Source organism: Primulina eburnea, chromosome 6, assembly GCF_022965805.1.
Source record: "Primulina eburnea isolate SZY01 chromosome 6, ASM2296580v1, whole genome shotgun sequence".
Lineage (NCBI taxonomy): Eukaryota > Viridiplantae > Streptophyta > Magnoliopsida > Lamiales > Gesneriaceae > Primulina > Primulina eburnea.
Genome location: NC_133106.1, coordinates 16,544,340 through 16,616,428, shown reverse-complemented (window position 1 = coordinate 16,616,428; position 72,089 = coordinate 16,544,340).

The following is a 72,089-nucleotide window of genomic DNA, read 5'->3' as shown; positions in this document are numbered from 1 at the left end:
GCACATGCGCGGAAGGGGCAGAAGGTTTGGCGCATATGCCCGGAATGATTGGCGCATATGCGCGAGAAGGCAAAATGCTAGTTTTTATAACTTGCGCATATGCGCGATTTTGTGCGCGCATATGCGCCAAACGTGCAGAACATGCACAACGCCACTTTCCCTTGTATTATGCAATATATGTATGTATATATATATATATATATACATACAACCGATTCCTTCCTTCAGAAACAAGGAAGAGAAAGAAAAAGAAAAAGGAAACCGAGGGAAGATTTGGAAATTGTGAACGATCCGTTCGTCTGATTTTGAATCCGACTTCGGTATCGTGTTTCTAGCAATGACAGCTACAATTGGACGTAAGTTTTGTTACGTTGAGACATGATTTGAAATTATGATATTGTCAAAATTGAATAGGAATCATATATGGTGTTTCTGATACAGTAGACATCGTATAATTGAAATTACATCGAAGAACAGACTGTGTATGTAATTGTTATGATTTTCGGTGTTGATTTGACTGAGATTCGATATCAGATTTGTGTTATCGTTGAGATTATGAGTTGTACCGATATTGATTATGAGTTCTGGTATTATATCTGTGATGTTCAGATTGACGGGGTTATTCAGATTGTACTGTTATGCCGTCGAAACATCAGTTGGTTTATATTTGATCAGATTCAGTATTAAAGAGAGTGTATTGCTATGTCATTGACATTGATCAGATTATGTATTGAGTTGAGTATTAATCAGAACAGATTCTGAACTGAATTATATACTGATATTGTATCTATGTGATTGTCATTTCCAGATCAGGTATGGACAGATTAGAATACAAGACTTCGTCTTCGTCAGAGCGAGAAGATAAAGGTATAAATAAATGTTGATTCGGGATTTCACAACTCGAGTTAGGTTGACTTGAGTTTCCCTAAATCACATACTTTACTTTATTGCATTGATATTTGCAGATTATCAGATTGATATGTTTAGTCTATTGAATGATAGCAGAGCCAGAGTTTAGTCTAGGGCAGATCAGCCTAGCTAGGGCAGAAACGCCAAGTCTTTGTCAGAACTGCTAAGACCCTAGACTTGTGGTATATCGATGAGCTTAGATGTAGATCGACTTCTATTGTAGACATTCGATATAGCATGCCCAAGTCTAAGTCTTTGTCAGAACTGCTCAGACCCTAGACTTACGGTGTATCGATGAGCTTAGATGTAGATCGACGTCTATTGTAGACACTCGATACAGCATACCAAAAGTCTAACTTAGATCGGGATCCCTAGATTAGAATGAGAGATGAGTCGAGTCTTAAACATTGAGACTATAGTTTGATTTACAGATCCGTATTAATTTATGTTTCGTAGATTACGATTCATGTTTTATTTACAGACTGGTATTGATACATGTTGTTTGATTATGCTACATGTGATAAGATATAATTCATGCTTTTGATGTTAATTCAGTTAACTACATGTATATATTGTTTATACTGGGATATTTATATCTCACCGGAGTTATCCGGCTGTTGTCTTGTTTTGTATGTGTGCATGACAACAGGTGGGGCAGGATCAGGGTCCAGAAGATGAGGATAGATCGAGATTAGAGTGGTGATCACGGACTTGGATGTAGATAGGTTTTATTACTTGACTGTAGTATTTGAACCTAGTTTTAAATTAGATGCATATTATACAGGATTTGTATTATTATACTAGTTTGTATAATAGATTGATTCTATTACCTTCCGCATTTTAAAAGAAAAATTTTAAGACCCTGTTTATCTTAACTGATAATTAAACCCCAAAGATGATTAAGAAAATGATTAGCGTCCGGGTCCCCACAAGGTGCTTGAATCCTGTTAGAGATTGTAGCTGTACTTGTTCAAGAGTACGTCCAGCAGATCACAATAATAAGTGCGGAAACGATCCGATGGAGTAGGGTGAAAAACAATAATAACAGTAGGCAGTAAAACAATAGTTGTTTCTGGAAGTTTGAAGATAAATCTTCGACGTCTCCCTTTCTTCTGTTTCCAGAAGGTATCACTAAAAGACTTTGGATTTTACAGTACACACTTGTACACACCCACTTTAGTAGGAATTATCCTTTGCCTACTGAAACTCTTAGTATCTCAACACAATAAACAAACAATACAACAAAGTTCTGGAAAAGACTCTTTTCCAGTTTACAATTCTTCTCAAATAAGTAATAACGCGATAATGCTTGTAGAGAGAGTAAGAAATAGTCAACACAAAATGATCTCAAAGGATCAACTAACTTAAGTGAAGCGTGTGCTGCTTTTCTATATGTTGAGCCTTAAAGATGATAATGCAATCTGAGTGCTCAAATCAACGTTTGTATGTTAGAGAAAATAAGCTCGTAGTTATTCTGTTTCGGTAATTTGTGAACGACGTTGATCTCGTATATTTATAGAAGTCTTGAATCCAACGTCTATAAATAAATACGGCTTTTTGACTTTTGATAAGAACAACTTTTTTGCTAAAAGTATTTCCTGCAAAAAGGCTTCAGAACAATCAGTCTTTTACATACTAAAATAGGTAATGCGTATTAAATGACTTTGTTCAGCATTAATGAAGCATTTAATACTCGTACTTGATAAAGTAACGGTAACATTTAATATATCAAGACGGGTTCTGTTTCTAGTAGGAAGTCAAGTTGTGCTTCGGTTTTTCTAAACTGATAAGTACTCGAAGAATACTGCTTAGTTAAGGCGACAAGAGAACTTCTGTTTTTATATAGTCTTCTGGTTTCACTTAACGAGATCTACTAGTTTTAACTATCATCACTGCAATTAAATTAAGTCTATCATGGACTTATTCGAAATAATTATTTAAGATTAAATATAATTTTTTCATAATTTTATAGAGTTTAAAACTTGGCTTTTCAATTAATTCTTTAATTAACGTTTCTTGAGACGATTACATCCCGGATAAATCCAAAACTCATTATTTTGATCCAAAATTTTAAACATAACACTTTTATTATTTATTCTGCCCTTGTGAGCCATGAACCACACCTGTGGACCCATGGTTCCAATTTTTTCTTATTAAATTCGAAATATGAGCCTTAACCGATCAACCAGAGCCATCTCACAATTTACTCGAGCCATGCTCGAGCTATCTCAAGCCAAACCCTAGCTAACCCATCTAGGAACCCTCTTGATCAAGCCCAGCCCAAAGAACCAGAACCTAGCTCGCTCAAACTCACCTAAAACTTGACCCAAGTTCTGCATGTGTGTATGCATGAGTCTCCTTGCACATCTAAGACTCCTAACCTAACTAGGACCTTCCAGCTGGTTAACCATTAACCTCTCTCAACTCTTATAGACCCTAGAACAGTCCCAGACTCAAGCCACCCCCAGCGCGAGCCCCTGGGCCACGGACAAGCCCAACAACGTAGGCACCAAAAGCTGTGCATGGTTGAAACTCACGCATATAATCTCCTAGTCAACTAGGACTCTTCCAGCCTCTTAACCAGCGACCACCTCAGACCCTCACTAACCCTAGACCACGCCCATACTCGACCCAGACCAGCCCAAGCATGAAGCACCTGAATCAACGACCACCTCGGACCATCAAGCACGAAGCACCTGAATCAGAAAACAGCCTGCGCGTGTGCTTTTTCCTCACGGTTTCCACTCTTGGTACAAGTGACAGCATGCCCATCAACTCCAGCCCCTGGCCTGACCCCTTTCCATTACCTTGGGACCCTGATGGACCACCTATCCCAGCCCCTTAGCGAGCCGCACCCCCTCCTTCCCTCGGCTGCCTAGATATGTGCGCATGGGATAGTCCAAGTTAACTAGGACTCTTCCTTATCTGCCTCCCTCGACCCTATCCCGCCCTAGGACCCTACCTAGCCTTCGGACCTGACCCTGTCCAAGCCCCCAACAAGCCTGGCCGAGCCCAGACCCCATGCACAGTAGCCGACCACTTGCACCAAGAACAAACCATATAAAAACCAACGTTGTCTCTTCTAACTTAACCCACGGTTCTAGCTTTGTTTTAACTTTAAATTTATCATGTTTTGATCATAATAAATCATATTTTATCATGTTTTGGCAGCATGAAGATTTTTTTAAAACAAGCATAAAATCGTAAAAACGTTGAAAATACTTTTTATACCGTAAAATAATAGAACCCACTAATTTTTCATGCATAACCAATTAAAACACACATATTATGATTTATAATGTTTAAAAGAGTTTAGGATCGTGCCTTTGCGTTTATAACACTCGAATATACGATTTTCGGCAAGGGTGCGGCGTTGGACGACCGGACGACGAAGAACACATGCTCTGTCTTCCTCCCTTTTTTCGAAAATTATGTGTGTGCTTTGAGGTGTGTTTCACGGCTGATGGAGGCTGAATTTTGGGGTGGAAAAGCCCTAGGTAACTTATTTACAATTTAATTTGCAAGTTAAATAGGCTTTGGTTTTGGGCTTGCAAGTTTAAGAGTAATTGAGCCTACTTAAATTAATTAAATTGGGTTCAATAAAACTTAGTTAATTAAATAATAAAATTTTATAAAATAATTTTTCATAAAATAATATTTTCGATCTTTTAAAACTCCTTGTTTGCCCAAAACCGGCTTCCTGGGAAAAATCGAGCACGACTTGTAAAATCATTCGAACTCCAACATTTTTAGGAAAAATTAAATCATTTTTAATCGTATTAGGAATCCTTGCCATTATTTAAATAAAAATACATATTCTTGTCTTGGTCGTCCCTGCTCTCCTTTCCCCTGCCTATTATCGAATATTCGGGTAAAATCCTTAATTTCATGTAATCATGTCATATTATCATTTAATCATGTCATCACATATTTAGTCATATAATAAACATCATGCTAACATTTAAAATCAATAAAATAATTAAGCAATTAAAACAATTTTTCATGCATTTGGTTTACGTAGGTTGGTTTTTCGGACGTTACAAAACCCTTCGTGAAATCTCCAAAGTAAAGTTGTAAAGTGTATTAAATCTGAGTTGCTGCTATGGTTTTTTCATCTCTGTGAAAATTTTGGATAGCAAACAGACCCATTATCTTCCTTCTGCGGTAAACCTGGAAGCACCCGTCTTGCTTCTGCACCATCCGTTGTAGGAATATATGATGATATATTTGAAATTTGTTATAAACTTATGCAAGAGAGAATTCTTATGAGATGTAACATTCAAATATAATTATAAATTTAAAATTTATTTATAATTAGAATCTATATATTTTTTGATACGAAAGATGAAACATTATTTGTATTTATTTCATCTGATGTTTAATTATATAGTTATATGTAATGCCTTAAAACATTACACTTAAACCCTATGAATAACTGTTTAGTTTTTAAGGCGAATATTCGATGTCGAACCGGCAAAGGGGACTGGAGACTATTGAGTTGCTAAATTTAATGTTATGTTTTTATTTTAAGCCGAGAAATTATGAATTTTAACATTTAAGGGTCAAATTTAATTTATCGAGTGAAATAAAATAATGTAGCATGACCCAGAAATACAACCTGTCTCAACCAAAACTCACATTTGGACAGTTTGTCATATAATTTCTCAGCCCTCAATGTTCTCAAAACAATTCTCAAATGTTCAGCATGGTCAATCATATTCTTCGAATATATCAGAATATCATCAATGAAAATAATCACAAACTCATCAAGATATTTCTGAAACACATGGTTTATCAATCCCATAAATACAGCTGGAGCATTTGTAAGACCAAATGACATGACAATAAACTCATAATGTCCATACCTGGTTCTGAAAGTTGTCTTCGAGATATCAGAGTCTCTGACTCTCAGCTGATGATATCCCAATCTCAGATCAATTTTTAAATATACAGAAGAACCCTACAACTGATAAAAAAAATCATCAATACGAGGCAAGGGATATTTGTTTTTTACCCTAGTCTTGTTCAGTTGCCGGTAGTCAATGCAAAGTCTCATTGAACCGTCTTTCTTTCTCACAAACAGTACTGGAGAAACCCAAGGAGAAACACTCGGTCTGATGTAACCCTTGGCCAGTAAATCTTCCAACTGATCTTTCAAATCTTTCAATTCTATCGGTGCCATTCTGTATGGAGCTCTAGAAATTGGAACGGTACTTGGTACCAATTCGATGTTGAAGTCTATCTCTCTGACTGGAGGCAAGCCCGAAATCTCATCTGGGAAGACATCACCAAACTCACGTACCACTGGCAAATCTGCCAATGCTGGGCTCGATTTCAGTACGTCTACTGAATACACAAGGAATCCCTCTGCTTCTTTCTGTAACAATCGAGTCATAGATAACGTAGATATCAAAGGAATTCTAGCTCTATAACCCTTACCGTAGAATTTCCACTCATCAGCCATGTCAGGTCTGAATCTCACAATCTTATGGAAACAATCAACGGTAGCTCTGTGCTTGGTTAGCATATCAATACCAATAATGCAATCAAAATCAGACAACCCAAGTACAATACAATCTAACTGAATATCATGCTCATCATACTGCAGTATACAAGATCTAACAGATGTCACTGATATAAGACCTCTCCCTAAAGGCGAAGAGACAGATACTTCAGTAGATAATGACTCAACAGGCAAGGAATACATCAATGCAAATCGCTCAGATATAAATGTATGAGATGCACCAGTATCTAAAATACATAATCAGGATAAGCACACAGAGAACAGTTACCTGTAACAACATCATCAGGTGCGTCCTGGGCCTGTTCTTCAGTCAAAGCAAAAACTCTGGCCTGTTGTCTAGGAGGCTGGCTAACAGTCTGGCTTCCTCCAGGCCTCGGCTGTGACTGGGTAGAAGGTGCTGGCTGGAAAGAGTGAACAGCAGATGGTCGTCTACCAGTCTGAGCTACTGATCCAGATGATTCTGCACCCTGGGATCTCTGAGAATCTCTCCGTGGACAGACTCTGGCAAAATGTCCTTGCTGTTTACAAATGTTGCAAACGCCAAAAACTCCTCGACATTCTTCTGTGGTATGTCTTTCACCACAAGTTCTGCAATAGGCCCCTGTATAACTCTGTCGGGAACCACTGGAGCTAGATGAACTGCTCCCTGATTTCTTAAACTGTTTCTCTCTGGCTTTCACCTGATCTCTCTTGCCACTGCTGCTGCTGCCATTCTCAAATCTGGGAGGGGGTTGTTGGAACTGAATTTAGGGGGGTTGTTGTGGTCTCGGTGCTGGTGTGATATACAAAGCTCCTTTCTATCTAATCAGACGGGCTTTGGCTCCCTTTGCTCTGTTCAAGGCATCAGCAAAGTTATTCGGTCTCCCAGTGTTCACCAATGTAAAGATTTCATGATTCAGGCCATTAATGAACTGATCAGCAACAACTTCGTCTTTCTCAGCTACGTGTAGAGCAAATCGTAATAAGGTAGAGAACTTGGCCACATACTCTTCAATATTCAATTGACCTTGTCTCAAGTTTGCAAACTCTGCACCCTTGTACTTTCTGTATGATACTGGAAATAATCTTTGATAAAATTCAGTTTTAAACACTTTCCAAGTAATCACTGTACCTCGATACTCCAAGGCTTTCTTTGTTGTGAGCTACCGATTCTTTGCAACGTCATTCAACTGGTGCCCAATCAATCTAACTCTGCGCTCATCTAGCAATGTTTTGTAGAACCAAATAACATCTCAATATCATCAAGCCAGCTCTCGTAGTCAACTGAAGTCTCAGTACTTTTTTTAGAGTCGGTGGATGGAATGACTGAAATCTCTTTAGCAATGTTTCCATCGGTGTTGCTGTCACATCTATCGGATTCGCAGAGGTACTGCCCTGTTCTGGTAAAGGACGCAAAGAAACTACGGCTCTTCGAGGAGGCATATATCTGATTATCAAAATTATTAGTAATCAATATATATATATATATATATATATATATATATATATATATATATATATATATATATATATATATATATATATATTAAATATGTTTCAGTCCTCCTCTGATCAAGAATCTGTTCTGATTCATTCTCAATAATACAAATTACCAATCAAATCAGATAATCAGGTAAACATGTAATATTTAAAGTAATAAAACATGCTAGCCATTCAGAAGCAGGAAAGAAAACTCAATCTACCTCGCTCAGTCTATTCTATCTCAATCTAAAAGATCTATCGCTCTGATACCACATGTTGTTGGGACCTGGACTCTAATCATCCTCTTAATCGTTCTTTGGGAATAATTGGATCAATTAATTAAACTGGGTCTAATTTTTTTTTAATTGGGCCATGTAAAAACAAGTGTACAAATCTATACAACAAGTTATATTCCATTTTATTTAAATACACTGTGGGGACCCGGGCTCTAATTCTTTTTCTTGGGATTAAATGGATTGTTATTAAAAACGTGGGTCAAATTTTTGCTTTTTACAATAAATCAAATGTAATTAAACAAACATAATTCTTAGTTTAATTTACAATATAAACATGAAGTACAAGTCTTGTTCTTACAACTAGTGTTCAATACCATCTATAAACAAACGGTAGTACAAGTCTAACAAAAGAACCACTAGTCCTCTGCTGCGCCCGAGATCACCACGCTATCACGATCATCTCTGTCTCGACCCAGATCCTGCCCCACCTGTTGTTATGCACACATACAGACATAACAACAGCCGGAAAACCGGTGAGAACAAATCCCAGTATAAACATGTAACATGCATATAAACAATCTAAACATGAAACATGCTGATATGAATGTCATTCATATAAAATCATGCAATGTGAATCTAATCGTGTCTAGACTCGACTCGACTAGAACTCTAGGGATCCCGTTGTGAATAAGACGTCACTGGCTGTCACCTACCCTACCAATCGAGGTGCTGTACGTCTTATTCCTAGACTTCGGCCTGATCTGTATCCGCGTCTACAATAGGGGCGGTGATCTTCCCCTAAGCTGAGATATCGCCGAACATCTAGTAGTCTGCCTGATCTCCAGACTGCCCTATCTTAATGCATGAATACAAAATCTGTAAACAAGCATAATACAATGCTACACGATCTGTAAACAAAGCATAGCAAGATCTGCATACAAATTCTATAAACAAATCTATAACAATCATAATCATATCAAGGTATGAACAATAAAACAAGTATGTGATTTTGGTTGGGAAACTCAAATGTGATCTCATTTGAGTCGTGATTCCCCAAACAAAACATGTACTATACCTTTCGTCGTAGAATCGCTGTCACGGTCGTCAATACGAATCTGAAATGGAAATGTGGATACGCACTCTATCAATTTCTAATCTAAATCAACACATAACCAAGTCACTACGTGATCTCAATACAATTTGACGGCATAACGACGTAATTCTCGATACCGGTCAATCCTAATCTCAACAAATATCAACACTATCTCATTTTCAGTCATAATCTAATACAATATCCATCCAAAACACAATAATTCTGCCCCAATAATTCATAAACCATACTGAAATTCATAGGAATGTATATGATATCATTTCTTTGATCCGTTTACAAATATATCATGCTCAATACGTCAAGAACACAATATAACTAGCATACTCTCAATTCCTTAACATCTGAATTTCGAAACTTACTGGAATCGAATAAAACTTACATCACTTTGTAGATAATGAAGAGAGAAGCTCAAAACCGAAGTCGGATTTGAATTTGGATGAGTAAATCTTCTAAAATCACAATTACAAGTGAAAGGAAACTTGAAAGCCTTTCTTCCTCAGAAATTCTCGATTCTTGCTACTGAAAATGAGAAGGAATCGTGGCAAATTTGTATATATACCTTGCATGTTTTCGTACACATGGTAATCCATTTTGACTACACGTCTCGCGCATATGCGCGGCATTACTCGCGCATATGCGCCGAACCTACTGTCTCGGCAGATTTAGCACTCGCGCATATGCGCCACTAAACTCGCGCATATGCGCCAATGGTTCTGGACGCTCCGCGCATATGCGCCACTACTCTCGCGCATATGCGCCAAGGCTGCTGTACATGTCGCGCATATGCGCCACTCTTTCCGCGCATATGCGCCAATGCTACTGGAATTCTCATGCATATGCACGCATTCCTTCGCGCATATGCGCCATAGCTTCGGCCTTACTTATTCTTTTGACTATCTTTCACATCTTTATTATACATTTCCCTTTCTTTTCTAGTCCAATGAAATACATCTACAATCATCTTAATTATCAACGAATCCATCTGATTATGATAACTAAATCTTCGAGCCTTACATTTCTCCCCCTCTAAGAAATGATTTCGCCCTCGAAATCGCATATCATTCTGTCAATGAAAGCATCAAAAGTAATAGTATCAAAGTTAGATCAATACTTACATTATTGAAATAATTCGGGGTGTTTCTGTCGCATGTTGGCTTCTGTCTCCCAAGTCGCTTCCTCAATGCCATGACGACTCCACTGAACTTTCACGAGTGGAATATTCTTCGTTCTGAGCTTCTTTTCTTTCCGATCAAGAATCTGTATCGGTTGTTCCACATAGCTCAATGTCTGATCAAGTTCAGCTTCGTCAGGTTGAATGACATGAGAAATATCTGGCATATATTTTCGCAACATCGATACATGAAACACGTCATGTATTCCGGATAGAGAAGGAGGAAGTGCAAGTCGATAAGCTCGATCGCCAATCTTTTCAAGAATCTCGTAAGGACCAATGTATCGAGGAGATAGTTTCCCGCGTTTGCCAAATCGAACAACGCCTCTGAATGGAGAAATCTTTAAGATTACTCTATCTCCCGCCTCAAATACTAACGGTCTACGTCTGATATTGGCATACTTTGCTTGTCGATCTTGTGCTGTCTTCATCCTCTTCTGAATGAGTTTCACCTTCTCTGTCATGTCACGAATCATATCTGGCCCAAGTTCTGGTACCTCTGAAACGTCATCCCAATATAGCGGAGATCTGCACTTTTTGCCATACAAAGCTTCAAATGGTGCCATCTCGATGCTCGTCTGATAGCTATTATTGTAAGAAAATTCGCAAAGAGGTAGGGAATCTTGCCAACCAATGCCAAAATCTAGTACAACGGCTCTCAACATATCCTCTAGTGTCTGGATAGTCCGTTCTGACTGTCCGTCTGTCTGAGGATGATAAGCAGTACTCAGGTGTAATGTCGTACCTAAGGCCTGCTGTAAACTGTGCCAAAAGTGTGAAGTGAATCGTGGATCGCGATCGGATACGATAGACTTCGGCACTCCATGCAATCTGACTACCTCTCGAATATATATCTCCGCCATTTGATCTTGTCTATACGTCATTCTGTACGGAATAAAACAAGCAGATTTGGTCAATCTGTCAATGATAACCCAAATCGCATCGCAGCCTCTGGATGATCGTGGTAACTTCGTCACAAAATCCATGGAAATGTGATCCCATTTCCATTCTGGAATGGCTAAACTTTGAAGTAATCCACCAGGTTTCTTCCTCTCAGCTTTCACCTGTTGGCAGTTCAAACACTTAGACACAAATTCGGCAATGTCTGACTTCATATGCTTCCACCAGAATTGTGTCTTCAAGTCATTGTACATCTTTCTGCCACCAGGATGAATGCTGAACCGACTACAATGTGCCTCTGTCAGAATCTGCTGTCTCAAATCTGCAACATCTGGCACAACTAGACGGTTATTCACGTACAACACATGATCTCGTACCTGATATTCTGATACATGCCCTGATCTGACCATTTGGATTGATTTCTGCACATTCTGATCGGTTCTTTGTGCTTCCTTGATCCTCATAATCAAATTAGGCTCAACTTGGATCGTAAAAAGTCGTAGTGGCTTACTATCTGTATCAAATTCTAATCCAGATGTACAGCAATTTTCAACTAACTTGTTAACACCTATCGTCGATAAGGACAAAGAACATACCTTACGACTCAAGGCATCTGCTGCTGCATTTGACTTCCCTGGATAATATTTGATTTCACAGTCAAAGTCTTTCAGAAGATCTAACCATCTACGCTGCCTCATGTTCAGTTCTGATTGAGAGAATAGGTACTTTAGGCTCTTGTGATCGGAAAATATCTCAAATTTTTCGCCGTAGAGATAATGACGCCAAATCTTTAATGCAAATACGATAGCCGCCAATTCCAAATCGTGAATGGGGTATCGGATCTCGTGTGGCTTCAATTGTCTCGAGGTGTATGCGATCACATGGCCTCGCTGCATAAGAACACATCCCAAACCTCTATGAGAAGCATCACAATACACAACAAAATTACCTGTACCTGTAGGTATCGTCAATACTGGAGCACTAGTCAGCCTTTTCTTCAATTCAACAAAGCTAGACTCACACTCCTCTGACCAAACAAATGGTGCATTCTTTTGTGTCAATTGAGTTATCGGCTTGGCAATACTGGAGAAATCTTTGATAAATCTTCTGTAGTATCCGGCTAAGCCCATGAAACTGCGTATTTCTGGTACAGAAGTCGGTCTCGACCAACTGATCACAGCTTCTACTTTACTGGGATCTACAGAAATACCATCTCCAGAAATGATATGCCCTAAGAAGACAACTCGATTCAACCAAAACTCACACTTTGACAATTTAGCATACAGTCGCTCGTTTCTCAACGTCTGCAAAACAATTCTGAGATGCTCTGCATGCTCATTTCTGTTCTTCGAATACACCAAAATATCATCGATGAAGACAATGACAAATTCATCTAAATACCTCTGAAACACTTGGTTCATCAAGCCCATAAATACCGCAGGAGCATTTGTTAAACCAAAAGGCATGACAATAAATTCGTAATGTCCATACCTGGTTCGAAATGCTGTCTTCGGTATATCTACATCTCGAACTCGAAGCTGATGATATCCGGATCGCAAATCAATCTTAGAATACACAGAGGATCCCTGCAACTGATCAAATATGTCATCGATCCTAGGCAAAGGATATTTATTCTTGATCGTTGCCTTGTTCAGTTGCCTGTAATCAATACACAAACGCATCGAACCATCTTTCTTCCGCACAAACAGCACCGGAGCGCCCCAAGGAGATACACTAGGTCTGATATATCCCTTGGCCAGAAGATCTTCTAACTGTGCTTTCAGTTCTTTTAGTTCGATGGGTGCCATCCTATACGGAGCTCTCGAAATAGGGACGGTACCTGGTGTAAGATCAATACTAAAGTCTACCTCACGAACCGGAGGTAATCCTGGGATCTCATCTGGAAAAATATCAGCAAATTCCCGCACTACTGGTATATCTGCCAATGTCGGGCTCGACTTCTGCATGTCTACAGCGTAAATAAAGAAACCATCTGCTCCTTTTTGCAATAATCTGTTCATAGTAAGAGCCGAAATCAAGGGAATCCGAGATCTGGAACCCTTCCCGTAGAATTTCCACTCGTCTGTCATCTCGGGTCTGAATCTGACAATCTTGTGGAAACAATCCACGGTAGCTCTGTACTTTGTTAGCATGTCAATACCAACTATACAATCAAAATCAGCTAGACCCAATACTATACAATCTAGGTCAATCTCATGCCCCTCAAACTGTAGAATGCAATGTTTCACTGTAGTTACAGATATCAATCCACTTCCCAACGGAGAATTAATCGATACAACCTCTAACAAAGACTCAACAGGCAAAGCATGCAATAATGCAAATCGTTCTGAAATGAATGTATGCGATGGCACCTGTATCTATCAAGATATAAGCAGGATAACCATAAAGAGAGCAGTTACCTGCTATAACATCATCTGGTGCATCTTGCGCTTGCTCCTCTGTCAACGCAAACACTTGGGCCTGTTGCCTCGGAGGTTGAGTCACCGTCTGACTACCCCGGCCTCTGGGTGGAGTCTGTACCGGTGGAGGCTAAAAAGAGTGAACTGATGATGCCTGCCGCTCAAACTGAGGTACGGAACCGGATGCTCTTCCACTCTGGCCTTGCTGTACACTCCTCTTGGGACAGACTTTGGCAAAATGCCCCGGTTGCCTACAAATGTTGCATCGGCCTGTAACTCCTTGGCACTGTTCAGTCGCATGCCTACCTCCACAAGAATTACAGTAGACAGCTGAAGTCCTTGAACTTTGATCAAACCCAGTCTGTCTTGATCCGCTGGAGCTCGACGAACTGCTCCCAGGTCGCTTAAACTGTTTCCCCTTCGCCTTCAGCTGTTCTTTGCGTCCACTACTACTACCACCGCTTTCGAATCGAGGAGGAGGAACTTGGGATGGAGGTGGTGGCGGTCTCGGACTCGGTGCAACATACGGAGCACTCCGTTGCCTAAGCAATCCTGCTTCAGCTCCTTTGGCACGATTCAATGCATCCGAGAAATTATCGGGTCTCCCAGTATTGACCAACGTAAAGATATCTGGATTCAGGCCATTTATAAACTGATCTGCCATGGCCTCATCATTTCCTGAAACATGGGGTGCAAAACGAAGCAGAGAGGAAAATTTGGCAACGTACTCCTCAATGTTTAATTGCCCTTGCCTCAAATTGGCAAATTCAGCACCTTTGTCTTTACGGTAGGAGATGGGAAAGAACCTTAAATAGAACTCCGTCTTGAATCCCTTCCAAGTAATCTCGGTACCCCGCAGCTCTAAAGCTCTCTTAATGTTCAACCACCAATTCTTGGCTATATCTTGCAATTGATGGCCAATTAGCTTTATTCTCTTCTCATCACTATACTCCAAAGAGTCAAATATCATTTCAATGTCCTCCAGCCAACTTTCGCACTCGATGGCATTCTCGGTACCTTTTAATGCGGGAGGTCGAAAGGATTGGAATCGCTTCAGCAACGTCTCCATAGGGGTCGCTGTAACATCCATAGGATCTCCGGATGTGCTCCCCTGTTCTGGCGCTGCTGGTCGTAGAGGTACGGCTGCTCTTCTAGGAGGCATATCTAATAACCCAACTGATTAGTATACAAGATATACAACTGTCTCAGCCATCCTCTAGTCAGTTACCTCTGATCTAGAATCAGTTCTGATTCAGTCAATCACATGCTGAAAGAAATCAAATAACAACAACATGTAATAGGAAAGCAATAATCATGCTAGCACGTCATCAAGCAAGGAAGAAGACTCGATCTACCCCGCTCATTCTATCCTATCTCAGTCTAAAGGAACTCTCTGCTCTGATACCACCTGTTGTGGGGACCCGGGCTCTAATTCTTTTTCTTGGGATTAAATGGATTGTTATTAAAAACGTGGGTCAAATTTTTGTTTTTTACAATAAATCAAATGTAATTAAACAAACATAATTCTTAGTTTAATTTACAATATAAACATGAAGTACAAGTCTTGTTCTTACAACTAGTGTTCAATACCATCTATAAACAAACGGTAGTACAAGTCTAACAAAAGAACCACTAGTCCTCTGCTGCGCCCGAGATCACCACGCTATCACGATCATCTCTGTCTCGACCCAGATCCTGCCCCACCTGTTGTTATGCACACATACAGACATAACAACAGCCGGAAAACCGGTGAGAACAAATCCCAGTATAAACATGTAACATGCATATAAACAATCTAAACATGAAACATGCTGATATGAATGTCATTCATATAAAATCATGCAATGTGAATCTAATCGTGTCTAGACTCGACTCGACTAGAACTCTAGGGATCCCGTTGTGAATAAGACGTCACTGGCTGTCACCTACCCTACCAATCGAGGTGCTGTACGTCTTATTCCTAGACTTCGGCCTGATCTGTATCCGCGTCTACAATAGGGGTGGTGATCTTCCCCTAAGCTGAGATATCGCCGAACATCTAGTAGTCTGCCTGATCTCCAGACTGCCCTATCTTAATGCATGAATACAAAATCTGTAAACAAGCATAATGCAATGCTACACGATCTGTAAACAAAGCATAGCAAGATCTGCATACAAATTCTATAAACAAATCTATAACAATCATAATCATATCAAGGTATGAACAATAAAACAAGTATGTGATTTTGGTTGGGAAACTCAAATGTGATCTCATTTGAGTCGTGATTCCCCAAACAAAACATGTACTATACCTTTCGTCGTAGAATCGCTGTCACGGTCGTCAATACGAATCTGAAATGGAAATGTGGATACGCACTCTATCAATTTCTAATCTAAATCAACACATAACCAAGTCACTACGTGATCTCAATACAATTTGACGGCATAACGACGTAATTCTCGATACCGGTCAATCCAAACTCAACAAATATCAACACTATCTCATTTTCAGTCATAATCTAATACAATATCCATCCAAAACACAATAATTCTGCCCCAATAATTCATAAACCATACTGAAATTCATAGGAAATGTATATGATATCATTTCTTTGATCCGTTTACAAATATATCATGCTCAATACGTCAAGAACACAATATAACTAGCATACTCTCATTTCCTTAACATCTGAATTTCGAAACTTACTGGAATCGAATAAAACTTACATCACTTTGTAGATAATGAAGAGAGAAGCTCAAAACCGAAGTCGGATTTGAATTTGGATGAGTAAATCTTCTAAAATCACAATTACAAGTGAAAGGAAACTTGAAAGCCTTTCTTCCTCAGAAATTCTCGATTCTTGCTACTGAAAATGAGAAGGAATCGTGGCAAATTTGTATATATACCTTGCATGTTTTCGTACACATGGCAATCCATTTGGACTACACGTCTCGCGCATATGCGCGGCATTACTCGCGCATATGCGCCGAACCTACTGTCTCGGCAGATTTAGCACTCGCGCATATGCGCCACTAAACTCGCGCATATGCGCCAATGGTTCTGGACGCTCCGCGCATATGCGCCACTACTCTCGCGCATATGCGCCAAGGCTGCTGTACATGTCGCGCATATGCGCCACTCTTTCCGCGCATATGCGCCAATGCTACTGGAATTCTCATGCATATGCACGCATTCCTTCGCGCATATGCGCCATAGCTTCGGCCTTACTTATTCTTTTGACTATCTTTCACATCTTTATTATACATTTCCCTTTCTTTTCTAGTCCAATGAAATACATCTACAATCATCTTAGTTATCAACGAATCCATCTGATTATGATAACTAAATCTTCGAGCCTTACATACACGATCAGTGCAATATCTACATCATGGTCTAAAGTACTGTGGGGACCCTAACGTTAATCATTTTCTTAATCATCATTGGAACAATTTAATCAATTATAATAAACACGGTCAAATTTTTTTTAAAAAAAATTTCGGAACGTAATGGTATTCAATCTAATGTACATATCAGTATAAAAATACAAGTCTTGTACAACAAACATCAAACTTAAACTAAGGTTCAACAACTAAATGTCAAGTGCTGAATCCTATCTACAGCAACGTCAAAGTCCGTAGTCTCCACTCTAATCACGATCTCTCATCATCTCCTCGAACCTGATCCTGTTCCACCTGTTGCCATGCACACTTACAAACACGACAACAGTCGGATAACTTCGGTGAGAAATACATCCCAGTATAAATCAACGAAACATGCAATCATATAAACAATGTAAAAGCATGTAACAGATATCAGTAACATGTATCAAAATCTGAAACATAATCAATATAAAATTGTCAATCAGATTCATGACTCCACGTCTCAGACTAGACTCAATCCTAGTTTAGGGATCCCGGTTTCCAGACGTTGGTATTCCATATCGAATATCAGTAATAGAAGAAACTCCAATTCTATCCACTTAGATATAAACAAACATCTGGTGTCTTGACCTATCCGTCACAGACTTTGGCATTTTCGCCAAATCATTATCATGTGACAATGTGCAATGTATCAGTGACGATTCCATCATTATCTGGAACCTATGTCACAAGATCACTCGTCTAATACCTGCTTTCTATTAATCCATAGAACAAACATATCAATTCAAATCACTGCACACAATAAAAATAAGTATGTGATTTATGGAAACTCAAGTATATCATACTCGAGTCGTTCCCGGTACCACATTGACTTATACCTTTCTTTCGTTGAATTCTGGCTCTGTCGAAATCTCGAACCCAAAGTCTGTCAATACTCAATCTGGCAATAACAATATCAAGAAGTATAATGTCAATATACTAGTCAATCAATACTTGATATAATCAGAACTTAATCAAATTCTGTTTCAATGGCATAACGGCACAGTCTCAAAATACCCATCGATACAATATCAATCAGCTATTAATCCCAACATCTCATAATCAATAACAACACAAATCTGATATCCAAAATCAATCAAATCCATTCTGAAAATCATAACAATTTCATACGATAACCGTTCTTCAATCCGATTTCAATTATACGATGTCTGATATCGTAAGAACAACATATATGAATATATCCGATTCTTTCCACATCATAATTTCAAATCATAGTAGAAATCAATAAAACATACGTCCAGTTGAAGCTCTCCTCGATAGAAACACGGTACCACAGTCTGATTGAAAAATCAGGCGGACGGATCGAAATATAAAGGCGTAAGGATTTTTCTGAAGTATCTCTCGATTTCCTTTCTTCATTTCTGCTGGAAAAGTAAAGTGTATATGTATATATACATCCCAATTGCATGTTTAGGCAACGTGTCTTCTTTTCTTGAACTTCGGTCGGCGCTCGGGCGGTAAGAAAGTACCGCTCGGGCGCATAATGTTCTGTCCACATATTTTCTTATCGCACATTGGCGCTCGGACGGTCATAAACTACCGCTCGAGCGCCACATCCTTTGCTCGAAACACCTACTTGTTGAACAATGGCGCTCGGGCGGTCAAAAACTACCGCTCGGGCGCCAATAGTTTTGTCCAAAAAAATTGCGTAATTCATATGCTTGGCCCAATCCGGTCTCGGGATGATCCGTCTATAATAACATCAATTCAAACTCAATAATATCAGCTTAACATGATATAAAATCTCGTTCATTACAAGTACAAAATCTGTTCAAAGTACAATCATAAACAAACTAGTGTTATTTGAATCACATAACCAGTGATAAACTACTAGTTCTACGTCTAAGTCCGGAATCACCACTTTAATTACCATCTCTCATTCTCTTCTTGACCCTGATCCTGTCCCACCTGTCGTCATGCACACATACAAACACAACAACAGCCGGATAACTCCGGTGAGAATAGAATTCTCAGTATAAACAATGTATACGTGCAATGTATAAAATCATAAACATTTATTAAAAGCATGAATCATAATCTGAAACATAAATCAATACAAACATGTAACATAATCTATGAAACATAATCGATACAACTCTGTAAATCAAGCTCTGACTCTTATTCTTTGACTCGACTCAATATGGCCTAGTCTAGGGATCCCGGTTGAATAAGAACGCAACTATTCACCTACTCTCCTCAGCTAGATGTTAGTACGTTCTTATTCCCAGACTTTGGTACACTATATCGAATATCTGCAATAGAAGCTGATCTACATTCAAAGCAACATCGATATAAACCAAACGTCCAGTGACCTGGCACCTTTACCAATAACTCTGTCACGACTTGGCACATCTGCCAAAGACTCTCTATCTCAAATCAATCGTATAATCCATGATTTCTATAAATCAATAGAACAAGCATATATAAATGCAATGAATTCAGATATCTGAAAACAATAGCAAATAAGTATGTGATTTTGGGAAACTCAAGTTCTATCTCACTCGAGTCATTCTTCCGGTTCAACATTGATTTATACCCTTCTTTTCGTAGTCTCGGTCTGAAGATATGGAAGTTCTGAATTCAAAGCTGTCAATACAATCTGAAATGACATATTCGACAGGTACATTATCAATATACCATCCAAATAAAATCAATTATGATCAATCTTAATCTGATTCAAAATCAACGGCATAACGGCACTAGAATGATGTCCCCGGTAACTCAACTATACGAGATATCAATTACAATTCATAACCAATAACCAATACAATCCATAATTAATCAATAATCGCAATTCAATACCAAATCTGTATATCTCAATCATATCAATTCTGAAAATCATAACAATTGCATAAACATTCTGTTCTTCGATCTAACTTCAAATATACGATTACTGATGTCAGGGCCCGTGCTCTTAGTTGATATTTAATTACCACACAACAAGGATTAATGGTGTAAACAGCGAAAATGAGTTTAAAACGTTCATTAGGGCCTACAGAAATTTCGGCATGACCTCCCCGTAAGTAGGACATCCCAAAAATTTCAAAACACCACAACAACAATATACGCTCGAAAATAATACCAAGTTCACAATCAACCACATCAACATCCTACATCTGCACTGGCCAGGACTAGACACACCATACCACAAATAAAATCCAAACAACATTAAAACATAACCATGCAGCTACACAGGGCATCTCCCTGGCAAATGTATCAAACTAGAATAATATATATAAATATCTGGGAACTCTAACACAAACCAACTGACTACTGGGTACCACTCCCTGACGCTCCACCAGACGCGTCAAAACCCCTTGGAATGACCTGCTATGGCATCAAAAACAACCACAACATCAAAAGAAAACAGGGGTCGGACCCCAGTACGACAAACCAGTAAAATCACGACGTATATAAAAGACATGTAATAATAACAAGTAAATGCAATGCTATGAGATGCATGAATGGTAACAACGGAACAACGGATACCAAAAGGAGTCCAAACGAATAGCATCATCAACAGTAACAGTGGCCACCCGTGCCAGGAAGGCAACATCAAATCGCCGCTCGTCCATGCACGTAGCATCGGGAATGCAAGTAGCTAAGTCTCTCGTCCCTAGCTGTCATCTGGGAATGTGGCTAATCCTAACCCACTCGTCCCTCTGATGACTCAATATATTTCAACAGAATCAACATAAACAGCCGTCAAAGGAGTCAAGGCTCAATATGTTATGCCAACATAATTAATGCATGAATGCATCAAAATAAACATTCAATGAACATAATAGCAAACAACATTCACCGAATATTCTTACACGCCAATATAGGCGTCATAATGATATAGGTTTGAGCGTACCTCAATTGCAACTTACAATACCACAGAAAATCTTAAGGAATATCGAATGAACTCGTCCAACGATACAACCTACAATATAAATTCGCTATACACTTCAATACAATGCATAACTAACGACTAAACCAAAATAAATCGGCTCGGTTAAAATTCGAAATCCGGGCAGCCTATATAACCCTTATAAAATCTGAATTCAAGCTTAATACCTCAATACTCGAGGCTAGAATGCACAACGGTAATTTCGCAAAGGTGGCTCGCCGGAACAAGTCGCCGGAAATATTGTTCACGCTGGAAACCTAGCTGGAAATTAGGGGAAAAACTCAATACTTCACTTATACAAACTAATCCCACAAGAAAACCAATAATCGAAGCCAAAACTTTACCTAATCGGACAAAGAATGAAATACAGCAGCTGGCTCGATTGTGAAAGATGAGCACTGATTTCTACCGATTCATGGCAGGAAAGTAGCTAATATACCTGAGGAAGAAGATGGCTAGGTGCTGCACTAAATTTCTGGCCGCTGGGACGCTGCACGACTGAAGCAGAAAGAAGAAGAAAGGCGACGAGAGCTAGGCGAAGAAAATTCTGGATGGAGCGATCTGATTTCTATCAAATGGGTTGGATGTTATTAAATAAAATGGGAAATGGGCTGGGCCAATTTAGTAATTGGGCCTCACAACTGATATCACCAGAACACATAATAATAGTCAAATCACAATTCCTCCAAAATCATAATTTCAAATCATATCAGAAATCTATTAAACTTACGTCCTGTAGTAGCTGTCGACGAGAGAATCACAGAACTGTGTTCGGATAAAAAATCTGATAACTGGTTCTTTCAAAATCATGATTCTAAAATAAAATGAAGCTTGAGGGTTTTCAATGGAATCTCGGTTCCTTCTCCGCTGAATTCTGAAGTTGGAAATGAAAGATTAACATTTAAGTTACACGATGAAGACAAGTGTCCCACTCAAATCCCATTAATTGCACTTTAGCCCCTGAAATCTTTACTATTTGCAATTTGGTCCTCACAACTATTTTTAATTCAATTTCAATCCTATGGAATTGTAACACCATGGAATATGACTCAACATTCCAAAATTCATAAATTAAATAATCTCGGATTAAAATGATAAAATCTTGGACCTTACAATTCATTTTAATTAGCAAATTTTGAAAAGTACGAGATTTAAATCATTTCACTCGAGATATAATATTTTAATAATTATTTTATGTCTTAATTAATTAAAATTGTTGCATTTAATTTATTGGTGCAATTTAGGATTCAAGAACTCTTAAATTGTCATATTTCAAAAATTGAGGTACTTAATTATTATTCTTGGTATTTAAAAATTTGGGGAATTATCCTAAAATACCTATTAAATATTTTAAGTATTATATAGGAGAGTTTAACCTTAATTAAACACACGCTCACGCCGCACACATTAAACATACTATGCACACATACATTCGGCTGAGATTTCCACCTAGGATTTGGAATTTTTTTCTCCTCTCCTAGCAGCCATCATACCTGAAGCCTTCACCCTACGTTACCTGATAATTTTAGTTACTTTTGAAACAAAAAATCATAGCAATTCGTTCTCCGTTCGGCCCCTGTCTTCCTTGCATCGGTATTCAATAATTCGTGCATTTAAAACGTAAAGGTATGTCTAAACTTTTATTTGACGCATCGATCATGTTATATATTATATTTTGATATGAAATATGCATGAAAATTAGTCGGTTTGATTATATGAATGATAAAACATTACCGATATTGTTTTTGATACAAAATACGTAAGAACTTCTCCATTTCCTTGAGTTTTTAAATTTTAGGCTTCGCTGGACCGATCCTAAGGCATGCTGCTATGTATGGTTGTGTTATGGGGTGTGTTTAGATTATATTATGTGGTCTGTGATGGAGCGAAAGGCTGCTGGTGTAGAAGAAGACTGTAGGAGCGCATAGCCGTGGGTATGAGGGTGATCGCACGCCGGACTTGTGTTTCATTGCATGTCCGAACCAGGGCTTATGACTAGGGTCTATGAAGGGTCTTAGGGTTCCAGGGTAAGCCTAGTATTAGTTGCGTAGGGTCTGGTTGTGTAATGCCCGAAAATTTAATCCCAGTAATCTGTAATTATTGATTTATAATTGATAGGATTACAAAAGGATTAACCGGGACATTGAGAAAAGAATTAGAAATGAAATGGTGAAGGTGAGGCCGAGGGGACACCGCACCCGCGGCCTAGGAAGCACCGCACCCGCGGTTGTGCTTCGGGAAATATTGTGCATCAAAACCGTAGGGTGACCGCACCCGCGGTGCTTACGAGACCGCACCCACGGTGCAAGACCGCACCCGCGGTGCAGCAACGACCGCACCCGCGGTGTTGCGTGTTGTGCGGAAAATGAGCCACTTGCCATGATGCATGCGCGAGTTGTCTAGATATATATATAGACATGCAAGTTGGTTTTCAAAACATAAAATCGAGAGAAGGGTCTGAAGAAGAAAGGAGAAAATCCTTACGCCTTTATCTTTCAATCCGTCCGTCCGAATTTGAATCCGACTTCGGTATCGAGTTCCTAGCGACGTAGGCTACAACTTGACGTAAGTTTTGCTACGTTTTGACATGCTTTGAAATTATGATATTGTCAGAACTGAATGGAACTCATATATGTTGTTCTTGACATATGAGACATTATAGAATCGAAGTCAGACTAAGAAACATACTGATTATGGAATTGTTATGAATTTTTAGGGTATATTTATTTATACCAGACATATCTGAATTGTGATTGGATTACAGATTGTATCAGATATGAGTTATGGATTGTAACTATTAGCTGTTGCATCGGTATTGACGGGGATATTGAAATTGTACCGTTATACTGTTGATTTGAATTAAATCCAGATTCATCAGATTGTTATTGAGTTGAACGGTATATTGACATGAGATTATTGATATTGTCATTGCCAGACAGGCTGTGAGTTCAGGACATCGACTGAGCCAGAAACCGACGAAAGAAAGGTATAAGTCAATGTGGTATTGGGAGATGGACTTGAGTCGGTTTGGACTTGGGTTTCCCTAAATCACATACTTTACTTTATTGCATTGATATTTGCATTGAATTGATGATATACTTGTTCTCTTGATTTTAGATGACAGGTATTAGACGAGTATCTTGTGACAGAAGTGCCGGATAGTGGTGGTATCGCCACGGCACATTGCACGATGTCTCAAGATAGGTTATTAAAGATAGAACTGCAGTCCATGACGGATAGGTCAGGACACCGGATGTTTGGTTATATCGAGTAATAGGAAATGGGAATTCGTCTATTACGGAATTCGATATAGGAATACCAGGATATTGGTTATATCGAGTAATAGGAATACGGTTCCTTCTATTACGGAATTCGATATAGGAACACCACATCTGGAAACCGGGATCCCTAGACTAGGATTGAGTCTAGTCTGAATTATGAGTTATGTCGACAGATTGATATTGATTATGTTTCAGATTTTGATACATATATCTGTTACCTGATTACATGCTTTATATTGTTTTATATGATTGCATGTTTCATTGATTTATACTGGGATTATATTCTCACAGGTATATCCGGATGTTGTCTTGTCTGTATGTGTACTTGACAACAGGTGGGACAGGATCAGGGTCCAGGAGATGAGGAGAGATCGTGATTAGAGTGGAGGCTCCGGACTTGGATTAGAGATAGGGTTGAACACTTGACATTAGTTGTTAAACCTTAGTTTATTTTGAATGCATGCAGTACAGGACTCGTATTGTATTTTATACGGATATGTATATGAGTTTGATTTCACTACGTTCCGCATTTTAAAAAAAAAAATTTAGACCATGTTTTTAATTGATTAATTAGTCCCAATTATGATTAAGAACTTGATTAGCGTCCGGGTCCCCACAATAGGTGGTATCAGAGCGATAGATCCTTGAGATTGAGATAGGAGCTAGTGAGCGGGGTAGAATGAGATTTTCTTTCCTTGCTTTTGATTGCTAGCATGATTTACTGCTTTATAATGCATGTTTATCTGTTTATCTGATTTGATTTGAAAACATGTATTATTGAGAACGAATCAGAGCCGATTCTGGATCAGCAGTAAGATGATCGGAGGAGGACTGAAATAAAACTTTGGGTTGGGATTGCTAATCCTTTTGATTTCAGATATGCCTCCGAGAAGAATGCCAGAACAAGGGAGTACCTCGAATCCTCCCATGGATGTGACACCTACAGCAATGGAGAAATTGCTGAAAAGATTTCAGTCATTTCATCCACCGACTTTGAAAGGAACGGAGAACTCCGTGGAATGTGAAAGTTGGTTGGACGACATTGAATCACTGTTTGAATCTTTGGAGTGCACTGAGGAAAAGAGGGTGAAACTGATAATACACCAGTTGCATGACGTTGCTAAACACTGGTGGATCACGACTAGAAGGGCATTGGACCAGCGAGGTACGGCCATTACCTGGAATGTGTTCAAATCTGAATTTTATCTACGGTTCTTTCCAGTTTCTTATAGGAAGGACAAAGAAGCGGAATTTGAAAACTTGAAACAAGGCCAGTTAAACATTGAGGACTATGTGGCTAAGTTTTCGACATTGCTCCGATTTGCTCCTCATGTGGCTGGGAGTGATGAGGCCGTTGCAGACCAGTTTATAAATGGCCTAAATCCTGAAATTTTTACTTTGGTGAACACCGGGAGGCCCAGTAATTTCACCGATGCCCTGAACAGAGCAAAGGGAGCCGAGGCAGGCCTGATGAGGCAGAGAGAGGCTTCGTTCGTGCTTCCAGCACCGGAACAACAACCACCTCCTAGATTTGAAGGTGGCAGCAGCAGCACCGAGAAGAAGGATTTCTTGAAGGCTAGAGGGAAGCAATTCAAGAAATCTGGTGCTAGTTCGTCCAGTTCGAGTGGCTCTAGACAGATTAGTCAGGGCCAGAGCTATACAGGACCGTACTGTGGTACTTGTGGAGGGAGGCATTCCACAGATCAGTGCCGAGGAGTGGTTGGCAGCTGTCGTGTTTGTGGACAGCAAGGGCACTTTGCTCGAGTGTGTCCCCAGAGGAGTGTCCAGGGATCGCAGGCAGCTGAGTCATCGGGATCCGTGGCTCAGGCAGGTAGACGACCATCTGTCGTTCATACTTTTCAGCCAGTACCGTCTACTCTGTCACAGCAGAGGCCAGGAAGGGGCCAGACCGCGAGCCAGCCTCCTAGACAGCAGGCCCGATTGTTTGCTTTGACCGAGGAGCAGGCACAGGATGCACCTGATGATGTTGTGGCAGGTAACTACTTTATTTCTGGTTATCCTGCATATGTATTGATTGATACTGGTGCATCGCATACTTTTATTTCTGAGAGGTTTGCATTGAGTCATGCGTTACCTATTGAGTCATTGTCTGCAGTAGTGTCTGTCTCTTCGCCGTTAGGGACATGTTTGATGTCAGTGAAATCTGTTAAATCTTGTATACTGCAGTACGATGGGCATACGATTGAGTTAGACTGTATTGTGCTTGGTTTATCCGATTTTGATTGTATTGTCGGTATCGATATGTTGACCAAGTACCGAGCTACAGTTGATTGTTTCCACAAGATTGTTCGATTCAGACCGGAAATGGCTGTAGAGTGGAAATTTTATGAAGGGAGCGGATGGATTCCTGGTATATTCAGTTGATTTACTGAAGAAGAGTCCATCATTGGCGGATTTGCCAGTGGTGTGCGAATTTGCTGATGTCTTTCCAGACGAGATTCCTGGATTGCCTCCGATTCGAGAGATAGACTTCAGCATTGAGTTAATCCAGGAACAGTTCCGATTTCGAGAGCTCCATACAGGATGGCACCGATCGAATTGAAAGAACTGAAAGAACAGTTGGAGGATTTACTGGCCAAGGGATATATCAGACCGAGTGTATCTCCTTGGGGTGCTCCAGTACTGTTCGTGAGAAAGAAAGACGGGTCGATGAGACTTTGTATCGACTACCGGCAACTGAACAAGGCAACGGTAAAGAATAAATACCCCTTGCCTCGTATTGATGATTTGTTTGATCAGTTGCAAGGTTCATCCGTGTATTCCAAGATCGATCTGAGATCTGGATACCATCAACTGAGAGTCAGGGACTCTGATATCTCAAAGACAGCATTCAGAATGAGGTATGGACATTATGAGTTTATTGTCATGCCTTTTGGTTTGACGAATGCACCGGCGGTATTTATGGGATTGATGAACCGCGTCTTTCAGAAATACTGGATGATTTTGTTATCATATTCATTGATGATATATTGATTTATTCAAAGAATATGATTGAGCATGCTAATCAGCTGAGGACTGTATTGAGAATTTTGAGGGCAGAGAAACTGTATGATAAATTGTCAAAATGCGAGTTTTGGCTGAAACAGGTTGTGTTTTTGGGTCATATTATATCCGGAGACGGTATATCAGTTGATCCCAGTAAGGTTGAGGCAGTGATTTCTTGGCCAAGACCGACATCTGTACCCGAGATTCGCAGTTTTATGGGTTTGGCAGGATATTATCGTCGATTTATCCAAGATTTTTCGAGTATTGCCAAACCGATTACGCAGTTGACTCAGAAGAATGCTCCGTTTAATTGTTCTGAGGAATGTGAGACCAGTTTTCTTGAGTTAAAGAAGAGATTGACCAGTGCGCCTGTGTTGACGATTCCTTCAGGTACTGGTGATTTTGTGGTTTATTGTGATGCATCTCATAGAGGATTGGGATGCATACTGATGCAGCGAGGGCATGTCATTGCCTATGCCTCGAGACAATTGAAACCACATGAGACCCGTTATCCAATTCATGATCTTGAATTGGCAGCCATAGTCTTTGCATTGAAGATATGGCGACATTACCTCTACGGTGAGAAATTTGAAATATATTCTGATCACAAGAGCTTGAAATATCTGTTTTCGCAATCAGAGCTGAATATGAGACAACGGAGATGGCTGGATTTACTGAAAGACTTTGATTGTGAAATCAAATATTATCCAGGGAAATCCAATGCAGCAGCAGATGCGCTGAGTCGAAAGGTATGTGCACTATCCTTATCGACGATAGGTGTCTCGAATTTGATAGAAGACTGCTGTTTGTCTGGATTAATATTTGAGACAGATCGTCAGCCTCTGAGATTGTGTGCTGTTCGAGCTGAACCAGAGCTGCTTTTGAAAATTAAAACAGCTCAGAAAGTTGATCAGAATGTACAGAATTCGATTGCGATGGTCAGAACTGGACATCAATCGGAATATCAGGTTCGTGACAACGTCTTGTATGTGAATAATCGTATTGTTGTGCCAAATGTTTCAGAATTGAGACAGCGAATACTGACAGAAGCGCACAACAGTCGTTTTAGCATTCATCCTGGTGGCAGGAAAATGTATAATGATTTAAAGACACAGTATTGGTGGAAACAGATGAAATCTGATGTGACTGAATTTGTTTCCAAGTGTCTGAATTGCCAACAGGTGAAGGCTGAAAGAAAGAAACCAGGAGGATTGTTACAGAGTTTGTCCATTCCTGAATGGAAATGGGATCACATTTCCATGGATTTTGTGACACAGTTGCCGAGATCCTCCAGAGGTTGTGATGCGATTTGGATCGTGATTGATCGATTGACCAAATCTGCATGTTTTATTCCATACAAAATGACCTACAGGTATGACCAGATGGCCGATGTTTATATCCGAGAAGTGATTAGATTGCACGGAGTGCCGAAGTCGATTGTTTCAGATCGTGATCCTCGATTCACTTCGCACTTCTGGCAGAGTTTACAGCAGGCTCTAGGTACGAAGTTACATCTGAGTACCGCATATCATCCACAGACCGATGGACAGTCAGAGCGGACTATCCAGACATTGGAAGATATGCTGAGAGCTGTGGTACTGGATTTTAGTAATAATTGGCAAGATGCATTGCCTCTGTGTGAGTTTTCGTACAACAACAGCTATCAAACGAGTATTGAGATGGCTCCATTCGAAGCGTTGTACGGAAAGAAGTGTCGATCTCCACTTTATTGGGATGATATCTCTGAAGTTCCTGAGACTGGACCTGACATGATCAGAGATATGACAGAGAAAATAAAGTTGATCCAAAAGAAAATGAAGGCAGCTCAAGACCAACAAGCCAAATATGCCAACCTTAGACGACGACCGTTGGTATTTGAGGCTGGAGATCGAGTATTCCTGAAGATTTCTCCTTTCAGAGGTGTTGTCAGATTTGGCAAGAAAGGAAAATTGTCTCCTCGATATGTTGGTCCTTATGAGATTCTCGAAAAGATAGGAGATCGTGCCTATCGACTTGCATTGCCGCCTTCATTATCTGGAATACATGATGTTTTTCATGTATCTATGCTGCGGAAATATCTCCCCGATGATTCTCACGTGATTCAGCCAGACGAGACCGAGCTGGATGAGACATTGAGTTATGTCGAGAAACCGATCAGGATTATTGATCATAAAGAAAAACAGTTCAGAACGAAAATGATTCCCCTTGTGAAAGTTCAATGGACTCGTCATGGTGTTGAAGAAGCCACTTGGGAGACTGAATCAGATATGAGACAGGAATTCCCAGCATTGTTCCACTAATGTCAAGTTCTATTACATTTCTGTATATACTCCTTACTGATATGATAGATTGCTTGTGATTTCGAGGACGAAATCGTATCTTGGGGGGGGAGGAATGTAATGCCCGGAAATTTAATCCCATTAATCTGTAATTATTGATTTATAATTGATAGGATTACAAAAGGATTAACCGGGACATTGAGAAAAGAATTAGAAATGAAATGGTGAAGGTGAGGCCGAGGGGACACCGCACCCGCGGCCTAGGAAGCACCGCACCCGCGGTTGTGCTTCGGGAAATATTGTGCATCAAAACCGTAGGGTGACCGCACCCGCGGTGCTTACGAGACCGCACCCGCGGTGCAGCAACGACCGCACCCGCGGTGTTGCGTGTTGTGCGGAAAATGAGCCACTTGCCATGATGCATGCGCGAGTTGTCTAGATATATATATAGACATGCAAGTCGGTTTTCAAAACATAAAATCGAGAGAAGGGTCTGAAGAAGAAAGGAGAAAATCCTTACGCCTTTATCTTTCAATCCGTCCGTCCGAATTTGAATCCGACTTCGGTATCGAGTTCCTAGCGACGTAGGCTACAACTTGACGTAAGTTTTGCTACGTTTTGACATGCTTTGAAATTATGATATTGTCAGAACTGAATGGAACTCATATATGTTGTTCTTGACATATGAGACATTATAGAATCGAAGTCAGACTAAGAAACATACTGATTATGGAATTGTTATGAATTTTTAGGGTATATTTATTTATACCAGACATATCTGAATTGTGATTGGATTACAGATTGTATCAGATATGAGTTATGGATTGTAACTATTAGCTGTTGCATCGGTATTGACGGGGATATTGAAATTGTACCGTTATACTGTTGATTTGAATTAAATCCAGATTCATCAGATTGTTATTGAGTTGAACGGTATATTGACATGAGATTATTGATATTGTCATTGCCAGACAGGCTGTGAGTTCAGGACATCGACTGAGCCAGAAACCGACGAAAGAAAGGTATAAGTCAATGTGGTATTGGGAGATGGACTTGAGTCGGTTTGGACTTGGGTTTCCCTAAATCACATACTTTACTTTATTACATTGATATTTGCATTGAATTGATGATATACTTGTTCTCTTGATTTTAGATGACAGGTATTAGACGAGTATCTTGTGACAGAAGTGCCGGATAGTGGTGGTATCGCCACGGCACATTGCACGATGTCTCAAGATAGGTTATTAAAGATAGAACTGCAGTCCATGACGGATAGGTCAGGACACCGGATGTTTGGTTATATCGAGTAATAGGAAATGGGAATTCGTCTATTACGGAATTCGATATAGGAATACCAGGATATTGGTTATATCGAGTAATAGGAATACGGTTCCTTCTATTACGGAATTCGATATAGGAACACCACATCTTGAAACCGGGATCCCTAGACTAGGATTGAGTCTAGTCTGAATTATGAGTTATGTCGACAGATTGATATTGATTATGTTTCAGATTTTGATACATATATCTGTTACCTGATTACATGCTTTATATTGTTTTATATGATTGCATGTTTCATTGATTTATACTGGGATTATATTCTCACCGGTATATCCGGCTGTTGTCTTGTCTGTATGTGTACTTGACAACAGGTGGGACAGGATCAGGGTCCAGGAGATGAGGAGAGATCGTGATTAGAGTGGAGGCTCCGGACTTGGATTAGAGATAGGGTTGAACACTTGACATTAGTTGTTAAACCTTAGTTTATTTTGAATGCATGCAGTACAGGACTCGTATTGTATTTTATACGGATATGTATATGAGTTTGATTTCACTATGTTCCGCATTTTAAAAAAAAAAATTTAGACCCTGTTTTTAATTGATTGATTAGTCCCAATTATGATTAAGAACTTGATTAGCGTCCGGGTCCCCACAATGGACGGCAAGAGGGATGGAGTTCATCTTGGACGTGCCCACGTTAGGGTGACACGCGTGGAGTGCTCACGGGTCGGGAGGTTTAAGTACTGGTGCGTGTTTCATGGGATGGAAAGTGTCAAACCATGGTATTAAGTGATGTCTAAGGGCCGAGTCTATGGCTTGGTTTGGCCTTGGCTCCAGTTGGAATCGGTAGGAAGTCGTACGGAATGCATAAGTGTCATAGTGTCACTCTTTGGGACAACTTGGGTTCTATGGTTTTTTGTGCATTGTAAGGGGTTTGGTCATGGTTTGGGGCTGGTCTAGATCCTTGGACATTTGGTTAGGATGTGGTTCATGTGTGGTCGAATACCGAGTCGATTGGTATATCCCTAGCTCTCCGAATGCATGTTCGGGGGAATTATGTTATGTTAGGGAGTATACATCCAGTCCAAAGACTAAGGTGATCCCTGTCAACTCAGTATTTTGATTAGTTTGACCAAATTATGTTTTGAGCCACTTACATTGAATAGAACTCTATATAAAATGATTTACGATTACGATTATGTATGATGAACATGAAAATATTCTTTTTATGAACATGTTTATTCAAGAAAGTCGCGTTATACTTATTTATCCTTATATTATGCTATGTACGGGATATGTTTAAAATGCATGAATTTTTATTACGTATTGCTTGTTATTCACAGTTTATGCATGTTGAGTCTTTAGAATCAATAGACTTGATCGATGCAGATAATGTAGATGAGGTGACAGGAGGTATTGACCAGTGAGCAGCTCAGACTAGTGGCAGTGCATACCCGAGGACCTTGTAGTTCAAAACATTTGTATTATGCACGTTTTAAAACCAGTATCTCTGATTTGCATTCATTTCTATTGTTGACAAGCTCGGGAAACTTATTATATTATGTTAGACTTTTCCAAATTAAATTAGTTGTTGTTAAATTGAGAATTTTATAATTTTGGTATTCAAATAGTGTAGTTTTATTCTGAACTTTAATTTTAAGATGTGTGGTGACCGTTATTTTATTCCAAGAGTTACGCATATAATAAATTATATAATAAGAAATTTTAAATTTTTCCGTAAATAATATGGTAGTATTATTTTAAGTATCGATTCGTCACAGTTCATTTCATAGTGCAAGGTTCCTAATATAGGTTTGTGCCTACCGCCGGTTGCGAGAAGCTCAGGAAGTCATGCACCAAGTCTGTTAGTTTTTCAAGTTTTAAATGTATTAAGTGTTAAAGTGCGAGTTTCTTTAACTGCATGTTTATGTTTTGAATCATTTTAGTATGTTATATGAATAGTTATGTTATGCATGTTGGTTATGTGTTGGATTAAATTGTGGAACAATTTGCCTCCTAGACGTATGGCTGATCGCGAGGCTCGTGAGGAATAGATAGTTACCCCTCCCCGTCCACCTCCAAACCTTGAAGCTCAGATGCTTACTGGCATGACCTAGTTCTTTGCGCAGTTTGCCAGGAACAATGCTGAGGTGGATAGGAGGACGAGGCTGGAAGCAGTATATGAGCGTTTCGTAAGATGGAACCCAAGGGTTTTGGTGGTACGACTGATCTTATGGTGGTTGACTATGGATTAATTCCATAGAAGTGATCTTTACTTTTATGGAATTACAGGATGTCGGGGTGCCACCTACTTGTTGAAGGACGATGCTCGGTTATGGTGGGAAGGAGTATTAGTGACAGTGAACCTGTAGACCCTTACTTGGGAGGGTTTCAAGGAGATGTTCTACTCCAAGTAGTTCACTGATGAGGTGCGCTCCCGACTGACTAGGGAGTTCACGACATTGAGACAGGGAGACCACAATGTGGCGGAGTTCGTAAGGAAGTTTGAATAGGGGTGTCACTTCGTGCCCTTGATAGCTAATGACGCAAGGGAGAAGCTGATACATTTCATTGATGGCTTACGTCCGATCTTGCGCCGGGATGTCCGTGTAGCTGGTCCTAATACTTATGCAGTGACCAGAGTTTTGGCGGCTGAGCAGGATCATAAGGATATCGAGAATGACAGGCAGGGCAAGAGGCTCTTTCATGCACCTGAGCGATAGTTTCAGCAGCCAGCCAAGAAGCTAATTTTTGAAATTCCTATGAGAACTTTTTGATAGTGGATTCATCATATGCATGAGATTAAGTTTAGTATTTTTGTAGAATTTTTATGTTCAAGTGTATGTTAATATTATCTCAGAAATGATCTATATAGCAGGAGTAGCAACAAATGCTCTGTTAGATTTCAAGGTTACTATTTCTTCTATATCATACAAATTAGTGGGTAATTTTGGCGTCCAGACCACCAAGCTCGACGTGAATTATTCTGTGACCGTTCCATCTAGGGAGGAATTATCTACTTCTAGTGTGGTCAGAGACATTGATCTCGAGCTATCGGGTTACACGGTTTATGCTAACCTTATTATACTGCCAATGCTTTAGTTTGACATCATTCTAGGAATGTGTTGGAAAATTTCATGATCGCAATCTTGATTTTGATGGTAACAAAACTTGCTATTTTGTTTCTAATGATTTACCTTAGTGCGCGGGTAGCTAGAACTGACCAGGCTTCGAGCTGATCAGTTAAACGAGGTAAAACTGAAGCTATCAAGGCGTTAACTGAAAACACCAACTGATCGAAAAAACTGAATCAATTCAACTGACATATCAAAGAACAGTTAAACTGATTGTCCAGCTGATAGATGATTCAGTAGAAGACCTTCAGAATCCCAGCCAGATGATGAAGAGTTCAATTGATGAAGAACCCAGCTGACCAATTCAACTGAAAGAGTGAAATCAGTTCAACTGACGAGTCAACTGATTTCACCAAGCCCAACTGAAGATCAGTTTATATGACCAGTTAGGAATATCAATTAGGAATCAATCAGCAAATCAAGACAAGCTTAGCTTGGTTGATTCCAGCTACGCACAAAGATACAAAGCATCTGTACGTTCAAAGATACAATAATGGACGTTGCATCATAGATTAAAGTCGAGAGATTCTTGGAGGCATGTCAGAAAGATAAGACTCATATATCAAGGAACACATTCAACCTGCAACGATCACGTGTGATGAGTCTTGAAGTACGGCCTCAGTGCCTCTATATATATACAAACTCAAGACCATCATCAAGTATAGAGTTGACGAGTGAAAAGATAAAATACAGAGAGTGCGCGCTTATTTACTTATCAGCTTACAAGAAGCATTTTTCCCAGAGGGAGTACTCAATCATATCAGCTTATTTTAGAAGCTTACTTCTCTCAGTGTGTGAGAAAACCTTCGTGGTGCTTTCATTGTTCAGTTCTCACACCAGCACACACACCACCACTCAAATAAAATCTTGTTAAAAGACAATAAACTTGTGTATGTAGTCTTTCACACACAGATGTTAAACAAGTGTTGGCTGGAAGGCGCTGCCTTCAGTCTAGACTAAAAGTTCAGTTAGGCAGTGGGTAAGTCCTAAGCTAGGTGGGTTTGTACAAGCAGTTGTATGAATCAAAGTCTTCTAGTGTATCCTACCCGAGGAGGTAGAATGGGTGACGTAAGAGCAGTTGAAGTTTCCGAACATTCGTAAACGTATCTTGCTCTAACTGTTAACCCCTAGCTTTGAACTGACTTGATCAGTTCGAGTATCTATCAGTTCAGTTCTCACCATAACTGAACTTATACATTCGAGAACTGATACTCTTTTTCTTCAGTTATTAAATTACATAGGATAAATAAAAAATATCAGTGTTTCTTAACGAAAGATTATTTCGAGTGTTTTCTGCTAGGTTCTACACCAAACTCGATCTAATTCATCGGTGTATACATTCTTAGAACATGAGCTATTGCAGCTCTTTGAATATATTTTTTTTGAAGCACCTCAAAGTGCTCTGCAAACTATCCTTCAGAATGGATTGGTTGTCGAAGAATGGGGTGTCGATTGACTTCCAACGAAAGTCGATGAGGGTCAGATCATTGGTTATGGAAGAATTTGTATTCGAGCCAAGTGCATGCTGATGATATCATGCCTTTAGGCGAGGAAGCTCATACATAAAGGAGGCCAGACATTCATGGAGAGCATTATTTCAGCCCCTATTACTACCAGTCAGTCAGTAGCAGACGTCCTAGTTGTCAGATATTTTCCTGACATATTTTCTGGCGATATCAAGGGTCTCCCACCTGAGCGCGAGGTGGAATTTTCCACTGATCTTATGCTGTGTACTGTGCCAATCTCCAAGGAACCGTGTCAGTTAGCGCCTGCAGTGATTAAATATCTCAAACAGAAAATACCGGAGTTACTGGATAAGGGATTCATACTTCATAGTTGTTCACCTTGAGGCAAACCAGTACTTTTCATGAAGAAAAATGGTGGAAGCATGAGACTTTGCATCGACTACCGTGAGCTGAATAGAGTTACAGTGAAGAACAAGTACCTATTACCAAGGATCAATGACTTATTCATCAATTGCAAGTAGCTACTTTGTTTTCCAAGATAGATCTTCGCTCCAGGTATCATACACTACAAAAAAGGGCAAAAGACAACGGTTTTTCACCGTTGTCGCAGGTCAAATAAAACTTTTGATAAAACCCATGTGGTTAAAGGGTGTACTCAAAGACAACTGTGAAAAAACGTTGTCGTAGACGTCAAAGACGACGGTGAAAAACCGTTGTCGTAGGTAACATAAAATCGTTGTTAAAGGTCATGTGGTTAAAGGGTGCGCTCAAAGATAACGGTGAAAAACTGTTGTCGTAGACGTCAAAAGACGACGGTGAAAAACCGTCGCTAATTAGCGATGGTTGTTCACATGATATCCGTCGCTAATTAGCGACGGTTGTTCACATGATTTCCCCCGGTAATTTTTTACGTAAAAAAAATTTCTTTTATAGTATAATAAATCATGAAAGAGAGAAAAATTAACACTATCTTTTATAATTTAATAACTTGAAATCTAGATTATATTTATAGAAGAGATATTTTAATAGTAACTAAACTAATAATAATATTTATAGAAGAGAGAAAAACTTATTGTGTGAAGAAAATGACATAGGATGCGGATATTTATAGACAATTTGCGACGATTTTTGTATAAACCGTCGCTATTACCGATGGTTTTGTCTTAAACTTTCGCTACTTGCGACAGTTAAGCTTAATCTGTCATTATTAGCGACAGTTGTTTCAACAAACGTCGCAAGTTTTAAATTAACGACGATTTTTACCGTCGCTAATTTAAAAGTGCGAAAGTTTTATTGAGACCGTCGCTAAATTTAGCGACGATTTTATAAAATCGTCGCTAATTTAAAAATACGACAATAGTATGAAACCGTCGCTATATTTAGCGAATTTAAAATAAGCGACAGTTTTATGAAAATCGTCGCTATATTTAGCAACGGATTCGTCGCTAATTTTAAATTAGCTAAACCATCACTATGTCGCTAAATATTGCTACAATTTTAATTGAACCGATTTTTTTTAAAAAACATTGTCGTTGCCCAAATAAAACTTTAAAAAATGTCAACGTTTTAAAAAAATCGTTGTCGTAGTTTTATAAAAACCAGCTGAAAGACAACGGTTTACACAAACCGTTGTCTTTGACCCTTGAGAGAAACACATATAGACAACTGTTTTTAAAATCGTTGTTGTAGCCTAAAAAAACACATACACAGACAACGTGAAGGATCGTTTGTTCTAGTGCCTTCGAAGACATCTCGCACTCGACAATCTCCAATGAGCTTCAAAAAGCTCGTGTTCTAAGAATATTAACACAGATGAATTAAATCGAGTTTGGTTAAAACAATGCGGAAGAAACTCGAAGTAATCCTTCGTGAAGAATATTGTTATATTAGTAAATATTTTAACTTATGTAAACTGACTAACTGAAGGAAACTAGATTAGTTTTGAATTCTTCAGTTCAGTTACGGTGACAACTGAACTGACGAATACTCCAATTGAACAAAACAGTTTGAAAGCAGTAGTTAATCAGTTAAATACACAAGATATGTTTATGGATGTTCGGAGAATTCAACTGCTCCTATGTCACCCCTTCTCTCTCCACGTATAGGATTCAATATAAGACTTTGATTTATACAACTACTTATACAAACCCGCTCAGCTAGGAATTAAACACTGCCTAAACTGAACTCCTAGATAGGACTGAAGGGAGCACCTTCCAGCCAACACTTCTTTAACGTCTATGTGTCAAAAACTACATACACAAGTTTAACATCTTTGTGCAAGACTGTTTTTGGGGGATGGGAGTGTTTGTGCGTGTGAGAACTGAACAAGGTTGTTCTCATACAGTGATGGAAATATGCTTCTATTCTATGCTGATATATATGTGAAGAGAACCCTCTACTGGGCTAAATGCTTCTCTCAAGCTGATATAACTTTGAAGCGTGCCCTTTTCTGTTTTTCTTGAGTTATCTTCTTGTTATATTCTTGTTGAGTCTTCACTGTTCTCTTGCTTATATAGGAGGGAAAACTGATCGTACAGTGAGACTCAATTATTGTATCCGTTGCATTTGAATAGGCTTGTTGGACTTTGTGTCTCGACTTTTCAACTGCCATTCTGAAGCGTTTTGTTTTTAATGCTCTGATGCAACGTCCATTATTTTCCTTTGACTATATAATGGCTTTGTACCTTCACGTACAGCTGGAATCCACTTGAAAGAGTTTGTCTTCATCCATAACTGAAGAATTCTAACTGATGCTTCGAACTGGTCAGTCGAACTGATCTTTCAGCTGGGCTGGTGAAATCAGTTGACTCGTCAATTGAATTGATTTCACACTTCGTTCAGTTGGACTGATCAGTTGGGTTTCTTCATCAGTTGAACACTCTTTCGTCTGGCCAGGCTTCTGAGGTTTTCCTGCTGAATCACCTATCAACTGGACAATCATCTGGACTACTCAATTAACGTAACCAGTTAGACCGATTCATTTTATGCGATCAGTTGGGTCTTCAGTTTTGCAATGTAAACATCTCGTGAGTGTTCCTAGATGCTGCACACTAAGGTAGATCATTAGTAACAGAATTAACAAGGCTTTTTATCATCAAAATCAAGATTGCGAACTTGAAAAGTTCCAACAATCTCCCCCTTTTTGATGAATACAAAACTTGAGCAGTTAAGGGCAATATATTCAGTTTAAGAGTTAGTACATTCAAACTGTCGAAAGCTCCCCCTTAAAAACTGAAATAAAGAAATTTTGAAGACTAAAGAAAAACCCCCCCTTTAAAACTGAATTAGTAGTCAAAAAGGATTTAGTACAGTACTTTTCAGTTGACTGAGAGAGTAACTAGATTTTAAGCTAAATTTTTTTACAAAGGAAAGCTCCCCCTCAGAAACTGAATAAAACCCGTATTTGAGAAATATTTAAATTGGTCAATTAATCATTCAAGCATCGTAAGCAAGATAACTGAAAATATCTGTTCAATCCCAACAGAACACAACTGAATAAACATGATGTTTTATAAGTTTTTCAAGAATTTACATCTGAGTGTATACATCAGTGGAAAAAGGAAAATTTCTATAGCAATAACATATTTTAAACAGCATCGATATCAGTCGGTTTCTGTGACAGAACTGGATATACCATCAGCTAGTTGTCTTGATATCTTGAACTGCTGCATCAGTTGTGAGTTCCATTTGCTAGAGAAACGAGTTAAACTGCTTTGGACTTGTCCTCTGTGCTCACCCAACTGGTCGAGCAGAATCTGACTAGGCTCACGTGGAGTTCAGCTGGTGATTAAATCAACCAACATCCCAACATAGATGAGTTTAGTCTGAAGAACAACTGACTTGGTAGGTTTGCAACTGATTTCTTGTTTAGTGAGTAATTTAGCTGTGCATCTTTGAATATGTTCCTCAGTCCCCTGCAGCCTGATTAAAACCCCTAAGTAAAGAGTCTAAAGAAGTGGCCATAACGAAAATTGCAGAACCAATCCTCTTAACACTTTACAAAAAAACGACATATAAATATTTTCAAATAGTTTTTAAAATTGTATAAAACATTTTTAAATAGCTTTTAACACTATTTTAAGGTAACACATTTTAAAACATAGTTTTCTTCAAATATTCTTCTTTGAACAACCCGCTCTGATACCAACTGAAGGATCGTTTGTGCTAGTGCCTTTGAAGACATCTCGCACTCGACAATCTCCAATTAGCTTCAATAGCTCGTGTTCTAAGAATATTAACACCGATGAATTAAATTGAGTTTGGTTAAAACCAAGCGGAAGAAACTCGAAGTAATCCTTCGTGAAGAATACTGTTATATTAGAAAACATTTTAACTTAGGTAAACTGACTAACTGAAGGAGACTAGATTAGTTTTTTCATTCTTCAGTTCAGTTATTGTAATGCACATGGGCTGTTCCCGATTGGGCTTAAGTCCCTTCACGGTTATCCCATTACCCATTACTCATAGAACTTCTCCAGCCCAGGCACTTGAGCTTTTTGCCTTCCCAGGATTAGAACCCAAGAACTCCTGGACTTATATAGATCTTGGCAGCAATCCTGGTACAAGTTGAGGCCGAAGAGGGCGGGGGGTGATTGCCGGTGCCATCAGTTGCACGGACAATGAGTGGCTCCTGGCAGGCTTCTAGGTGGAGGGAACATGAATGAACCGACCCACACGGGAATGAGAGGGATTCCGAGACTGTTCAATGTAATGGACTGTATAGTTGAAGATGACTTAAAAGATTTGATTGGTACTACTCATATCACGAAAGTGCATCTTCATTTCAGTAGCTCCTCACATAAGAACTCCAAAGTGAAGCGTGTTTGACTTGGGGCAATTTTGGGATGGGTGACCTCCTAGGAAGTTTCCTAGGGTGCGTGTGAGTGAGGACATAAGCACGCTGGAAAGACTCGTCTTGGTACAGTGAGGACAGTCGTCAAATCTGGGGCATTACAAGTGGTATCAGAGCCGAACTCTCTTAGTACGGTGTGGTTCTGGGACGAACCAAGCAGAAGCTGGTAGGCATGTGAGGCCCGGGGCCGAAGTGAGCGGGGGGTGATCGCCGGTGCCATCAGTTGCACGGACAATGAGCGGCTCCTGGCAGGCTTCTAGGTGGAGGGAACATGAATGAACCGACCCACACGGGAATGAGAGGGATTCCGAGACTGTTCAATGTAATGGACTGTACAGTTTGTACCAGGATTGCTGCCAAGATCTATATAAGTCCAGGAGGTCTTGGGTTCTAATCCTGGGAAGGCAAAAGCTCCAGTACCTGGGCTGGAAAAGTTCTATGAGTAATGGGTAATGGGATAAATGAGAGGGGACTTAAGCCCAATCGGGAACAACCCATGTGCATTACAGTTATAGTGACAACTGAACTGACGAATACTCCAAATGATCAAAACAATTTGAAAGCAGTAGTTAATCAGTTAAATACACAAGATATGTTTATGGATGTTCGGAGACTTCAACTGCTTCTACGTCACCCCTTCTATCTCCACGGATAGGATCCACTAGAAAACTTTGATTTATACAACTACTTGTAAAAACCCACTCAGCTAGGACTTAAACACTGCCTAAACAAAACTCCTAGCTACGACTGAAGGCAGCACCTTCCAGCCAACACTTCTTTAACGTCTATGTGTCAAAGACTACACAAACAAGTTTAACGTCTTTGTGCAAAACTGTTTTTGGGTGATGAGAGTGTTTGTGTGTGTGAGAACTGAACAAAGTTGTTCTCACACACTGAGGGAAATATGCTTCTAATCTAAGCTGATATATCTGTGTAGAGATCCCTCGACTGGGCTGAATGCTTCTCTCAAGAAGATATAACTTTGAAGTGTGCCCTTCACTCTTTTTCTTGAGTTATCTTCTTGTTATATTCTTGTTGAGTCTTCACTGATCTCTTCCATATATAGGCGGGATAACTGATCGTACAGTGAGACTCAATTATTGTATCCGTTGCATTTGAATCGGCTTCTTGGAATTTGTGTCTCGACTTTTCGACTGCCCTTCTGAAGCTTTTTGTCTTTAATGCTCTGATGCAACGTCCATTATATTCCTTTAACTGTATAATGACTTTGTACCTTCACGTGCAGCTGGAATCCACTTGAAAGAGTTTGTCTTCATCCATAACTGAAGGATTATAACTTATGTTTCGAACTGGTCAGTGGAACTGATCTTTCAGTTGAGCTGGTGAAATCAGTTGACTCGTCAATGGAACTTATTTCACACTTCATTCAGTTGGACTGATCAGTTGGTTTTCTTCATTAGTTGAACACTCCTTCGGCTAGCCAGGCTTCTGAGGTTTTCCTGCTGAATCACATATCAACTGGACAATCAGCTGGACTGCTCAATTGACGTAACCAGTTAGACTGATTCATTTTGTGCGATCAGTTGGGTCTTCAGTTTTGCATGTAAACATATCGTGAGTGATCCTAGATTCTGCACAGTGAGGTAGATAATTAGTAACACAATTAAAAAGTTTTGTTATAATCAAAATCAAGATTGAGAACTTGAAAAGTTCCAACACAACAGTTTTTTATAACCGTTGTTGTAGCCTAAAAAAAGGCTCATAAACAACGGTTGTTAAAACCGTTGTTGTAGCCCAAAAAACGCTCTTAGACAACGGTTTTTAAAAACCGTTGTTGTAGCCCAAAAAACACGCTCATAGACAATGGTTTTTAAAAACCGTTGTCGTAGACACATCAAAGACAACGGTTTTTTAAAAACTGTTGTTTATAAGCGGGTTTATTTAGGCTACGCTACGACAAAGGTTTTTTTTGAAACCGTTGTTAAAAGAAATTACAGAACGGTTTTAATAAAAAACGTTGTCGTAGGAGTGTTGTTGATGATATATTTTCTTGTAGTGATAAGATGAAAGTGAAAAACACAAATGTGCACAAGACAATTTTTAGAACTCACTGTGGGCATTATGAGTTCCTACTGATGCCGTTTGGATTGAAAAATACTCTTGCGATCGTCACAGATCTCATGAATCGCGAATTTCAGCCTTACTTGGATCAGTTTTTCATTTTATTATTAAATGACATTCTCATTTATTCGAAGAACTAGGAAGAGCATAGCAAGTGTTGCAGAATCGTAAGTTGTTTGCAAATTTCAGCAAGTGTGAGTTTTGATGGGAGAAAGTTTCATTTTTGGGACACGTTATCTTTAGGAGTGACATTGAGATTTGAAGGATCGGTTTGATAGTTCAAAGAGTTTAGAAGGAAGGGAGAGGGGTGGGTTTGAAAAAAACACTTAAATATTTTTGGCACTTTTCGAAATGATGAATCAGTTTAGTGATAAACTGAATTCAAGAATCTTGTTTGTCAATATCAATCAGTTAACTGATTAGAGCGCGGAAATAAAATAACTGATAGATTGAATAATTACAGAAAAAGAACAACTGAAACAATAAACACGAAGATTTAATGGATGTTCTAATAATTTAATTACTCCTACGTCATTACTTCTATCACAAGGATATGTTTTCACTGAAAGACTTTGATTGATTACAGGAACTGTAATAACCCAATTCAGTTTGGAGTTAAACACTGCCAAACTGAAACTCTTAGTTTCTTACAACGTATCAGTACACAACTGATTTTATTTCGTAGCAAAGCTGATCTAAGAAGATCAAATATATAAATGTAATGCTCTAGTAATTTTTCTCAAGAGATAGACTGAATACTATGAATATATCTATGAAGTGTGAGTTTTTCTGTATGAATATTGCAACCGACCATCTATAATTGAATATTTCAAATATTATCTAATTTAGAATCAACAACTTGTTTCTCACCGAACTTCTCAGTTATTTATAGGCTTTGCTTACAACGGTAATATTGAATGCATTAATTAATACTTATCCATTAATTTCTCCTTTTTGAATATGTAAACATTCTACTGACAATAGTACGATGTTCCAGTCTTCTAATGCGGCGCTCCTTCTGTTAGTTGCAATCTGTTGCATACGATTTGTCGGTTGATAGCTGAAGTAACTGATGACATGTCAAACTGATTAGTAGTTCAACAATTGTTTGACTGATTTGTTGAACTGACTATATGATTGATCAATTAAACTGACTTAGTGCATCCTGTTCAGTTCTAACTGATATTTCAATTGACTTTGTACATTCAGTTTTACTTTGTTTAATTCGATTGCATCCTATTGTTTAACTCATTACTCTTCAGTTCAGATTACTTAAGTTTAGATAGCTTCAGTTCGAGTTACTTCAGTTGAGCTGATCAGTTCTGCACACTTCGTGCTTAATTTGTCAAACTCTGAAACCTTTAATTCTAACAATTTCCCTCTTTTATGTGTTTGACAAAACTTAGATTTTGAGAATTGATAAAACGATAGTAGATAAAATAGTCTTCAATAGTAATGTACAGATTCCTACATAGAAGTGCTAAACTATGTAACTAATTGGAATGTGCATCATTTATTAGCTTTCTTTTCAGCTGGTCTTTGATTAGATGGATGTTCAGTTCTTTTCTTCGAAGTGAAACCTTGACCTTGACTTAGTTGTAGTTCCTTTTCCCCATTTTTGTTAACACTTGCCGTGTGAGAAAAATTGCGGACTTCTGCGTTGACTTATGATATTGCATCAAGAATTTGGGTTTGCATTATTTCCATCCTCTTGGATAGGCTTGTATGCACAAAGTCAATTCTATTGATGAGCATATCCTTGGTTTGGAACAACACTAGTACAGTGAATTTTTCTTTCTTCAGTTTGTCAACAGAAAGGAACAGATCAATTATGTCATCGGTGATCTTCTTCAAATTCTTCATGATGTGTTCCTTGATGGAATCAAATCTAAGTGTATGCATAAGTTGATTAGATTTGACTTCCGAAACTGTTGATATCAGATTGTGAAAACCGGACTGAATATTTTCGATCATAATATCTGTAGCAATTGGTACCTCAGGAGATAAGGCTTCGGATATGGCTGGTGCTTTGACTTTGTCCTTCTCACAGAAAGTCACCATTGCTAAGGCTTGTGATCCAGCCTAGGTTTGTTGTTCCAGATCAGCAATTAATTCTTCAACTGCATCCTATTGTAGGTTAGGAACTGAAGTATGGTGTTGAGGAGCTTGTAGAACCTGAAAAATCAGATTACGTATAAGCCATGCATAATTACTATTATTTAAATTACAAATAATTTTTATATTTTCATGGGATTTTTAATTCATTTTAAAATTTGTTAAGTCATGATCATTTATTTTGAATCGCAGAAGTTTAGTTTTATCTTTTCGGTTAAATACGCGAGGTCGGACTGGAGTTGGAGTATTGAGATAAAATTTAATAATAAGATAATATTCCTAAATTTATTTAAGACAAGGAATAATTTATTTTAATGATAGAGAATGTTTTAAGATTTTATTTAATTAATTAGACTTAAGCTATTAATTAATTCTTTTATGTTCAATAGTTAATTAAACTCTAAATTAAAATGTGTCACTAATTGGGATAAAACTTATCTAGGCCTAATATATTCAAGAAACTATAACCTAACATTTTTAATAATTATTTTAAGACCTAGCCATGCCACGCAAGAAAATAGTTACCCTAAATTAATTTATTAATTCACTAAAATACATAATAAGTATTTAAAATTTTAAGGAGTTAAAATTCAATAACTAAGCAATATTTTACCTCCATTTTTTATAGCAAGTTTTCGGCCATCACCCAACCAAAGCTTACATGTTTGGCAACTCTCCATTATTGCCACATTTCCTTATCCTTTCTTGGTATGATAATTTCTTCATTTTAAATCACCAACAATTAATAATTAAGCACTTTTATTGCACCTAATTAAACCAATAAATTAGCCTACCTATTCCTTATTTTTGAGCAACAAGAATGGTAGAGAATCAATCCTTGTGCCATTTCATTCCTTAATTTGTAACCCTACATTAATACATTTCTAGACTTATTTATCAACCCTAGTAGCCTCCACCTTCACTCCCTAGCAATCCTTCACCCTCTTATTCAAAATTTTAGAAGAAAACCAGCAACAAAAATCGTGAACCATCAACAGGAGAAAAGAAACTCTATCTCCACCGCGACGTGTTCGTCGTAGTGTTTGTTTTCTTCTTAAACAAATTTCAGGCACGTAGATACTGTTATTTTCTCTTCAATCAAGTCATATATATATTTTTAAACCATATTATGTTCATGAAGCACGAAATCATCGAATTTGACAGCACATTTTTTTGAAAACCTGCACAGATTTTTCTCGGCTACTTCTTGTGCTTCACGGGTTTGATCGTTTTTGTGGTTACAGGAGGTTGGCTTGGTTCCAGGCGTTCCAGGCTGCATCTAGGCTTGTACTAGGGTGTGCTAGGATCATGTTGGTCCATTAATTCAAGCCCCTACACACTGGACAAAGACTTGACAACAACTTTCCCATAGTTGCATGTTTGAGTCTCGATTTTTGGTGTTGGTTGGCTAAGTTGAAGGTTCGGATCTTGGTTGGTCTAAGGCCTGTAACCATGGTTAGAAACCTTCCTTAGCATGTCTAGGACGTGACCAAGATGGCCGTTCAAGGCTTGGTTCATGGTCCCATCGATTTTTTTTAAAACAAAACATGCAAGTGCCCATCGGTTTCATTTTTTCTGTTTTGGGTTGTGTGAGTTTCGATCTTGGGGGTGTTGGGTGGATTGTGGTTGGCTTCTAGTCCATAGCCATGGTTCATATAACATTTCATCATGTCTAGATCGAGCCATGGTTGATCATATGACCACTGGAAAGACACAAGACAACAAGCGATCCACACCATCGCATAGTACATAATTTGTTTGGTGTTCTCGGTTTGAAGCTTCGGTTGTCCTAGGTGTTTACTTGAGTTGTGTTTTGCCAAGTGCCCTTAGACATGGTTCAAGCCACTCCTTAGGATGCTAGGAAGAGACTTTGGTCGGTGGTTCATGCCCTAATGGCCATTAGTTCTTAAACCACACAAAGGAAGTGTAGCTGCTGCCACTGTGTTATGACAGCAACTTTGTCTTTGGTTCAGAGGTCATGTTCGAGTTCTTGGTTGGATTTTAGCCTATGGAGTTCGACAGGACAGTACCTCAATGAGTTAAGAAGGTCATGTCTTTGGCCTTTTGTGATTTGGTTAAGTTTAGAAGTCATACGAGAATTTACGGTGCAAGGTGCCAAAGTGACTCTCGAAAGAGCGTTTCATGATTTTTGCCTCCATTCACATTATTATTGTATTACAGCCCTAGGGATATAATTTCCATCATTTTAGGTTTATTTTAATCATGGCTAAATGATGGTTCAATCTTGGTTCGGGTTGGTACGAAGCCATGGTTGGATACTAAGTTGTTGGGCGTAATTGTCTCGTTTTTGGTTCGGTTATGAAGTGTTGGTAAATTTGAGTTTATTTGCCTGTTCCTCAAGTTAGAATTAGGTCACAGAAAGCCTGGGAACGATCCAACTCATCTGGTGAAAATAGGGTTATAATTATATTACGTGCATAAAGTATAAAATGTTTATTTTTGAGATATATGCGAAATGTCTTGTGGCAAACTTACGCTTATGGGATTACTTCATCCGGTGACTTACGACCGGTTTACGATTATGTATGGGTACGGATATCTGATAGGATCGATTAACGTATCAAGAGTGTTTAGAAGGGGGGTTGAATAAACACTCACAATTAAAACTAATCTTTTCGAATTTTGAGTTCAGTTTGGTGACAAAATGATTCTCGGAATCTTGTTGGTCAATGTCAATCAGTTAAACTTAATTAGTTGCGGAAAGTAACTGACTGAAAGATAAAATACAAAAATCAAAATACGCAAGGGCTGTTTCTGGATGTTCGGAGATTTCAATTACTCCTACATCACCCTTTCTATCTCAAGGATAGGATATCCACTAAAATAATTTGATCAAATACAAGAATTGTACTGACCCACTTTCAGTTTGGACTTAACACTGCCAAAAACTGAAACTCTTAGTTTAACAGAATGTTCTCAGTGCGTAACTGATCTTAGCACTATCAAATTTCAACGATGTACAACTTGCTAATGAGCTCAAATTGTAGCCTTGACTGCTACGAATAAATCAAGCAATAGTGAGCTAAGATTTTAACAGGGTGACAGTAAGCTTGTTAATCGAGTTGTTCACTTCTATATTTTCTTCAGCTGTTCTTCTGTCATATTTATAGGCTTCTTTTCTGCAACGGTAACTTGAAATGAATTTGAATCTTTGTATCCGTTGATCTCTACTTGATTATTCCTTGGACATTTTTCGCTTCATTTATTGTGATGCAGCGTCTTAATTGCTTTCGCCGAAATGCGTTGTTCTAAGCTGTATTGATTGAAGTACGGCATTGCAATCTTCTATGTCTCTTGACGATTGATTTTCCCGAGACATGTTCAGTTGAAGGGTGCTTAGCATACGGCTGAATATATCAACTGATCAGTTTCCAACTGATCAGTCAGCTGATTTCAGTTATCAAGTTCAGTTGTTGAATGTACTAGCGCATAGATTTAGTTGCTGAGTTCAGTTTTGCTTGATCAGTTGGTTCGTATTTTCAGTTGGTTCATATTTTGTCAAACTCCAGAATTTAGTTTCCAACAATTTCCCCCTTTATGGTGTTTGACAAAACTTGTTAAATAATAACTGAACGTCTGAACTCATTGTAGATAAAATAAGAGATTAAATTTCTTGAACAGATAGAGATCTTGATATAACATCTGAATCTAATAATCTGATTAACTGCTTTTTAACACGATGGTTTCTTCTAACTGTTTCTCAAGATGCTCTTTGATTTCTTCCCCCTTTTTGTCAAACAAATCCATCTTCTCAAATAATTTTCGAACATCAGTGGAAAGAATCTTGACATCGGCGGAGATACTTGAGACAACAGTTTGTAAATGTAATGCCCAAGATTTTATTACGGTAATCAGAGATTAATCTGAAATGATTTATAGATTAATCGAGACGATTATAGATAGAACAGATCGGGCCGGAAAAGACGAGAAAATACACCAAATAAAGAGAAGGACGAAGCCATCATGCACATGCGCAACAAGGTGCGCGAGTCATGCGCGGGTGGTCCAGAACGTTGGGCGCATATGCGCGGAGAAACGCGCGCATATGCGCAAAGAGCGGAGGTGCGAGGCCGAACATCTCGCGCATATGCGCGAGAAGATATGCAGCAGATGTCGGGCCGAAACTCCGGCGCATATGCGCGGCTTTGTGCGCGCATATGCGCGCGGCATGAAAATCTTCAAATCGCCACTTGGCCTTCTTGTACGACGTGTATATGTATATATATATATATATATAAGACAAGCAACTTTGCTCCTTGAGACATAAAAATCGAGCAAGGAACGAAATGCTGAAACAATATAAGCTTCACGTAAGAATTTGAGATTTACGAGAAATCCGTCCGTCCGATTTTAAATCTGAGCACAGTACTGTGTTCATATTAACGCAGGCTACAACTGGACGTTTGTTTTATTACGTTTAGACAAAATTTGAATTTATGATGTTGCTAGAATTGCATGTGATTCAGATATAGCATTTCTGCTACCGTAGACAGTATAGAATTGAAGTCAGATTAAAGAACAGATTGTTTACGTAATTGTTATGATTTTTGAAAGATATTGACTGAGATTCTATATCAGAATTGTGTTAGTATTCAGATTATGAATTGTATTGGCAAAGATTATGGGTTCTAGAATTATATCTGTGATGTTGAGATTGACGGGGTTATCGAGACAGTATCGTTAGGCCGTCGAAACATCAGTTGATTTAGATTGATCAGATTTAGATATGATTTTGATTAGATTGTGATATTATTGATATGACTCAGATTGTATCTTGTTCAGACATTGATCAGATTGTATACTGGATTGAGTATTGATCTGAACAGATTGTGTATTAAGTTATTTACTGATACGTTGTATTCGATATTGTCATTTCAGATTTAATATGGACAGAGTTGAATACAGGTCATCGTCTTCGTCAGACCGGGACGACAAATGTATAATTCATGTGATATCTGGGAAGATACAACTCAAATCAGATTTCATTTGAGTTTCCCAATAAAATCACATACTTGATTATTGTTTATCTTCTGATATGATTATGATTTGTTTATAGACTTTATATTCAAATATTTTGGAATGAGCATGCTTTGTTTACAGATTGTTATACATTGCATTTGAGATAGGAAAGTTTGACAGATAGTCAGACTTCTAGACGTTCGGTGTATCGTTACGTAGGAGCAGACACCCTCCTATTGTAGATTACTCGATACAGCTCAGACCGAAGTCTAGGAATAAGACGTACAGTCACCCCGATTGGGAGGGTAGGTGACAGCCATTGACGTCTTATTCACACCGGGATCCCTAGAGTTATAGTTGAGTCGAGTCTAGACATGATTTCACTAGAACTGCATGTGTTTATAGAGGCGGTTTCATAGACTATGAAACCCATAGTTATTGCTTTCAGTTGTGATAGCATGTTTATATGATTTGATTTGAATAGCATGTTTAGCTGATTTGAGTTGCATGCTTATTTTGATTTGATTTCATAGATTATGAAATCTATTATTTTTGAATATGTTCATGATAGCATGTTCTATGATTTAGATTGGTTATATGCATGCTTACCATGTTTTATACTGGGATTTATTCTCACCGGAGTTATCCGGCTGTTGTCTTGTTTTGTATGTGTGCATGACAACAGGTGGGGCTGGATCAGGGTCAAGAAGACGATAAAGACGAGTTAGCTTGGTGATTCCGGACTTATTGTAGACTTGTGTTATTACTGGAAATTAGTAACTAAACCTTAGACTTAGGTTGTATAGTATTGTACTTTTCTACTGAATTGTAGTTGTTAAACAGAGATGTATATTATTTAGATTCCATTACCTTCCGCATTTACATTTTAAAAAGAAAAAAATTTTAGACCCTGTTTATCAGAATTGATAATTAAATCCCAACGATGATTAAGAAGATGATTAGCGTCCGGGTCCCCACAACAGGTGGTATCAGAGCGATAGATCCTTTAGATTGAGATAGTCAGAGTTGATAGATCTTTTAGACTGAGATAGTAGAGAATGAGTGGGGTAGATTGAATTTTCTTCCTTGCATATGAGTGCTAGCATGAGAATTATTTCAATGTTGACCTACATTGTGTGTGCTAGCATGATTTATTGCTTTCTCTATTACATGTTGTTTTCTATCTGAGTTGATTGCAGCATGTAATTATTAAGCCTGGATCAGAACCGAGTCTGAATCAGAGGTATATGATCAGAGGAGGGCTGAGACAGATTATATAGATTGTGTACTAATCTGTTTGATATTCAGATATACCGCCTCGAAGAATTTCAGAAAAAGGAAGTACTTCGTTCGAACAGAGAGATGTATCAGAAACTCAGTTAGAAGAAAAGATGAAAGAATTTGAGTTATTACAGCCGCCGGTTCTGAATGGTACCGAGACATCTGAAGATTGTCAGAACTGGTTTGATGATATAGAAATCTTGTTCGATTTACTTGACTGTACAGATGAACAGAGGGTTAAAATGGTGCCTTATCAGTTACGAGAAGCCGCCAGGAGTTGGTGGATTACCAGTAGAAGAATGTGGGCACAGAGAGGTACAGTGATGTCGTGGGAAATATTCAGAACTGAATTCTATCGAAGATTTTTCTCAGCTTCGTACCGAGAGAACAAGAAATTAGAGTTTGAGAATTTGAGCCAAGGGCAGCTGAATATTGACCAATATATTGCTAAATTCTCTACTCTACTGCATTTTGCTCCTCATTTAGCTGGAAATGATGAAGCTGTAGTGAATCAGTTCATCATAGGGCTGAATTCGGAGGTAGTTGCATTTATGAATTTGCAACGACCTTACCATTTTGCTGACATACTGAGTAGAGCAAAGAGAGCTGAGATGAGTCTGATTAGACAATTGACAAGGTTGTGTGTGAAACAACCCCAGACACAGCAATCCCCTCTTCGATTTGATCACGGCAGTACGAGTGGGAAGCAAGATTTGCTGAAATCTCGGAAGAAGCCATTCAAGAAGATGGGAGGTGGTTCATCTAGCTCTAGCGTTTCTGGTCCAAGCCATACTGAAGTGTATTGCAGGAGTTGCGGAGGGAGACATTTCACCGAGCAATGCCAGGGAGTAACTGGTAGATGCAATATTTGTGGACAGCCGGGACACTTTGCTAAAGTCTGTCCCCAGAAGCTTTCCCGAAGATTGTAGGGAACAGAGTTCAGTTGAAAACACAGATCTAGAATTCACAACAGGTACTATTCTTTATGATTCTATTGCATATGTATTGATATATACTAATGCATTTGTTAAGAATATCTTTGACTGAGTTGCATGGAGATATGTTGTATCTGTTGAGTTTGTATGTACTGTAGTATTGATGTCCTTGCTTGTTGAGGAAGTGTTGATATCAGAGATTTCTGTATATATTGTATACTACAGTAAGATGAGAATGAAATAGAAATAGCTTATGATGTACTGGTGTTCCTGATTTGAACGCATTATTGATATGTATATGCTGAACAAGTATAGACATATTGGAGAATTTTTCCAGAAATTGTACGAGTCAGATCAGAGATGACTGATCAGTGGAGATACCACGATAAGGATTCTAGATTTAAAATTCCTTTGATATCTGTATTGTATATGACTCGATTAATACAGAAAGGAGCAGATTGCATCCCTATGTATTCAATAGACCTACTGAAATCGAGCCTAACATTGACAGATATGTCAATGATGTATGAGTTGGCAGACATTAGCCAGATAAGATTTCAGATTTGTGTACTATATTAGAAAGATAGAGTTCAGAATTGAATTGAGATCAGACATTGATTGTATGTTAGAATTCAGTACAGAATGATATTAAATGTACGGAATGATACAGAATAAATTGAAAGATCAGTAGAAGAGTACCGACCAAGAGTACATCTGATTTTGTGATACTCTTTGGCACGTGTCAGTATATTCAGAGATATTCTGATGAATTCTATGCTCATTATATCTATGAAATTTTGATATATTTGCAACATCTGATTGACTGAATAGAATATTTGAAGATTGTATTGAATATTCTGAGAACTGTAATGATTGTATACAGAAATTGTTCAGATAAAAATCCTGCTTGAAACAGATTGTATTCAGAATAGATGATACCTGATGTTAGTATACTGATTGATTTTGAGACAGTTGATATTGTGATCAGTGACTGATCAGATACTTGTGGGGACCCGGGCTCTAACTCAATTCTTTTGGGATTTAATTGGATCTTTGTTCGAAAATGTGGGTCAAAAATTTGCTTTTAACATTAATTCAAATGTATAGTCACAGCATAACATTGTATTTATAAGAAATAAACAACATAATGTACATACATGTCTGTCTAGTACAACCATACACTAGTGTTTACATACCAACTACAAACATAGGTGATACAAGTCTAAATAGAAACCACTAGAAATCTTCCATGCCCGAGATCTCCACGCTATCATCAACCTCTCATCTAGCTCGTGACCCAGATCCTGCCCCACCTGTTGCCATGCACACATACAGACACGACAACAGCCGGATAACTCCGGTGAGAACATATCCCAGTATAAAACATGGATGCATGCAATGTAATAATCATGTACAAAAGCATAGCATATATCAAGTAACATGAATGCAAATCTAAACATGTAGAAGAATACAAATCTGTATTCAACATTTAAATCTTGACTCGACTCATTTCTAATCTAGGGATCCCGGTGTGAATAAGACGGTCTGTCACCTACCCAACCACTCGGGGCGACGGTACGTCTTATTCCTAGACTTCGGTCAACTCTGTATCGAGGGTCTACACATAGAGCAAATCTACTCCTATGCGTTGATACACCGAAACGTCTAGTTTTGGCCAGTCTGCCAATATCTCCTATCTCAGGACTCGAATATAATCAATAAACAAGGCATTACATAATGAAATGTAATAACAATCTAGTATGTGATTTAGGGAAACTCGTATCAAATCTGAATCGAGTTGTGCAATCCCGAGACCACATGAATTATACCTTTCTTGTCGAATCGTCGGTGTCGTAGTCGAAGTCTCGAATACCAAGTAGTCAATACAAATCTGAAATAACATAATAAATGTGCACTCGATCAATATACATCTCAATGTACAATTCTGTAATCGCTTTCAATGTAATTCAACGGCGTAACGGCGTAGTCTCGCGATACCGATAACTCAATCTCAACATAACAATAATCGATTAACCTCAATCAATTCAACATCAATAGCACAATCATTTCAACACTGAAAATCTGCATAATCTCTCATAATACATGCTGGAATTTCGAAACAACGTCATACGGTATCTGAAAATCAATCCGGTAACGTTTCTACGATGCTCATAATATCAAGAACACATATTATAACTCAAATCTGAATTCTTCCAACACACAAATATCGAAACATGCTGAAAATAACTGAAACTTACATCTTCTTGTAGTCTCAAAGATAGGAGTTCAAATCTATGCTTGGATTTAAATTTGGAGGTATAAATCTTTCACAATACCAATTCTAATATGAAAAGCTTGAGGGAAAGCTTGTTCTCGGTTCTGCTGATGAAGAATGAAGAGAACTGAAGACAACTCAACTCATATATATTGCATGAAATCTCATACGTGTCTTCTTAAAACATTAACACATTTCAGACGGCGCTCGGGCGGTAAGAATGTACCGCTCGGGCGCGGCAGTTTCTGTCCAACACTTTTCGAATGATACTTTGGCGCTCGGGCGGTCAAAATGTACCGCTCGGGCGCGGAAGCTTCTGCCCAAAACATAATTTTGTTGGACAATGGCGCTCGGGCAGGACTTTTCTACCGCTCGGGCGCCACTGAATCTGTTCCAACATTGTACCCTTCACATTTTTAACATTTCCGGGCTTTACAATACCGATATCAGAAAGATCAGAAAGTCAGAAATGTCAGAGATTGATATTATATGAGTTGACAGATTATCTGATATGATTGTGTTTTGAACTGCTTGAGAATTATTGCTTCTAGATCAGTATTTTATACAGATTGTATTGTTTGGGGAGCATATTATATTTGCAGATGATATATAGCAGTTGATCAGTATGGCATGAAGATCTGATTGATTTGTCAGAATCGATAGTATTGTTAGAACTTACAATCTTATATATTTACTAGATTAGTATAGATTATTGTTATTCTGAATCAGTATTGATACAGATTTTATGAACCGTTCAGAGTATATACAGTTCAGCTTGTATCAGAAATGAATTCAAGAATTTCAGCAGTTCAGAAACGTGATCAGAGTGGTCAGAACAGTAATTCGATAATCAGAGCAGAGTATCGGTCAGAAAAACAGATATATGATTTGGTGTTTTGTATTAGACGGATTGTGGTATGATATCAGAATGTTTCAGAGTTGTATAACAGAATTGATATTTATAATCAGAGCCGAATATCAGGTAGGTATTTTTCTTTAAATTTTATTATTAACTGATTTTTTTATACCGAATAGTTTGAATCTGAAATTACAGATAGTGTCAGAAATGCATTGTAGTGGATTCAGTGTTCATTTTGCTGACTGAGAATGTATGAGATTCGAACAGACAGGTTTGATATAGACAGATTAGATCAGTCGTGACAGAATTTGTACAGAAATGTTGGCAGAAATTGTACTGATATGTCTGAATCGCTAACAGAGAAGACAGAAAGATAGAAATAAGAAGATTTATTAGAGACTTGGTATATTTCTGATTTGACATGGGGCGTATATTTCGATGAATTTCGTAATGAGACTATCCCAATATTTTCCAGATTGTGATATAATATGATTATGATTGACAGATTTTTCAATCTATATCTATTAGTTTGTACAAGATGATGTACAAACAGAACCAAATGACACAGATTGATGTCAGAACATAGTCAGAGTGACTAGAATGTAGAAGTAGACTATATCAGATTGTGATTTTGATTAAGTTTGCAATTATGGCAGATCCTACCATAAGTTATTTTTCAGGTTATTCACAGATTGACAGACAGTCAGAGTGTATTATCCAGATATTGGAAGATATCCCGAGAACAGTAATGCTGGATGTTAGCACTAGATGATATATAATATTGTCATTATATGAATTATTGTATAATTATAGCTATCAGATTATCAGATGGGTAATGAGATAGTTACAGACAAGATATTATACAGTGAATACTACAGAATTCTTTTGCAGAGAAGGCATAAAAGAATGAATACAGATCAGATTTGACAGATTTATTATGCCAACGTCGGATGATGACGGTTGGTAGGGGAATGATATCCTTGATTTGAGGATAATAGATTGATATTAGCTAATAGTACTGATATGTCATGAGCTATAGATTGGTATATACGGATGTTGTATAGCCAGTATTGTGAGATTGATTTTGTCAGCGATGGAGATTTCAGAATAGATTTATTGAGATGAGTTCTGATGTAAACTCTGTATACATTTCTTCGGATAGATCTGAATTGATTACTTACGAGTTCGAGGACGAACTCAGGTCTAAGAGGGGGAGAAATGTAATGCCCAAGATTTTATTACAGTAATCAGAGATTAATCTGAAATGATTTACAGATTAATCGAGACGATTATAGATAGAACAGATCGGGCCGGAAAAGACGAGAAAATACACCAAATAAAGAGAAGGACGAAGCCATCATGCACATGCGCAACAAGGTGCGCGAGTCATGCGCGGGTGGTCCGGAACGTTGGGCGCATATGCGCGGAGAAACGCGCGCATATGCGTGAAGAGCGGAGGTGCGAGGCCGAACATCTCGCGCATATGCGCGAGCAACGTCGCGCATATGCGCGAGAAGATATGCAGCAGATGTCGGGCCGAAACTCCGACGCATATGCGCGGCTTTGTGCGCGCATATGCGCGCGGCATGCAAATCTTCAAATCGCCACTTGGCCTTCTTGTGCGACGTGTATATGTATATATATATATAAGACAAGCAACTTTGCTCCTTGAGACATAAAAATCGAGCAAGGAACGAAATGCTGAAACAATATAAGCTTCACGTAAGAATTTGAGATTTACGAGAAATCCGTCCGTCCGATTTTAAATCTGAGCACAGTACTGTGTTCATATTAACGCAGGCTACAACTGGACGTAAGTTTTATTACGTTTAGACAAGATTTGAATTTATGATGTTGCTAGAATTGCATGTGATTCAGATATAGCATTTCTGCTACCGTAGACAATATAGAATTGAAGTCAGATTAAAGAACAGATTTTTTCTGTAATTGTTATGATTTTTGAAAGATATTGACTGAGATTCTATATCAGAATTGTGTTAGTATTCAGATTATGAATTGTATTGGCAAAGATTATGGGTTCTAGAATTATATCTGTGATATTGAGATTGACGGGGTTATCGAGACAATATCGTTAGGCCGTCGAAACATCAGTTGATTTAGATTGATCAGATTCAGATATGATTTTGATTAGATTGTGATATTATTGATATGACTCAGATTGTATCTTGTTCAGACATTGATCAGATTGTATACTGGATTGAGTATTGATCAGAAAAGATTGTGTATTGAGTTATTTACTGATACGTTGTATTCGATATTGTCATTTCAGATTTAATATGGACAGAGTTGAATACAGGTCATCGTCTTCGTCAGACCGGGACGACAAAGGTATAATTCATGTGATATTTGGGAAGATACAACTCAAATCAGATTTTATTTGAGTTTCCCAATAAAATCACATACTTGATTATTGTTTATCTTCTGATATGATTATGATTTGTTTATAGACTTTATATTCAAATCTTTTGGAATGAGCATGCTTTGTTTACAGATTGTTATACATTGCATTTGAGATAGGAAAGTTTGACAGATAGTCAGACTTCTAGACGTTCGGCGTATCGTTACGTAGGAGCAGACACCCTCCTATTGTAGATTACTCGATACAGCTCAGACCGAAGTCTAGGAATAAGACGTACAGTGTGGGGACCCGGGCTCTAACTCAATTCTTTTGGGATTTATTGGATCTTTGCTCGAAAATGTGGGTCAAAATTTTACTTTTAACATTAATTCAAATGTATAATTAAAGCATAACATGTCTTTATAATATTTTAACAACATCAGGTACATGCAAGTCTCTTTGGTACATACACTAGTGTTCAAATCCCAACTACAAATATAAATAGTACAAGTCTAATAGGAAAACACTAGAAATCTTCAACGCCCGAGATCTCCACGCTATCATCAATCTCTCATCTAGCTCGAGACCCAGATCCTGTCCCACCTGTTGCCATGCACACATATAGACACGACAACAGCCGGATAACTCCGGTGAGAACAAATCCCAGTATAAAACATGAATGCATGCAATGTAATAAATCATGTACAAAAGCATAGCATATATCATTAAACATGAATCAACATCTAAACATGTAAAAGAATACAAATCTGTATTCAACATCTAGTTCTTGACTCGATTCATTTCTACTCTAGGGATCCCGGTGTGAATAAGACGGTCTGTCACCTACCCAACCACTCGGGGCGACGGTACGTCTTATTCCTAGACTTCGGTCAACTCTGTATCGAGGGTCTACACATAGAGCAAATCTACTCCTATGCGTCGATACACCGAAACGTCTAGTTTTGGCCAATCTGCCAATATCTCCTATCTCAGGACTCGAATATAAATCAATAAACAAGACATTACATAATCAATGTAACAACAATCTAGTATGTGATTTAGGGAAACTCGTATCAAATCTCAATCGAGTTGTGCAATCCCATGACCACATGAATTATACCTTTCGTCGCACAATGTCTGTCGAGATCTTGAAGTCGGAATGTCGAGTCTGACAATAACCACTCTGAAAGGCAATGTAGACATGCAATATCAATTCTCAATCCAATTCAGTACATATACAATTCAATACTTGGTTTTGATACAATTCGACAGCATAACAGCGTAATCTCGCGATACCGATAACTCAATAACACTAAGCTCAATATCAACAATTCATAACCTTATCAAAACACAATATCACACTAAATTCATTCCATCTCAATTCAATAATTATGCTTGAAAATCGAAACAACATCATACGGTGTCTGTAATTCAATCCGATATCGAATATACCATGCTCACGGTATCAATAATACAAATTCTAACTCATATCTGAATTCTTCCAACATGAATATCTGAAACATGCTGAAACTGCAAGAAACTTACTTCCTTTTGTAGCCAATGATGCAAGGATAACAAATCCGGACTCGAAATTAAAATCGGATGGCTAACTCATCCAAAATCACAAGTTCTAGATTGAAAGAAATGGAAGCTCTCCCTTGCATGCTCTCGGTTCTGAAGTTCTTCTAAATAGAGATGCTGAGTCATGTTACAAGTATATATATACACCATGCCAAGTGTCAACATAAAAATCAAAGGTGGCATTTCGCATGCAGCACCGCGGGTGCGGTGGCTCAAGAGCGCGGGTGCGCTGTGCTCACGGCGAGTTCATCTAAAAGTGTAGCACCTAGACCGCGGGTGCGGTCCCTGCATGACCGTGGGTGCGGTCTCACCACCGCGGGTGCGGTCTTGCTTGCACCGCGGGTGCGGTCTTGCTTCGCACAAATCCACTAATTTCCTCTCAATGCACCGCGGGTGCGGTCCTTCCTGTACCGCGGGTGCGGTGTGGCTTCGGCCCAGCTTCACAATTCTGATTTAAATGTCATGCATTCTTACCTTTACAAGTCTAACATCAATGCCAGTTGATAATTCTCGAGCCTTACATTTCTCCCCCTCTTAAAGAGGAGTTCGTCCCCGAACTCATAAATCAGTAATCATGCAAGTATACACAACACAGTATAATCAAAATTGAAAGGAAGACTCACATCATATGAATAGCACGGGATGTTTCTGTGTCATCTCAGACTATGTCTCCCAAGTTGCTTCCTCGATGCCATGACGACTCCATTGAACCTTTACAAGCGGAATGGTCTTGGTTTTAAGCTGTTTCTCTTTCCGATCAAGAATCTGTATCGGTCTTTCAACATAGCTCAGAGTCTGATCTAGCTCGGCTTCGTCGGGCTGAATGACATGAGAATCATCCGGCATGTATCTGCGCAACATCGATACATGAAAAACATCGTGTATACCGGACAGTGAAGGAGGAAGAGCAAGTCTGTATGCTCGATCGTCAATCTTCTCAAGAATTTCATACGGACCGACGTATCTAGGAGACAACTTCCCTTTCTTGCCAAATCTGACAATGCCTCTGAAAGGTGAAATTTTCAAAAATACTCTGTCTCCCTGTTCAAATATCAACGGTCTGCGTCTGATATTGGCGTATTTCTCCTGCCTATCCTGTGCCGTCTTCATTCGTTTCTGAATGATCTTCACTTTTTCGGTCATCTCACGAATCATATCAGGCCCCAACTCTGGTACCTCAGAAATATCATCCCAGTACAACGGAGATCTGCATTTCTTTCCGTATAAAGCTTCGAACGGTGCCATCTCTATGCTCGTCTGATAGCTGTTGTTGTATGAAAACTCACACAACGACAATGAATCTTGCCAACTAGTACCAAAGTCTAGTACTACAGCTCTCAGCATGTCCTCTAACGTCTGGATAGTCCGCTCTGACTGTCCGTCCGTCTGAGGATGATAAGCAGTGCTCAGGTGTAAAGTCGTACCCAAAGCCTGCTGCAAGCTGTGCCAAAAGTGAGAAGTAAATCGTGGATCATGATCTGATACGATCGACTTCGGCACACCGTGCAATCTGACGACCTCTCTGACATACAACTCTGCCATCTGATCGTGTCGATAGGTCATTCTGTACGGAATAAAGCACGCTGATTTGGTCAGTCTGTCTATCACAACCCAAATCGCGTCACAGCCCCGCGAAGATCGAGGTAACTTCGTCACGAAATCCATGGAAATGTGGTCCCATTTCCATTCAGGAATAGACAAACTCTGAAGTAAACCTCCGAGCTTCTTTCTTTCTGCCTTCACCTGTTGGCAATTCAGGCATTTAGACACAAATTCTGCAATATCGGTCTTCATCTGCTTCCACCAGAATTGCGTCTTCAAATCATTGTACATCTTCCTGCCACCAGGATGAATGCTGAACCGACTACAGTGTGCCTCTGACATGATCTGTCGTCTCAGATCTGAAATCTCTGGCACTACTAAGCGGTCATTCACATACAGAACAGAATCTCTAACCTGATACTCTGATATATGACCAGCTCTGACTATATCAACCGATTTCTGAATGCTCGGATCAGTTTTCTGCGCTTCTTTGATCCTCAAAATCAAATCTGGCTCAATCTGAATCGCAGCAAGTCGCAACGGTCTATTCTCTGTATCAAATTTCAACCCAGACAAGCAACAATCCTCTACTAAATTCGATACACCTACTGTCGATAAGGAAAGAGCACATACCTTTCGACTCAAGGCGTCTGCCGCTGCATTTGACTTTCCTGGATAGTACTTGATCTCGCAATCAAAATCTTTCAGCAGATCAAGCCATCGTCGCTGCCTCATGTTCAACTCTGATTGAGAAAAGAGGTACTTCAGGCTCTTATGATCGTAATAGATTTCAAATTTCTCGCCATACAGATAATGACGCCAGATCTTCAGTGCAAAGACAATCGCCGCCAATTCAAGATCATGAATCGGATAACGAGTCTCGTGCGGCTTCAACTGTCTAGAGGCGTACGCTATCACGTGCCCTCGCTGCATAAGAACACATCCTAGCCCTCTATGAGATGCGTCACAATATACAACGAACTCACCTGTACCTGAAGGAATCGTCAAGACAGGCGCACTAGTCAGTCTCTTCTTCAACTCTACAAAACTGGCTTCACAATCTTCGGACCACACAAATGACATGTTCTTCTGTGTCAACTGAGTGATAGGCTTAGCTATACTGGAGAAATCTCGGATAAAACGACAATAATACCCGGCTAGACCCATGAAACTGCGTATCTCCGGCACAGAAGTCGGTCTCGGCCAACTAATCACAGCCTCAACTTTACTCGGATCTACCGCAATACCATCTCCAGATATAATGTGCCCCAGAAAGACAACCTGTTTCAGCCAGAATTCGCACTTGGACAATTTGGCGTATAACTGCTCTTTTCTCAAAGTCTGCAATACAATCCTCAGATGATCTGCATGTTCAATCAGACTTTTCGAATATACCAAGATATTATCAATGAACACAATCACAAAATCATCTAAATATCTCTGAAAAATGCGGTTCATCAAACTCATAAACACCGCAGGTGCATTCGTTAAACCAAAAGGCATAACGATAAACTCGTAGTGCCCATACCTGGTCCGGAATGCAGTCTTCGGAATATCAACGTCTCTAACTCTGAGCTGATGATACCCTGATCTCAAATCAATCTTCGAGTATACAGAAGATCCCTGTAACTGATCAAACAAATCGTCAATGCGAGGCAAATGATACTTATTCTTCACTGTCGCCTTGTTCAACTGTCGGTAATCAATACACAGTCGCATCGAACCATCTTTCTTTCTAACAAAAAGCACCGGAGCACCCCAAGGAGATACACTGGGTCTGATATATCTCTTGGACAGAAGGTCTTCCAACTGTGCTTTCAACTCTTTCAGCTCTATCGGTGCCATCCTATACGGAGCTCTCGAAATAGGAACACTGCCTGGCACCAGATCTATGCTAAAATCAACCTCTCGAACTGGAGGCAACCCCGGAATCTCATCAGGGAAAACATCTGCAAACTCGCAAACCACTGGTAGATCTGCCAATGCTGGGCTCGACTTCAGTAGATCTACTGAATATACGAGAAAGCCCTCTGCTCCTCTCTGAAGCAATCTACTCATAGTCAGAGCAGATACTAAGGGAATCCGAGATCTGGAACCCTTGCCGTAGAATTTCCACTCATCTGTCTTGTCGGGTCTGAATCTGACAATCTTGTGGAAACAATCTACAGTGGCCCTGTACTTGGTCAACATGTCTATACCAACTATACAATCAAAATCAGCTAAACCAAGTACTACACAGTCTAGATCAATCTCATGCCCTTCAAACTGAAGCATACAGTGTTTAACAATATTCACAGATATCAAACCACTTCCCAACGGAGAAGCTACAGACACTACTGTCGACAAAGACTCAACAGGCAATGAATGTCTCAATGCAAAATTTTCGGATATAAATGTATGGGATGCACCTGTGTCTATCAACACATATGCAGGATAACCACAAAGAGAACAGTTACCTGCAATGACGTCATCTGGTGCCTCATGTGCCTGCTCCTCTGTCAAAGCAAACACCCTAGCCTGCTGCCTGGGAGGTTGACTCACGGTCTGGCTACCTCCTGGTCTCTGCTGGGTCTGTGTAGATGGTGGCTGAAAGGAGTGTACAGAGGATGCATGTCTCTGGCACTGGTGCTGATGACCCTGCACTCTGGAATCGTTGTGCACCTCTCTAGGGACAAACTCTGGCGAAGTGTCCCTGTTGCCTACAGATGTTGCAGCGTCCCATAACTCCTTGACACTGCTTCGTGGCATGTCGCCCTCCGCACGAACTACAGTATACGCCACTATAATCTGACCCCTGACTTCTCTGTCGAGATCCACTTGAGCTCGATGAACTACTCCTAGATTTCTTAAACTGCTTGCCCTTAGCTTTCAAAAATTCCTTCTTGCCACTACTACTAGATCCACTATCGAAGCGAGGAGGAGGTGGAAACTGAACGGCGGTAGGCTATGGCGGTCTCTGCCCCTGAACACCGTAGGAAGCCCCTCGCTGCCTGATCAAGCCAGCCTCTGCTCCCTTCGCTCTGTTCAGTGCATCTGAAAAAGTATTAGGCTGTCCCGTGTTCACCAAAGTAAAGACATCTGGGTTCAGCCCGTTGATGAACTGATCGGCCACTGCCTCGTCGTTCCCAGCCACATGCGGTGCAAATCGAAGCAACGCAGAAAATTTAGCAACATACTCCTCGATGTTCCACTGTCCCTGCCTCAGATTCGCAAATTCAGCTCCTTTATCTTTTCGGTAGGAGACGGGGAAGAAGCGCTGATAGAACTCATCCTTGAAGACTTTCCACGTAATGTCAATACCTCGGTGCTCCAAGGCTCTCTTCGTAGTCAACCACCAGCTCTTGGCAACTTCTTGCATCTGATGCCCTATCAATTTCACACGTCGCTCATCAGTATATGCCAAAGACTCAAACAACATCTCGATATCAACAAGCCAGCTCTCGCACTCCACTGCACTCTCTGTGCCCTTCAGCGTAGGAGGATGGAAAGACTGAAATCTCTTCAATAAGGTCTCCATCGGCGTAGCAGTAACATCCATCTGTGCACTTGATGTGCTACCCTGCTCTGGCTGTGGTATACGTCTAGGCGGCATAAATCTGATTATCAAACTGATTAGTACACAGTCAATATCATCTGTCTCAACCCTCCTCTGATCATAACCTCTGATCGAGAATCGGTTCTGATTCAGGCTTGACAAGTATATGCTGTAAATCAATTCAGATAATGCAACAACACATAATATAGAAAGCAAATAATCATGCTAGCACATCAAGAGCAAGGAAGATGACTCGATCTACCCCGCCCATTCTATTCTCTCTCAGTCTACAGAACCTACAGCTCTGATACCACCTGTTGTGGGGACCCGGGCTCTAACTCAATTCTTTTGGGATTTATTGGATCTTTGCTCGAAAATGTGGGTCAAAATTTTACTTTTAACATTAATTCAAATGTATAATTAAAGCATAACATGTCTTTATAATACTTTAACAACATCAGGTACATGCAAGTCTGTTTATTACATACACTAGTGTTCAAATCCCAACTACAAATATAAATAGTACAAGTCTAAAAGGAAAACACTAGAAATCTTCAACGCCCGAGATCTCCACGCTATCATCAATCTCTCATCTAGCTCGAGACCCAGATCCTGTCCCACCTGTTGCCATGCACACATACAGACACGACAACAGCCGGATAACTCTGGTGAGAACAAATCCCAGTATAAAACATGAATGCATGCAATGTAATAAATCATGTACAAAAGCATAGCATATATCATTAAACATGAATCAACATCTAAACATGTAAAAGAATACAAATCTGTATTCAACATCTAGTTCTTGACTCGATTCATTTCTACTCTAGGGATCCCGGTGTGAATAAGACGGTCTGTCACCTACCCAACCACTCGGGACGACGGTACGTCTTATTCCTAGACTTCGGTCAACTCTGTATCGAGGGTCTACACATAGAGCAAATCTACTCCTATGCGTCGATACACCGAAACGTCTAGTTTTGGCCAATCTGCCAATATCTCCTATCTCAGGACTCGAATATAAATCAATAAACAAGACATTACATAATCAATGTAACAACAATCTAGTATGTGATTTAGGGAAACTCGTATCAAATCTGAATCGAGTTGTGCAATCCCATGACCACATGAATTATACCTTTCGTCGCACAATGTCTGTCGAGATCTTGAAGTCGGAATGTCGAGTCTGACAATAACCACTCTGAAAGGCAATGTAGACATGCAATAACAATTCTCAATCCAATTCAGTACATATACAATTCAATACTCGGTTTTGATACAATTCGACAGCATAACAGCGTAATCTCGCGATACCGATAACTCAATAACACTAAGCTCAATATCAACAATTCATAACCTTATCAAAACACAATATCACACTAAATTCATTCCATCTCAATTCAATAATTATGCTGGAAAATCGAAACAACATCATACGGTGTCTGAAATTCAATCCGATAACGAATATACCATGCTCACGGTATCAATAATACATATTCTAACTCATATCTGAATTCTTCCAACATGAATATCTGAAACATGCTGAAACTGCAAGAAACTTACTTCCTTTTGTAGCCAATGATGCAAGGATAACAAATCCGGACTCGAAATTAAAATCGGATGGCTAACTCATCCAAAATCACAAGTTCTAGATTGAAAGAAATGGAAGCTCTCCCTTGCATGCTCTCGGTTCTGAAGTTCTTCTGAATAGAGATGCTGAGTCATGTTACAAGTATATATATACACCATGCCAAGTGTCAACATAAAAATCGAAGGTGGCATTTCGCATGCAGCACCGCGGGTGCGGTGGCTCAAGAGCGCGGGTGCGCTGTGCTCACGGCGAGTTCATCTAAAAGTGTAGCACCTAGACCGCGGGTGCGGTCCCTGCATGACCGCGGGTGCGGTCTCACCACCGCGGGTGCGGTCTTGCTTGCACCGCGGGTGCGGTCTTGCTTCGCACAAATCCACTAATTTCCTCTCAATGCACCGCGGGTGCGGTCCTTCCTGTACCGCGGGTGCGGTGTGGCTTCGGCCCAGCTTCACAATTCTGATTTAAATGTCATGCATTCTTACCTTTACAAGTCTAACATCAATGCCAGTTGATAATTCTCGAGCCTTACATACAGTCACCCCGATTGGGAGGGTAGGTGACAGCCATTGACGTCTTATTCACACCAGGATCCCTAGAGTTATAGTTGAGTCGAGTCTAGACATGATTTGACTAGAATTGCATGTGTTTATAGAGGCGGTTTCATAGACTATGAAACCCATAGTTATTGCTTTCAGTTGTGATAGCATGTTTATATGATTTGATTTGAATAGCATGTTTAGCTGATTTGAGTTTCATGCTTATTTTGATTTGATTTCATAGATTATGAAATCTATTATTTTTGAATATGTTCATGATAGCATGTTTTATGATTTAGATTGGTTATATGCATGCTTACCATGTTTTATACTGGGATTTATTCTCACCGGAGTTATCCGGCTGTTGTCTTGTTTTGTATGTGTGCATGACAACAGGTGGGGCTGGATCAGGGTCAAGAAGACGATAAGAGAAGACGAGTTAGCGTGTTGATTCCGGACTTATTGTAGACTTGTGTTATTACTGGAAATTAGTAACTAAACCTTAGACTTAGGTTGTACAGTATTGTACTTTTCTACTGAATTGTAGTTGTTATACAGAGATGTATATTATTTAGATTCCATTACCTTCCGCATTTACATTTTAAAAAGAAAAAAATTTTAGACCCTGTTTATCAGAATTGATAATTAAATCCCAACGATGATTAAGAAGATGATTAGCGTCCGGGTCCCCATAGTAAACAAGTCTGCAGCAATTCCATTTTATTAGAGACAGAGGTTTCCAATCGCTCAACTCTTTTACTGATTATATCTTGAGTTGTATGTAGACTTTGAGCTAGACCTCTGTTATTTTTCAATTCAAGCATAGTTCGAGTAAGAGACTCCATGTTTGCTTGAATAGCTTTCAGCTTTGCAGAGTCATATTCAATTGAAGAGTCCAGTTTGACAGTGTCAGAGAATTGTGTGGATTGAATTTTATTTATTTCAGTAAGCATCTGCTGCATGTTGTGTTGCATATTCTGGATTTCTTCAAAAACGAAATCCATTTCTGATAAGGGAGGAGGTGTTGGATGAGAAGTTCCTAATTCCTTCGAGGTTTGATCAACACGAACTAATGCTCTTTCCATTGGTTCAGTAACAGTTTGAGCTGGAATGTTTGTTGCAGCAATTTATTCGTGAATTTGAGATGGTGAAAGTGGATTTTGATCAACAGACAACTCTTGGTCAGTTTCCACTGGTGCCTCTTGTTGTTCTTGGATTGAATCTGGGACTGGCTCCTCAGCAGCAAGTGGTTCCACTATTTCTTCAGATGGTATCTGAACTTCTTGTTCTGGTTGTTCAGTTGGAGGAGCAACTGATTCAGAATGTTTTTCTGCTATCTGAGCTTCCAGAGCTACAACCTGAATGATTTCATCAATGTTTGCAAATGTCAATTCGGCTTCAAAGTATAGTTGATGTTCCACTGCAGATGATTGTGGCACATCCTGAACTATTTCTTTAGTTGTAACATTTGTTTGTGCTGAGGGTGGCTCTTTTTGCTGAAAAGAGGATTCTTCTTCTTCTTTTTCTTCTTCAGAGGCTTCCTCAAGAAAAACCAACTCCTGATCCATTTCCCACACCTTGATCTGAGATTGCAGGCTAGTAAGATCTGTATCTAACTGAGTGATCACAGCTCGATCATTATAGGCAGTTGGATTGGTGGGAATGTAGTTTGCCTTTAATTTCTCAATCAGTTGAGATAGCTTCTTAGCTCGAATTTGATAAAAAAATGATAGGATCGATTAGGGGGTAATCGTTGAGCTACAATAGCTCGGTTCTTGAAATATTGAACACCGATGAATTAAATCGAGTTTGGTGTTCAAACCAAGCGGAAAATACTCGAAATAATCCTTCGTAGAAACCGAATAAATATTTTGTAAACCATTTAAAATATATGCACGTTGAATGAGTTAAAATATTCAGTTGAAGCATTTTATCAAACACTTGGTGTACAATATTTTGGTATTTGAAGAACACATAAAATGCTTCAACAATGCATCTTTAAAACTATGGAAATCATAAGTAAATGCAATAAATAAATAGACACGAATTTGTTTATGGATGTTCGGAGATTTCAAACACTCCTACGTCACCCCTTCTTCCCCTTGGGAAGGATCCACTAGAAGACTTTGATTTATACAACTCATTGTACAAACCCATTCAGCTAGGACTTACCCACTGCCTAAAACTGAACTCCTAGCACTCAAGATTGTAGGCAGCACCTCACAATCAACATATTGTTTAATGTCTCATATGCAAAGACTACAAACACAATGTTTTACATCTTTGTGTAAAGACTCACTCAACTAAACTTTTCAGCTCAAACTCTCTGTATATGTGTGAGTGATTGTGTGTGAGGAATTTATCAGTTACAGTGTACATCTCAAATGTTTCCTCACACAAGGGCTTGTGCTCTCAACTAGCTGATATATTCATGCTAAGTGCCCATGCTTTGAATCCACTTCCAAAGCTCTTGTTTGATCTTCAAGATGTTGTATTTATAAGCTCCAACACTGATATATACGTTAGACACAAGAATATGACCGTTGGGAATGTTTCTGTACTGTTTCAGGAAGTGCAACGGTCAAATTCGTCTTGCTGGAAAATTTCCCGACTGGTCAACTCTGGTCAACTCAACTGGTCAATCAGTTCAACTGGTTCAGTTGGTCTGGTTCAGTTCAACTGGTTCAGTAGGACTGGTTCAACTGGTCTGGTTCAGTTTAACTGGTTCATTTCAGCTGGTCTGGTTCAACTGGTCTGGTTCAGTTCAGCTGGTCTGGTTCAACTGGTCTTCAGCTGGTCTGGTTCAGTTCAACTGGTTCAGTTGGTTGGTCAACTGGTCAGCAGCTGGTTCAGTTTCAGCTGGTGTGCTGAAATCAGTCTAGCTGATTTCTGTTTGTGCAGAACCAGTAGCTTCATCGTCATTTATCAGCATCTTAAGCTTCGATTCAGACTTTTACTTATAAGAATGATTTGTAGATCTTTGTCTTATCTTTCCAACGCATACTGAATCGCTTCGTTTCGATAACCGAGCTGGGAGATATGACAAAAATACCGCAGCTGCTCAAACCCAACTGATTGCTGTTTTCGTGCAGTCAGTTCGTCACTTCAGCGATCAGTTAGCCCTTGATAACATTCGATTTTGCCCAACTGACGTGAGATACGACTTGTTCCAAATTGAGTTTTCTGATCAGTCTAGTTGGCGGATTGTCGTTTGGATCATCTAGCTGAGAGATATCATCAAAATACAGAAGCTTGCCAGAAATTCAGTTTGTGCAGAATTCAGTTTCAGCTTGCTTCTTGTGTTTGCAACTTCACACTTGAGTAAATATGTTAGAAACACAATAACAAGTTTTGTTAACATCAAAATCAAGATTACGAACATGAAATGTTCCAACAATCTCCCCCTTTTTGATGATCACAAAATTTGGATAAACAATCAACTCAACTAACATATTTCTCCCCCTTTTGTGGGAATCAAAAAGTCATATTCCAAAACATTTTAAACAAAATTTTCTCCCCCTCAATATCTAAAAATAATCTACTCATTAAAGCTATAATGAGTTCTCCCCTTATATTTTTGAAATTTTGAAAAATTTAAAAGAAGAGGGGTAACTAACCAATTTTCTCCATGGCTCATTTTCTGCTGCAGCACATATGCTCTGTCTTCCACGAATAAACTGTATTTTCTCGTGCATAATTAGGCTGCAAATTTTATACCGCTGTAAACCTCTATGAGTCTAGTTTGCAACGCAAAAAGCGGTTCGTCATTTGGACACTCGAGTAAGGAGATATGCCATTTTTCCCACGGTCGCTGCAAACTACGCGAAAATTCAGTTTTGCATATATATGTGTAAAAAATCTGAAATTTTGAATTTTAAACATCAAAATAAGTTTCAATGTTCTTTCAAGAACAACCCGCTCTGATACCAATTGATAGGATCGATTAGGGGGGGTAATCGTTGAGCTACAATAGCTCGGTTCTTGAAATATTGAACACCGATGAATTAAATCGAGTTTGGTGTTCAAACCAAGCGGAAAATACTCGAAATAATCCCTCGTAGAAACCGAATAAATATTTTGTAAACCATTTAAAATATATGCACGTTGAATGAGTTAAAATATTCAGTTGAAGCATTTTATCAAACACTTGGTGTACAATATTTTGGTATTTGAAGAACACATAAAATGCTTCAACAATGCATCTTTAAAACTATGGAAATCATAAGTAAATGCAATAAATAAATAGACACGCATTTGTTTATGGATGTTCGGAGATTTCAAACACTCCTACGTCACCCCTTCTTCCCCTTGGGAAGGATCCACTAGAAGACTTTGATTTATACAACTCATTGTACAAACCCATTCAGCTAGGACTTACCCACTGCCTAAAACTGAACTCTTAGCACTCAAGATTGTAGGCAGCACCTCACAATCAGCATATTGTTTAATGTCTCCTATGCAAAGACTACAAACACAATGTTTTACGTCTTTGTGTAAAGACTCACTCAACTAAACTTTTCAGCTCAAACTCTCTGTATATGTGTGAGTGATTGTGTGTGAGGAATTTATCAGTTACAGTGTACATCTCAAATGTTTCCTCACACAAGGGCTTGTGCTCTCAACTAGCTGATATATTCATGCTAAGTGCCCATGCTTTGAATCCACTTCCAAAGCTCTTGTTTGATCTTCAAGATGTTGTATTTATAAGCTCCAACACTGATATATACGTTAGACACAAGAATATGACCGTTGGGAATGTTTCTGTACTGTTTCAGGAAGTGCAACGGTCAAATTCGTCTTGCTGAAAAATTTCCCGACTGGTAAACTCTGGTCAACTCAACTGGTCAATCAGTTCAACTGGTTCAGTTGGTCTGGTTCAGTTCAACTGGTTCAGTAGGACTGGTTCAACTGGTCTGGTTCAGTTTAACTGGTTCATTTCAGCTGGTCTGGTTCAACTGGTCTGGTTCAGTTCAGCTGGTCTGGTTCAACTGGTCTTCAGCTGGTCTGGTTCAGTTCAACTGGTTCAGTTGGTTGGTCAACTGGTCAGCAGCTGGTTCAGTTTCAGCTGGTGTGCTGAAATCAGTCTAGCTGATTTCAGTTTGTGCAGAACCAGTAGCATAATCGTCATTTATCAGCATCGTAAGCTTCGATTCAGACTTTGACTTATAAGAATGATTTGTAGATCTTTGTCTTATCGTTCCAACACATACTGAATCGCTTCGTTTCGATAATCAAGCTGAGAGATATGACCAAAATACCGCAGCTGCTCAAACCCAACTGATTGCTGTTTTCGTGCAGTCAGTTCGTCACTTCAGCGATCCGTTAGCCCTTGATAACATTCGCTTTTGCCCAACTGACGTGAAATACGACTTGTTCCAAATTGAGTTTTCTGATCAGTCCAGTTGGCGGATTGTCGTTTGGATCATCCAGCTGAGAGATATCATCAAAATACAGAAGCTTGCCAGAAATTCAGTTTGTGCAGAATTCAGTTTCAGCTTGCTTCTTGTGTTTGCAACTTCACACTTGAGTAAATATGTTAGAAACACAATAACAAGTTTTGTTAACATCAAAATCAAGATTACGAACATGAAATGTTCCAACAAAAAAAAATGTCTTCCTCTCTAGAGCCTGAACAATTGTAGCAGCTTTGACTATTTTGAGGACAACTGCTTCCAATTTGATAAATTTGTTCAGCTGGGATTTCTTTCTCAACTGCTTGGCAAAAATTTGAGTTCTGTAGGTGGTCCAGACATCATAGATTTTAAGTTTTGATGCTGCAAAATTATTAACATGTTCCCAAACAAGGTCAATATGAGTTTTAATTGAATTGGATGGCCTTTGCTCTTCAATCAATTTGCCTTTGCTTTTTTCAGTACTCAAGATGTGTGGAATTTCCAATCCAGTTCGAGTAGTATCTACCAGTTCCATAATCTTTATTCCTTTGGGTCTGGCAGGTTCTAGAATTGTAGGACGATTGATTTGGATTAGAGGAGCCTTGATTCTAACTGTTTCCTCAGCTGAGATTTCTGGTGGGATGATTTGCAGAGGGACTGCTTTGAGAGGCTGTTGGGCAGT